This window comes from Miscanthus floridulus, chromosome 12 (genome assembly GCF_019320115.1).
Source record: "Miscanthus floridulus cultivar M001 chromosome 12, ASM1932011v1, whole genome shotgun sequence".
Taxonomy (NCBI): Eukaryota; Viridiplantae; Streptophyta; class Magnoliopsida; order Poales; family Poaceae; genus Miscanthus; species Miscanthus floridulus.
The window spans coordinates 81,882,972-81,954,483 of record NC_089591.1 but is presented as its reverse complement, the minus strand read 5'-3'; the positions used below and the strand labels follow the sequence as shown (position 1 = coordinate 81,954,483).

The 71,512-nt window shown below is 53.0% G+C and overlaps 1 protein-coding gene and 1 pseudogene across 1 annotated transcript; one reads left to right on the top strand and one right to left on the bottom strand.

Annotated features, from left to right (window-relative positions):
* The first annotated feature begins 39,786 nt into the window (after positions 1–39,786).
* Positions 39,787–50,550, top strand: LOC136498007 (choline transporter protein 1-like). Its single transcript, XM_066493928.1, has 10 exons — positions 39,787–40,224; positions 41,326–41,684; positions 41,801–41,946; positions 48,069–48,252; positions 48,377–48,450; positions 48,532–48,645; positions 48,742–49,098; positions 49,225–49,485; positions 49,795–50,022; positions 50,137–50,550. The coding sequence occupies exons 1-10, from the start codon at positions 40,022–40,024 to the stop codon at positions 50,326–50,328; spliced, it is 2,118 nt and encodes a 705-aa protein (XP_066350025.1). The 5' UTR covers positions 39,787–40,021; the 3' UTR covers positions 50,329–50,550.
* A 1,389-nt stretch (positions 50,551–51,939) lies between these two features.
* Positions 51,940–62,539, bottom strand: LOC136498114 (MLO-like protein 14; annotated as a pseudogene).
* Between the last annotated feature and the right edge of the window lie 8,973 nt (positions 62,540–71,512).

The following is a 71,512-nucleotide window of genomic DNA, read 5'->3' as shown; positions in this document are numbered from 1 at the left end:
AGTGAAAGTATGGGTGTGTCAACGTGTTAGCGGGGACAACCATACTTGATCTTGTATAAATTGGGTGGTTCTGTCACAAGAGTCGTCAACCATGGCATCATTGCGTAGCCGAGGCGGTTTTGTTTTGGGATCGGGTGAGGTAGATCTCATGGATCCTAGCATCGGTGCGTGCCGTGGGATCGTGTAAGGTAGTTAGTTTAGGAATCGAATGAGACAGAGCTCATGGGTCCTGGCATTGGTGCGCACCGTGGGATTGGGTGAGTCGGAGTTATGGATTTTGGCCTCGGTGCAGCCCGCGTAGCTGAGGCAGTTAGTTGGTTAGTTTAGGGATCAGGTGAGCCAAAGTTTGTGGATCCTGATAGGGCGAGTTTGGGATCGCAGACCCCAGCGTTTGGTGTGCAGTCGAAGCGTAGCTGAGGGATAGGGCGAGTTCGAGGTCGTAGACCGAGACATTTGGTGTGCAGTCAAAGCATAGCCGAGGGATGGGGTGAGTTCGGGGTCGCAGACCCATGCGTTTAATGTGCAGTCGAAGCGTAGCCGAGGGATGTGGCGAGTTTAGGGTCGTAGACCTAGGTTTTTTGGGTGTCTTGAGCCCCCGAGCCTCGTTGGGTTTTTGGGTGGTTTGAGTTGTGTGCATTACCTAATCCTCGGTTTCTCACAATCGGAGGGGCTGAGTTTTGTCGCTTGCCTCGATCGCTCAGGCTTGAGTGACGCGCTCGGTGAGTTCGCTAACGGGTATGATCAAGTGGAATCTGGGTCCGTTGTTCATGACAGGGTCGGCATAGCCCTCTTGTGACATTCCACTGCTCCTTTACCTCCAACCCGATAGATGCCTATGCCATTCTAGAGACCAACCCGGGTGGCCTACTGGCCTTCCCTCGAAGGAGATTCTGTGGACTTAGCGAGAGGTTTAGGATCGAATGAGAAGGTTGAGATGACCCTATCTACTTTAGGATAGACTGGGCGAGGGCCGCATGGGGCTCATCTGTGTTTTCTCCCCTGGCTCTATTTGACATGGGGCAGCCTTGAGCCCTTCATGGGCCGGCCTTCGAACCTTGGTTGGTCATTGCTCATGTTGAAAGAGGCAACTGTCACTTCGTGATGCAACACGGAGCGTTGTGATGCATTTCGCTGCACGTGCGATGGCTTAGTTCCCGAGCCCCAGGTGGTTCAGGGCCCAAATCATCTAGGGGACATGGGCGTATGGAATGAATGCGTATATGGATGTATGAAATGGTTATATAAAGAAATAGTGGGGGTCGGTAGTGTTACTTTGATAACTTGAGTGACGGGGTTTGAAGAGCTCCAATCGGAAATGTCTGACCGGGACTCGTGCTCGTTGTTTGTGATGGAGTCGGCATGACCTACATGGGGCGCCCCTTTGCTCCTTACCTGTCTCTCAGTGTTATCCTGAGCCGTTCGATCGACTTTAGGAAGCCCGATGGTCTCTCCTGGATGAGATCCCATTTCATATTTTTCCAAGTCCCGCCTGGGGATGCGGAGAGCTGCCTGTGTGCGGTGGCGCTTTGGTTCTTGTTCCTAGCGTGCGGTAGTAGTGGGCCATACCCAGGCCACGTCCTATCTGATTAGGCATCGTTCCATCTGGTAGGGCGCATCTCATCGGTCAGGGCGCATCCCATCGTATCCCATCTACATTAAATGGAAAAGAGAGAGGTTTTTTCGCTCAGTTGTTTCGACTTTCTCGATCGGCGCGCCTTCCCAACTGTTGTGCCCTTTTCCTTAAGTAGAAGGGAGATGGTTTTTGCTCTATTCCTTTGCCTTATTCCCCATCTGCCTCCTCCTCTTATTTTCCTTCTTACCGAGAGCGTCTTTGAGAGCCGCGGTGGTTCCTAGAAAAAAAGGGAGAGAGTGGGGGAGAGGAAAAACTCACAAATCCTTCCACGAACCTAGAGCGAGATGTCAGACTAGAGGTCATTCACTATGAGGGAGTCAGTGCTAAAGGCCTTTGCCGTGAAGGGCTTTTTGTCGCCAAAGGAGGTGGCGCGCTCTAGGGCTCCCAAGAGGGAGGAGTTCCCGCAACATCAGCCTGGCAAGGTGGTTTCTTTTCTTGCCTTCCATGAGCGCGGGTTAGGATACCCTACGCATTGGTTCTTGCGTAGGCTCCTCAATGAGTGGGGTTTGGAGCTACAACACCTCAATCCGATGGGGGTGCTGCATATCGTCGGCTTCGTCACCATCTATGAGGCCTTCCTCGAGATGGAGCCGCACACAGACTTCTTGCGACGACTGTTCTCTAGGTGAGCTTTGTCGATGGGGAATCCACTTGAAGTCGCACCAGTGGGGGGCTTCACCCTATAGAGAAAACTGAGCATGGGGGGCTCGTATACCGCGTACATTCCCTATGACTCCAACAGGGGGTGGCATGGAGAGTGGTTTTATATCAGGAACCCGGTGGAGGTGTCATTCCCAACGTTCATCGGCGGGAGGCCGGAGAAGCAGGATAGTTGGTCATGGGGCCCTTCCCGTTGGGAGAAGAAGAAGATGGAGATCATCGAGGAGGAGCTCTAGAAGCTCATGTGGAGCGGCCTTGATGGGGCGCAGGTGTTCCACACCCTCTACCACCGTCAAGTCACTCTGTTGGCGGAGAAGGCACGACCGATGTGGAGGTATGGCGGTCCATCAGACCCTGATCGTGCGTCGCTAGAGGAGCTGCCGAATGACGAGGTCTAGAGTCGCCTCGACTAGGTGCTGCAGCTAAAGCCCAAAGAGAGGGGTGATGGAAAGCCCGGACCTCTCAACGCCTCGGTGGTGTCCAAACTGGTATGCTCCTCTCTCTTTACTTTGTGCTCTTTCCCCCTTTGCTTTCCTACTTTTTTATTTTGAATCACCTGTTTCACAGGGACTTGATGCTTACAAGTCTCGTCTGCACCTTCCTAAGGGGCCAGAGGGCATGGCTCGGCAGGCTTCCTAGAAGTAGGCAGCGGATGCCAGAAAGAAGAAGAAAGCTGAGGTGGCTTGGTGGAAGTATAAAGAGGAGGAGATCGCCCAGCGCGTGAAGGTCGAGGAAAATAGGAGCGACATCAAGTCCGAGCTTGAGTCGGAGGATCCCACAGAGGTGGACGACATGGTATTCTCTGAGGAAGAGGAAAGCTAGGAGGTCATTGTGACCTCGACAGAGCATTATGACCCTACGGCGATGTCTACTAGCGATGAGCAGGAGGTGGAGGGGCGCGTTTAGGTTCCCATGTCGAGGAAGTGTGCCACGAGCGCAGACACCGTCAGCGAATGGGAGGCGAAGTGGACGCGGTCACTGCGCCACTCGGTGGTGTTGTCAGTCTCGTCCTCGCCTGCTGCGAGCGCGGTCGAGCATGCCAGGCAGTCAGAGGAGTAGGCTTACACCCGTGCGTTGCTAGGACCAGTGCCAGCGCGTGACTCACAGCGGGAGGATGCCCTGCCTGCTGCTCTAGGTGGGGCATCCCAAGTCGAAGGCCACGGTGATCCGTAGGCCAAGCAGGAGCTAGTTGGGACGACTTCGCCCTGGCTAAAGTGAGGGAGCGTGGGTCGCAGCCTGGGAGTGGCCCTCGCCCTATGGGCCCATCGACATAGGGTCTTAGTTTCAGAGTCATGCCGCTTACCTTTCGGTATGTCTTTCTTTATTTCTTTTCAATCTTTTGCTGTTGAGTCTTTTTGGGAGTATGACTAACTTGTACTTTTTGTCAGCGGCTGGACAATGATGGGGTTGAGTATTGCCCCAACTCTCATGTAGGAGGTTTGGAGGCCCACCCTATAGTGCGCCATGGTGACCAGCGGGGAGAATAGGGTGGTGGCATTAAGTCCTTCCCTTCTGGGGGTGGTGCTCCCTAGGCCAGTTGCTAGTACGGAGGTAGCAGCGGCGACGGTGCTAGCGGCAATCCTAGTGGTGATGATGAGGGCTTCGCTAGAGGTGTCCCCTGTGGCCCCTCCTCCACCGGCTATGGTGGAAGAGGAGAGGGAGACCGAGCTCCCTACCTCACCGATTGGAGGGCTGCATGGCTCACCTTCATGGTTGGAGCTGAAGGCGCTAGAGGGAGACGCGGCCAAGATAGAGTCGGAACGTCCATCAGTGGCCCATTAAACCGAGGTGGTGGAGATCCCTTCCGATGATGAAGCGAAAGACATGGTGGAGCTACCGGTGCCATCGCGGGAACTGCGGTGGTTCTGTCAGAGGCCGAGCCCTCCGGCGGGCTACCGGAGGGTGATCTAGAGTGGCCCTACCCTAAGGACCTATCATAGGTGCGGTTCGTCCTTCGGAATTCCCAGGAGTGTCAGCACTGGGACATCCTTGGGGGAAAGGACTTGCCATGGAGTCCGATCTCGCTAAGCTATCGGTGAAGCTCGAGGACGCCTAGGAGCGGGTTAAGTCCACCCAACAATTGGTCAAGGTTGACCTGCAGCTCGCCATGGATGTGAGTTTTCCATGTTTGTCCTTGATCTCTTAGTCACTTGTTGGTTGCCTCAGCATACTTTTTTCATTTTTGTAGGGCCTAAAGGAGATGTCGTCCCACAAGTCTTGTTTCCTCCGGATGGAGCATGCCCACATGGCCAAGCTTGAGCATCAGCTGGAGTCCACCTATCGCGAGTCCTAGGACTGGGCGGCCAAGGTGACCACGGTGCATGCGAAGGAGCAGCTTGCGGCAAAGCGGGCAATTGCCACTAAGCGGGTGTCGGGTACCGCGAGAAGGGGTACCCTAAGCAAGACCCAAAAAACAACTGCTTAGACTTCGTAAAGATCGAAACCAGCTAAACGCTGCCGGCCTCGGCCGATTCTCCGACTCGCCCGAGGCTCCAAGGGCCTCGGCCAATTCTCCGACTCGCCCGAGGCCCATCGCCACGGGCCTCGGCCGATTCTCCGATTCGCCCGAGGCCCCCTCACTACTGACCCCGAGCGATCCCCCGCCAAAGGCCTCGGCCGGGCCACCGACCCTCCGTCTCGCGCAAGGCAGGCTCGGCAGCACTCTGCTGCCTCTTCCTTCTCCTGCCCCTCTGACAAAACGTCGTGTCGCATCAACTCAGCCAACTGCTGCCCCTGACGACAACGGCATGCTCGGCACAGTACAGCAGAATGGCCGATGGGACAGGAGGCAGGACTGGGCAGGGGTTACCCACCACTGTACTAACCACCATGCACATGGTTGACGCCCATGCCTCACTGTGCTGCCAACTCCTGCTCCAAGGACAACGCGGCGTGGGAAGCCACGTCTGGGCTACTGTGGCCTCGGAATCAGTACCCAGGACCAATAATTCCCTCCAGGGCCTCGGCGGTTTGCTTCAGGGGCTCGACAGCCTGGGGACCCATGTCTGCCAACGCCCCCCGCGATGGCTTGGCCTCGGCACCTACAGAACCACGGCCCCCTACGACGTCATCACGCGATGACCTGCACGTCCCTCGGACTGGGCGGGGGTTACCCGTCACTATGCTAACCACCATGCACATGGTTGACACCCATGCCTCACTGTGCTGCCAACTCCTGCCCCGAGGACAACGCGGCGTGGGAAGCCACGTCTGGGCTATTGTGGCCTCGGAATCAGTACCCAGGACCAATAATTCCCTCCAGGGCCTCGGCGGTTTGCTTCACGGGCTCGGCAGCCTGAGGGTCCATGACCGCCGAGCCCCCCTAGATGGCTCGGCCTCGGCATCTGCAGAGCCGCTGCCCACTACGACATCATTACACGGTGACCAGCACATCGCCCGCCATGTCCTGCATCAAGCTGTACTGGAGTCCCACGACGCACAAGATCGAGTATGACTGGCGCGTCACTCCTGCACGACAAGGACGGGGCCACTCCGTCGACCACGCCGCAACAGTGGCCGGCTACAGGGCTCAGACACGCCACCCCCGTTTTTAGAACGCTATGTAGCAACATATGTAGGTTCCTGGTTGTCCCTTGGAGTATAAAAGGGAAGGACCGGGGCCATTTCTAGGGAGGGAAAAAGGAGGACGAACACACCGATAGAACTAGACACTTCCGCTACGCTGGTGGAGAACAACGCCTCAAGCAGCCCGCACCACCCTCGCCGAGACCTGGGGCTAGCCCCCTCTCTCACCTAGCTTGTAACCCCCTACTACGAGCACTCCGGTGCAAGGAATACAAGATCGATCTCTCGGACTGGACGTAGGGCCTCGATTGCCTGAACCAGTATAAACCTTGTGTCTCTTTGCATCACCATCCGGGATTAGGAGCACGCAGCACAAATTCACTCGTTGGTTGAGGGACCCCTGGTTCCAAAGCAACGACAGTTGGCGCGCCAGGTAGGGGGCGCTGCGTGTCAGCTTCGTCATCCTAGCAAGTTCCGGATGGCAGACCCCGTACGACCATTGCGTCTCGGCACCGTGGTTTGGTTCGGGAGCCTAGAGTTCATGTCCCTAGGGCATGAGTACGACATGGTGCTCCTCACTCCTCGAGCCCCACCGTCCGACGGTGAAGTCGCGCCCCGGCAGCCCAGGCGCAGGCGGTGCCCGGGCGGCCGTTCTCGCCACGCTCGCCAGGCGCGACGCGAGCGGGGCCACCCCGACGTCACGCGAGCCCAGGGCATCACGCCCCTCCTCGCCGATGCCCTATGACCAGCTGTTGGTACGGGGTCCCTGGCTGGGGACCTGTCTGGCCTGAGCATGGACGAAGGAAAATCGCCGGTGGCTCGCGGCGACGCCCAGTCGTCTAGCTCCGCTCTACCACTCCCTCAAGAGCCGACCCCGGCGGGGCAGAATATGGAGACGGCACCGTCCCCATACCCCTTTGGGTTGAGAGATGCCGCCGCCTCTTACGCCTACGCATACGCTGCCACCCACGAGCACCCTGCGGAACGCCGCCAGCGCTTCGCTCTCGACCTGAGCACCCGCTCCGACCCCTCGGACGAGGACGAGGCATGGCCCAGGGTGGATTTCTCCGAACTCCACAACCCTGGGGCTTTGCGCCAATTCTTGGCCACAAGCGACTACTGCCTCGGCTACTCTGACTCTGACGGCAAGGGGACTTACGATCCATCTCGTGAGTGCTTCCACGTCGGGCTCGGGATGCCAAGGGCGGGTGAAGAGGACGAAAGGACAGGCAACCATTCCCCACCCCGGGCAGGGGCGGGCGACGCCACACCTCCGCGTCTCGAGGCCCCGGCAGCACGGGACGAGAATCCCGTTCATGGGGGGCATCGACGCCCAGATCTGGAGCAGCTCCGCGAGCTTCGAGACAAGGTCGAACAAGACCGGCTCCTTCTGCAACAGCTTCGGAACACTCTCAAGCAGGAACAGCAGGGGCGCGGTGAGGGCGGAGGAGCCCGAGGGAGGGCCCGCGACGTCCATCACCGCATCAACAATGACGAGGAGGAAGCGCCACCCCCAATCTTTAATCGCGCCAGCCAGAATGTCGCAGCCGCTGCGATGCTGGTCCGATCGATGCCCGAGCCCTCCACCACCGAGGGGCGACGGGTCTGTGGGGAACTCCGCGTTCTCCTCGAGACCGCAGCGGTGCAGCAGGCCGAAAGTTCCGCCTCCCGTCGGCGTGGAGGCACCTCGGAGCAACCCACAGCGCAACCTCACCGGGGCCAGGATGCCTCAGTCCGTCCCGAGGACGCTCGCGCGCCGACGGTCAACAGGGCCCCCTCGGTGCGCGACCGACTTAGGGACCGACGCGAGGCACAGGGCAACCACGAAGTAGTTGGCAGGCGACGGCGCCATGATGACAGAGTAGCACGGGGCTACCACCCACACCGAGGCGGTCGCTACGACAGCGGTGAGGACCGCAGTCCTTCCCCTGAGCCGCCGGGACCTCGGGTCTTCAGCAGGGCCATCCGTGTTGCTCCCTTCCCCGCCCGGTTTCGACAGCCGGCCAACCTCGCGAAATACAGCAGCGAGACCAACCCGGAACTCTGGCTCGCCGATTACCGCCTGGCCTGCCAGCTAGGTGGCGCGGACGATGACCTGCTCATCATCCGCAATCTCCCTCTGCTGTTGTCGGACTCGGCACAAGCCTGGCTCGAGCATCTCCCTCCCTCGCAAATCCACGACTGGCGCGACTTGGTTAGGATCTTCGTCGGGAACTTCCAGGGCACATACGTGCGCCCTGGGAATTCCTGGGATCTTAAAAGCTGCCGCCAGAAGCCAGACGAGTCTCTCCAAGATTTCATCCGGCGCTTCTCCAAGCAGTGCACCGAGCTACCCAGCGTCGGCGACTCAGAGATCGTCCAGGCTTTCCTCTCCGGCACCACTTGTCGGGACTTGGTCCGAGAGTTAGGACGCAACGTCCCACGCTCTGCTGCCGCGCTCCTCGACATCGCCACCAGCTTCGCCTCAGGGGAAGAGGCTATCGGAGCCATATTCCCCGACGACGATCCCAAAGGGAAGCGAAGGGAAGAGGCCCCCGAGGCCTCAGCCCCCCACCTCCCTAAGAAAAAGAAGAAGGGTCGCCCAGGGAAGCAGGAAGTCCTCGAGGCCGTCCATGTCGCCACGACGGATCGCAGGAATTCCCGCGGCCCCCGCGGCCCCGGGCTATTTGACGACATGCTGAAGAAGCCCTGCCCTTACCATCAAGGTCCGGTGAAGCACGCCCTCGAGGAGTGCACCATGCTCCGGCGCTACTACGCTAGGCTCGGGCTCCCCGACGATGACGCCAAACAGAAAGGCCCCGACGGTCGGAACGAGGACAAGGACGACGGGTTCCCCGAGGTACGCAATGCTTTCATGATCTTTGGCGGACCCTCGGCATGCCTCACGGCGCGCCAGCGAAAGAGGGAACGCCGGGAGGTTTTCTCGGTCAAGGTGGCCACCCCCCGGTACCTCGACTGGTCTCGGGAGGCAATCACCTTTGATTGGCATGACCACCCCGATTATATTCCAAACCCCGGACAGTACCCGCTTGTCGTCGACCCGATCGTCGGCAACACCCGACTTACCAAAGTGCTCATGGACGGAGGCAGCGGCCTCAACATCCTCTACGTCAACACTCTGGAGCTCCTGGAGCTCGACCGATCACTGCTCCGAGGCGGTTCCGCGCCCTTCCACGGCGTCGTGCCAGGAAAGCGCACGCGACCCCTCGGGCGCATCGACTTACCTGTCTGTTTCGGCACTCCCTCCAACTACCGCAAGGAGATCCTCACCTTCGAGGTGGTGGAATTCAAGGGGGCCTACCACGCCATCTTGGGGCGCCCGTGCTATGCCAAGTTCATGGCGATCCCCAACTACACCTACCTCAAGCTCAAGATGCCAGGCCCCAACGGCATCATCACCGTCGAGTCCACGTACGAACATGCATACGACTGCGACGTCGAGTGCATCGAGTACGCCGAGGCCATCGTGGAGGTCGAGACCCTCATCGCCGATCTCGACCAGCTTGGTAGCGAGGTTCCCGACGCCAAGCGGCGCGCCGGGACCTTCGAGCCCGCGGAGGCCGCCAAGCTCGTCCCCGTCGACCCCACCGTCCCCGACGGCCGAGGACTGAAGATCGGCGCCACCCTCGACAGCAAATAGGAGGCCGTGCTCGTCGGCTTTCTCCGTGCGAACGTCGATATGTTCGCATGGAGTCCCTCGGATATGCCGGGCATACCAAGGGAGGTCGCCGAGCACGCCTTAGATATCCGGGCGGGCTCCAGGCCGGCAAAGCAGCGCCTGCGCCGATTTGACGAGGAGAAGCGCAGGGCCATCGGCGAAGAAGTGCAGAAGCTCATGGCTGCCGGGTTCATCAAGGAGGTATTCCATCCAGAGTGGTTGGCTAACCCTGTATTAGTTAGGAAGAAAAGTGGCAAATGGAGGATGTGCGTGGATTACACTGGTCTAAATAAAGCGTGCCCGAAAGTCCCATTCCCACTACCACGAATTGACCAAATCGTCGACTCCACTGCAGGATGCGAAACCCTCTCCTTCCTCGATGCGTATTCTGGTTACCACCAAATCAAGATGAAAGAGTCCGACCAGCTCACGACTTCTTTCATCACTCCATTCGGCATGTACTGCTACATAACCATGCCGTTCGGCCTCAGAAACGCAGGGGCTACTTACCAACGGTGCATGATCCAAGTCTTTGGCGAACACATCGGACGAACCGTTGAGGCCTACGTGGATGACATCGTAGTTAAGTCCAGGAAGGCCGGTGATCTCGTCGGCGACTTGAAGGTTGCCTTCACATGTCTCAGAGAAAAGGGCATCAAGCTCAACCCCGAGAAGTGTGTCTTCGGGGTTCCCCGAGGCATGCTCTTGGGATTCATAGTCTCGGAGCGTGGGATCGAGGCCAACCCGGAGAAGGTCTTGGCCGTGACCAACATGGGCCCAATCCGGGACCTCAAAGGGGTGCAGAGGGTCATGGGATGCCTTGCAGCCCTAAGCCGCTTCATCTCGCGCCTCGGCGAAAAAGGCCTGCCCCTGTACCGCCTCTTGAGAAAGTCCGAGCGTGTTTCTTGGACCACCGAGGCCGAGGAAGCCCTCGCCAGGCTCAAAGCGCTGCTCACCACCCCCCCCCCCATCCTAGTTCCACCCACCGAGGGCGAGCGCCTCTTACTCTACGTCACTGCGACGACCCAAGTGGTCAGCGCAGCCGTAGTAGTCGAGAGGCAGGAGAAGGGACACGCTCTACCCGTCCAACGACCTGTTTACTTCATCAGCGAAGTGCTCTCCGAGACTAAGACGCGTTACCCCCACATCCAGAAGCTGGTTTACGCCGTAGTCTTGGCTCGACGCAAGCTGCGTCACTACTTCGAGTCCCACCCGGTGACCGTGGTGTCGTCTTTTCCTCTGGGAGAGATAATCCAAAACCGGGAGGCCTCGGGTAGAATAGCCAAGTGGGCTGTCGAACTCATGGGGGAAACCTTGTCTTTCGCGCCTCGGAAAGCGATCAAATCACAAGTCCTGTCCGACTTTGTAGCCGAATGGACCGACACACAGCTGCCACCCGTTCAGATCCGATCAGAATGCTGGACCATGTACTTCGACGGGTCTCTGATGAAAACTGGGGCTGGCGCAGGCCTGCTCCTGGTCTCGCCCCTCGGAGTACACATGCGCTACATGATCCGTCTTCACTTCGCCGCCTCCAACAATGTCGCCGAATACGAGGCCCTCGTCAACGGCCTGCAAATCGCCATCGAACTTGGAGTGCGACGCCTCGACGTACGGGGTGATTCGCAGCTCGTCGTCGATCAGGTGATGAAAGAGTCGAGCTGCCATGACCCCAAAATGAAGGCGTACTGCGCGATAGTACGACGCCTGGAGGGCAAGTTCGACGGTCTCGAGCTCAACCACGTTGCACGAAAGTTCAACGAGGCCGCGGACGAACTAGCAAAGATGGCATCGGCGCGGACCCCGGTTCCCCCGAACGTCTTCGCCAGAGACCTCCACAAACCATCCGTCGACTACGCCCCGGCGACGGAAGAGGGCCCGTCAGCCGATCCCACCACAGGGCCCGAGGCCCCCTCTGCCACCGAGACCTCGCCTGCCGGGCCCGAGGCCATGGCGATTGACGCGGAGCCTCCCGAGGCCGACCAAGGGACGGACTGGCGAGTCCCTTTCCTCGATCGCCTCGTTCGAGGAGAGCTTCCTGCTGACAGAGCCGAAGCCCGGCGGCTTGCGCGACGCGCCAAGACTTACGTCCTCTGCGACGGCGAGTTATATAGGCGTAGCCCATCTGGTATTCTCCAACGATGCATCACCACCGAGGCTGGCCGATCCTTGCTTCGCGACTTGCATGTGGGAGTCTGCGGGCACCACGCGGCGCCTCGCGCGCTCGTGGGTAACGCCTTCCGCCAAGGTTTCTATTGGCCGACGGCGGTGGCAGACGCCACGAGGCTAGTACGCTCCTGCGAGGGATGCCAATACTACGCTCGACAGACACACCTCCCGGCCCAAGCCCTCCAAACCATCCCCATCACATGGCCATTCGCCGTATGGGGGCTGGACATGGTTGGGCCTCTGCAGAAGGCACCCGGGGGCTATACCCATCTGCTGGTAGCTATCGACAAATTCTCCAAATGGGTCGAGGCTCGTCCGATCGCTCAGATCAAATCCGAGCAAGCGGTGCTGTTCTTTACGGATATCACCCACAGGTTCGGGGTTCCTAACACCATCATCACTGACAATGGGACACAATTCACCGGTCGCAAATTCCTAACTTTCTGCGATGACCACCACATCCGGGTGGCCTGGTCGGCCGTAGGGCACCCAAGGACGAATGGCCAAGTAGAGCGTGCCAACGGCATGATCCTACAAGGCCTTAAGCCAAGAATATTCAATCGGTTGCAGAAGTTTGGCAAGAAATGGCTTGCCGAACTCCCGTCAGTCATCTGGAGCCTAAGGAATACCCCGAGCCGAGCCACAGGATTCACACCGTTCTTCCTGGTCTACGGAGCCGAGGCCATCCTCCCCACTGACTTGGAATACGGTTCCCCGAGACTACAGGCGTACAACGAGCAAAGCAACCACACTGCCCGCGAAGACGCCCTCGACCAACTAGAGGAAGCCCGAGACGTCGCGCTACTACACTCAGCCAGGTACCAGCAAGCCCTACGACGCTACCAAGCCCGGCGCGTCCGAAGCCGAGACCTGAAGGTGGGCGACCTGGTGCTGAGACTGAGGCAGAGCAACAAGGGCCGCCACAAGCTGACCCCACCCTAGGAAGGGCCGTACATCGTCGCTCAAGTGCTGAAGCCCGGGACCTACAAGTTAGCCAACGAGAAGGGCGAAGTCTTCACCAACGCTTGGAACATAGAACAGCTATGTCGTTTCTACCCTTAAAATTCCAAACGTTGTTTACATTGTTCCTCGAAATGCAATAAAGAAGCGTTCTTAGTTGTTATAATTTTTCGAGAAACCCCCCTTATAGACAAGCCGATTGTATAAAACCCAAGGACCGTACGATCGTCCCAAAGGTGAAAAGGCCGGCTGAGCCATGAGAACGACCCACGCCTCCGGGCTACGGCAGCTCCCTCACCACCTCTTCACCCAAAGGACAGCGTAGGCTCCGAGGAAGTTTTATGCAGAGGGCCTGTCTATTATCAGGGACTCAACGTCACAATAGCGCTATAAGGGAGACTCGGCTCTGCCTCAGCAAAGCCGGGCCTCCCTCGAGGGCTAGAAAGGGGGAACCACCTAAGTCTCGAACACCGTTGTTAACGGTCTTTAAAAAAATTTTCTGCGCCAAACTCTCTCGCGCTCCGACGGGACCCTCACAAGAAACCCAAGGACCAAAAGTTTGTTTGGAGGCCAAAGGGCCGGTCGAGACGTGAGAACGGCCTATGCCTCTGGGCTACGGCAGCTCCCTCACCACCCTCCGCCGAAGGGCGGCTTAGGTCCCGAGGGTTTTCTTTGCGGGTTCACAAGATCGAGACAGAGGGCACAGGCTCGGAAATAGAACAGAAAACGATTAAAAGACGCACGTACACAAGTACTTTACAGGCCTCGACGGCCACAAAGACGTCACGGTATGACAACTAACCCAATCCGGTTACATGACCCCTTTTGGCCCAGATCAAAGCTCAAGGACCGACGGCCGGCGCGGGAGGGACCACCTCTCCTTCAAATAGACGGGCCAGCGCTGTGCCAGGTGCCTCGGCCGCCTCCAACAGCTTCGCGACCTCCGCATCCGCCTCCTCGTCATCTTCTGGCAACACGTAGCCGTCACTGACGGCCTCGAGGTTGATGGCGTAGTGCGAGGAGACGACGGCCAGGGCGCGCTTGACACCCGTGTGCAACGCCCCCCGGAGCCTCTCATGGACGCGGCCGCTCAACGCAATCAGACGGCTCCCAAGGGAGCTGGCTGATTGGACCTCCTCGACGTCCAAGGCCTCGCAGGCGGTACGGACAGCGCTGCACAGCGCCTCGTGCTCCCGGACCTCAACATCCAGCGCCGCTTGCGCTGCGATGGAAGCTTCAGCCGCCTGGGAAGCCTCTTTCCCCAGATTTACGTCGCAACGAGGGGTCAGGAGTCAAACGCGAACCAGAACAAATGGACAAGGAGCACGGTTCAGCGGAACTTACCCTCGGCCTTGTTCTTCCAGGCTAAGACCTCGACCCGAGAGGCCTCGGCCGCCTTGGTAGCCTCTGCCAGGGCGACTTTTGTCGCCTGATGCTCGCTCTGCTCCGCACCCAGCTGCCCGGCTGTGGCCTTCGCAGAGGCCGTTGCTTCTTAGGCCCGAGACCTGAAGGAGTCTCGCTCCTCCTCCAGTTCCTTGATCTTCGCCACCAAAGGAGCAGCCTGCCCCTTAGCCGTGACCAGCTCGGCCTGAAGGTCAGCACAACGAAGGCGGAGGTCCTCCACTTCCGCACTCCGCGCTGACAAAAGCCCCTGAGCATCGGCAAGCAGGCCCCTCTGCCGCCGGAGCTGGTCCCAGATATCCCTCTCCCTTCGTAGGAACACCGATTTCCCAAGGGACCGGGTCTCGAGCTCCTAAAAGAGGTAAAAAACGCACGTCAGACACTGCGAGGACAACTCGGCACGAGACACGAAAGCACTTACCTGAGTGACACCAGGCAAGTCCCTTTCCATAACAGTCATCGCCGTCTACAGCGACCGCACTGCCAGTTGGCGGTACTCCTCGAGGGTATCCCAACGCCCCCCCTCTGCGATATCTTCAAGGGCGAACACAGGCTCCCCCTCGGGATCAGCCTGGTCCCGCCAGAAAACACGCGGGAAGTTCCACCCATGGGGCTCGGGCCGTAGCGGGGCAAGGGCCGAACTCCCCTCGGCGGGATCTGGGACTGGCTGCTCCGCGGTACTGGCCGCCCCGACGTCCGCCGCCTCCTTCCCTCGGGAAGAATCATCAGACGAGATTGTCTGAACCAGGGGCGGCGCCAAAATTTGCTCCGTCTCTGCCTCCATCACCCCGGTCTCGACGAACCCGGGGGCTCTGGCCTCCGCCATCTCTACCTCGATGGCCCCGGCGTCCACCGCCCTGACTTCGGAGGTCTTGGGGGCTCCGGCCTCACCCTCAATGGCCTCGGCAGTGCCAGACGCCCCAGCCTCCTTTGCCCCAAGGCCCACAGCATCGCGAGGCGCGGGCTCCTCCTCTTCGACCCACTCCGCGGCCGCCTCGGCACCCTTTTCCTGGGCAGCCGCCTCCTCCGAAACGGCCTGCGCCTCGCCCGACGCCGCGCCACGCTGCACGCCAGCCTGCGCCTCCGCTGCCTGATGGGCGGAGGAGCTAACGTTCACCTTGAGCGCCTTACAGGGCGCCAAAGGAGGATCTTCCACCAGATGCGTCTGGCTGGAAGCAAAGACACTCCCGAGGTCAGCATGCGATCAAGGGGCAAACAAGAAGTACTACGGACTCCACCAGAGAAGACGCTTACCGCAAACGGGGATGCAGCCGCTTCGACACCGCCTGCCTCCTCTGCAACGGTGGCGGTGGTGGCAGCAGCGCGGCCTCGGTGTCCACCAGTGCCAGCCGGCCTCCGTCGGACCCCGGCACCTCCTCGACCCTTCGCGGAGACGATGGGGTCGCCCCCACCGTCACCCGCTCCACCTCCACCGTCGAACCCATCGGGCTGATGGCACGCTCTTCCGACACCCGTGCCTCGGGTGTACCGGCCTCGGCCCCGGGACGGGCCGCCACGGGCCCCGGGGCACCTCCTCCTCCTCCTAGGGGCGTCAGGCTCCTTGCCGGCGCCCCGGGAACCATCTCCCTGATGTCGGGGAGGTGTTCCAGGCAGGCCGTCCCCACCTCGCGCCCGCCGCCGTCGCTCGAAGAATCCGACACCGATGACGAGGGAGACGGTTCCAACGGGAGGCCGTCGAGCCTCTGACGCCGGCGACGGGCGTCCAGCTTTTCACGCGCGAGGATCTTCTTCGTACGTTTCGCCTCCTTGGCGTCTTTCTTCTTCTTCTCCTCCTCGGCACGCGCCCTGTTCACGGATCGCCGCCGGGCGTCCTCAGGAACGGGCGGCGGGGAGCCTCGCACGTCTCTTATCCCCTGTGAGAACGACGAAGTAAGGCAACAGACAAAAAAAGGCGAAAAACAAGAAGGCCGCAAAAGCCTCGACAACATCCAACTTACCAGCGAAACATACCCCCGCGACGGGCGCATCGGGAACGGCATCAAATCGTCGATCTTCGGCTTCCCGTCCACCGCTTCTCTCACCCGACGCAGGGTCTCGTCGTCTGAAAGGGCGAAGGCGGACATCTTGACACCGACGATCGAATCGCCCGGGGTCATCTCGAATAGCTGCCGCCGCCGGGCCATCAGCGGCAACACCCTCCGGCGATGAAAAGCCGCCACGACCACAGCCGCCGAAAGGCCATGGTCACGCAGCTTCCGCAAGGCCCTCAAAAGCGGTTCTAGCCTGGGCTGATCGGCCTGGATGACGCCGTACCCCCACTTCTCCGGTTGACTCTCCACGACCCGCCCGGTATAAGGGGGAAGTCCTCCGCCGTCGTTACAGAGGTAGAACCAGCCGTCATACCAACGACGGTTGGACGATGACAGCTGGGCCGGGATGTAGAGGGACTGCCGGTCTTGCCGCACGTGAAGGGTGCAGCCGCCGGCCCTCTGCACCTTCCGAGCCCCCCTCGTTCCCCCCGGCTTGGTGGTGAACGTCGCTCGGAACAGGTGCAGCCACAACTCCCAGTGGGGAGCGATCCCCAAGTACCCCTCACAGACGGCGACGAAGATGGCCACCTGCGCGATGGAGTTGGGGCTGAAATTGTGCAGCTCCACGCCATAATAGTGCGGGAGCGCCCGCATAAAGCTATTCGCCGGCGACCCAAAGCCTCGCTCGTGGAAAGCCACGAAGCTCACCACGTAGCCGTCGCGTGGCCTCGGCTCCGACTCGTCCCCCGGAGCAATCCACTCCGGCTCGTCGGGGTCGGTGATCGGGCGAAGAAGACCGGCCTCCATGAGCGACTGCAGCTTCTCCTCGGTGACGTCAGACCGCTCCCAGGGATCCGCCGCAAGGAGGATGGGACCACCAGCCATTTGCACGGCGAAGGACGCTGCTACGACGGTTCTCTCTCTCCCTTTCTCTTTCAGTCTCTCGCCCTCGCCCTTCTCCTCCCTGGCGCTCTATGCTCTCAGCAGCGGCACGAAGGCAGCAAAAGCGAATGCGAAAGAGGTAAGAAGGGGAAGGGCGAGGTTCTTTGCGTATTTATGCAGGGACAAGACGAAACCGCCGGGCGACGAAATCGGGGAAGTTTCCCCCAGAAAATCCAGCGCGGTTATCCAGATCCGGTTTCACCGCCCACGCGCCCACTCCCTCCTCATTAAATCGTGCGTGTGGACATGTCCCGTCGGCTGACCCCACGTCGCGTCCAACCGCAGCAACAGCAGGCGCCGTTCCGCCTCCCCAAAAAAGTCGCCTCAAAAGACGCGCCTGCCGTTGTTAGCCGTAGGGAGAGGAATACCCCCCCGATTCCTTTCAGGCAAAGGAACTGGGCACCGAGCCCGCTACGGTCCAGGGATTCGAAGGCTGGGCCCTTAGGGGTTTCAACAGCTGCCCCAGGGCAACAGAGTCAGGGGCGACTATGGGCGAGCCTATACGAGGCCGAGGCCCAAGCAAGCGAAACGCTTGGGACGCCCTGTGTCGTGTCCGAGACCGGTAGGGAGGTCTCCGAATGGGATCCCACCGTAGGGAGGCACCGAGCCACCGAGGCCCAGCGAACGGCCTCAGCACCCACTAGAGAAACCCTCCGGTACTCTTGGAGCGCGTCTCCGGACCGCTAGCCGACCCCCAGCGAACGGGGTACGGGCCTCCACTCGGACTTACCCGGTAACAGCTCACCGGAAATGTCGTCGCTCGCACCCACCGAGGGTAGCACGGCATCTTCCACCCCTCCTTTCGAGCGAAAAGGAAGCGCGAGGGTCGAATGAAAAGTCAGGAGAATCCCTGACGGCCCTCTTGCCCCGCGCAGAGGTTAGGGGACCCTTCCTGCAAAACATTGCCGAGGCCCAGCGGCTTAGACTCGCACATGAGGGGGCTCGGCAAAACAAACCCTCCTTCCGAGCGAAAAGGAAGCGCGAGGGTCGCTCGAAAAGCCAGAAGAACTCCTGACGGTCCTCTCGCCCTGTGCAGAGGCTAGGGAGCCCCTTCTGCAAAAGACGCCGAGACCCCGCGACCTAGCCTCGCACCCGAGGGGGGCTCGGCAGACAAACCCTCACGCGCGAGGGGCGAACCAAAAGCCAGGGGGACCTCTGACCACTCTCTCGCTCCGTGCGAGAGACTCGGGGGTTCCTCCTGCAACTTTGCCGAGACCCAGCGGCTCAAGCTCGCGCACGAGTGGGCTCGGCAAACAGCCCCCCCGTCCGAACGAAAAGGACATGCAGGGGACGAACAAAAAACTCGCTCCGTGCAGAGGCTCGAGGGCTCTTCCTGCACCCAAGATAAAGACAAAGCGACCCAAGCCCGTTACGGTCCAGGGGTTCGAAGGCTGGGCCCCCAGGGGTTTCGACAGCCGCCCCAATATAAAGGAGTCAGGGACGACCACGGGCGAACCTGTACAGGCGCGCCCCGGGTCGTGTCCGAGACCGGCAGGGAGGTCTCTGAATGGGATCCCACCGTAGGGAGGCACCGAGCCACCGAGGCCCAGCGAACGGCCTCGGCACCCACTAGAGAAGCCCGCCGGTATTCTTGGAGCGCGTCTCCGGACCGCTAGCCGACCCCCAGCGAACGGGGTACGGGCCTCCACTTGGACTTACCCGATAACAGCTCACCGGAAATGCCATCGCTCGCACCCACCGAGGGTAGCATGGCATCTTCCACCCCTCCTTCCGAGCGAAAAGGAAGCACGAGGGTCGTACAGAAAGTTGAGAGAACCCCTGACGGCCCTCTCGTTCCAGGCGGAGGCTAAGGGGCCCTTTCCGCGACATCGTCGAGGCCCCGCGATCCGAACTCGCGCCCGCGGGCCCGACAAACACGACGAAAACACCTCACTCGAAAGAGAAAAAAGCCCCTGAAGAAGTGAAATCACTCCTCCAGGGCCTCGGGGGCTACACCCGGCGGGTGCGCTCGCGCGCACCCACCGAAACCTCGAATACAAAACACCATCCCGACAGGAACTACCAAGAGCCAATTCTCGTCGGAACCTCAGGGGGAGTGCCTCCACTCCCCCCAAGGCTCGGGGGCTACTGTCGGGTACCGCGAGAAGGGGTACCCTAAGCAAGACCCAAAAAACAACTGCTTAGACTTCGTAAAGATCGAAACCAGCTAAACGCTGCCGGCCTCGGCCGATTCTCCGACTCGCCCGAGGCTCCAAGGGCCTCGGCCAATTCTCCGACTCGCCCGAGGCCCATCGCCACGGGCCTCGGCCGATTCTCCGATTCGCCCGAGGCCCCCTCACTACTGACCCCGAGCGATCCCCCGCCAAAGGCCTCGGCCGGGCCACCGACCCTCCGTCTCGCGCAAGGCAGGCTCGGCAGCACTCCGCTGCCTCTTCCTTCTCCCGCCCCTCTGACAAAACGTCGTGTCGCATCAACTCAGCCAACTGCTGCCCCTGACGACAACGGCATGCTCGGCACAGTACAACAGAATGGCCGATGGGACAGGAGGCAGGACTGTACAGGGGTTACCCGCCACTGTACTAACCACCATGCACATGGTTGACGCCCATGCCTCACTGTGCTGCCAACTCCTGCTCCAAGGACAACGCGGCGTGGGAAGCCACGTCTGGGCTACTGTGGCCTCGGAATCAGTACCCAGGACCAATAATTCCCTCCAGGGCCTCGGTGGTTTGCTTCAGGGGCTCGACAGCCTGGGGACCCATGTCCGCCAACGCCCCCCGCGATGGCTTGGCCTCGGCACCTACAGAACCACGGCCCCCTACGACGTCATCACGCGATGACCTGCACGTCCCTCGGACTGGGCGGGGGTTACCCGTCACTGTGCTAACCACCATGCACATGGTTGACACCCATGCCTCACTGTGCTGCCAACTCCTGCCCTGAGGACAACGCGGCGTGGGAAGCCACGTCTAGGCTACTGTGGCCTCGGAATCAGTACCCAGGACCAATAATTCCCTCCAGGGCCTCGGCGGTTTGCTTCACGGGCTCGGCAGCCTGAGGGTCCATGACCGCCGAGCCCCCCACGATGGCTCAGCCTCGGCCTCTGTAGAGCCGCTGCCCACTACGACGTCATTACACGGTGACCAGCACGTCGCCCGCCATGTCCTGCATCAAGCTATACTGGAGTCCCACGACGCACAAGATCGAGTATGACCGGCGCGTCACTCCTGCACGACAAGGACGGGGCCACTCCGTCGACCACGCCGCAACAGTGGCCGGCTACAGGGCTCGGACACGCCACCCCCGTTTTTAGAACGCTATGTAGCAACATATGTAGGTTCCTGGTTGTCCCTTGGAGTATAAAAGGGAAGGACCGGGGCCATTTCTAGGGAGGGAAAAAGGAGGACGAACACACCGATAGAACTAGACACTTCCGCTACGCTGGTGGAGAACAACGCCTCAAGCAGCCCGCACCACCCTCGCCGAGACCTGGGGCTAGCCCCCTCTCTCACCTAGCTTGTAACCCCCTACTACGAGCACTCCGGTGCAAGGAATACAAGATCGATCTCTCGGACTGGACGTAGGGCCTCGATTGCCTGAACCAGTATAAACCTTGTGTCTCTTTGCATCACCATCCGGGATTAGGAGCACGCAGCACAAATTCACTCGTTGGTTGAGGGACCCCTGGTTCCAAAGCAACGACAGCGGGGCTCGAGACGGCGAAGGCCCGCTAGGCGGAGATCGAGGCGAGGCTATGGAAATCCCTAGTAGACACCGAGGCGGTGCTCCAAAAATCCCTAGAGACCCTTGAGTCAGAGCAGAACGCCCTAGAGTTAGAGTGGAATGCCCTAGGGTTGACGCGAAAGGCCCTGGAGTCAGAGCGAAAGGCCCGGTCGGAGGCAGACCAGGAAGTGCTCGCGCTTTAGGGCTAGGTGATGGGGACGGATGAGGCGAACGCCCGGCTGCGTGAGCAGGTGGCCCGGTAGGTGGAGGAATTCTCCATCCTCGAGAACTTCTGCCTCGGTGCGTACCTTTTCTATTTTTTGTCATGTTGGTTTCTTCCTTCAGCTTGTTTCTAAGCTTGTCGCCCTTCTTTCAGAGCTAGGCGGAAATGTGAAGTCATTGGAGCGGGACCTAGAGATGGTCAAGGCGACTTTTGGCTGGAATGTAGAGGTGCTGACCAAGTCCCTTGAAGAGTGGCATTCTCTCGAGGGTGAACTTGACCAGATCCGCAATGTTGCCTAGCTCGTCGTCTCGGAAGTCTTTGGGTCGGCGCTAAGTACTAGCGCGCCCGCCATCCAGCTGGCGGAGGTGCCAGATGAGGTTTAGGCCCTCATCACACACGGGCTGTTCCATGGAGCATTAGGGGTATTGACTTCGGTGGCGACATACCACCCGAACCTGGACTTCGCCACTATCTGCAGCGGGTATGCCGACGGCTTGAGCACGGAGAAAATCCAATCGCTCGGGGAGAGCTTGCAGCCGCACGCAAGGATGGTGGCAGAGCAAGTCTCTACATAGTGGGTGATGGATGCCCACCGTGAGGACATAGCCAGAAGCGTGCTTCGAGGAACATCACCCAGCCTATGGATGGCACAAAGCCTAGGTCCTAGCTTCAACCGAGCCGAATGTCGTCTCGCCGAGGAGTGAGCAGCCCACGCCTTCGCCAGTCGCACCGACAGTAGATGCCGTCGAGCCGCCCCAATAGCTTGTAAAGTATAAGTAGTTTAGTAGATGTAAAAAGTTTAAGTTCGTAGGGGGACCCCATGCAAACGTTCTTGTGTACTCGGTGACTACAATTGGTTTCGTTTTTTGTGATGGAGTCACTCCGTTCAGGGAAGCTTGTCCTATTCATTCCTTAGTTTTACCATAGCATAATTTTGTTTTTCATTCTTTCTTTTCCATACTTGCCCATTCATCCCATAGGCTGCAACCATAGGAGCCCGAGGCGTGGCCCATGAGGTCTAGCTGCTCGTAACCGTAGGTAGAGGCAGGGTGCAATCGGTCGAAATATTTTAAAGCAAAGCTACATAAGATAATTTAAAGGAACGAACTACCCTTTTGTTTGGGTAGGAAGGAGTTTCACCATATAATAGTAAACAAAAAGAGAGGTAGTAGTGCACCCTCGTGGAGCCCTCGAGCGACCTAGGCCGAAAGTGTTTGGGTCGGGGCGCTTTTATAGGAGCAAACGCTAAGTAAACAATGGTAAGACTGAATTTTAGGGGGAAAACGACATAGCTGTTCCAAGCATTGGTGAGAATATCGTCGTTGTCGTCCTTCAGTCGGTAGGCATTCAGTCAGATCACCTTGACCTTCAGTCATCTAGATCCTTGCCCGCTACGCCCCCTTTCTTAGCCGCTGCTTCTTTGCCTTTTTCTTCCTTTGGCCCACTGGCCTGTCGCAGAAGGCGTTTGAGGAGCTCGTGGTCCTTGTAGAGGTGTTTGATGGGGTAGGCGTGGTTGGTGCATGGGCTCTCCATGAGCTCGTTGAAGTGACCCAAAAAGTCATGTTAGGGCTGCTTGCTCATGTGATTAGCCGTGGTGACCAACGCAGAGTTGGTCGGTAGGCGATGATCTTTTCTGTTCTTTTTTCCCCTCTACGTGGAGGGGCCCTCATCCTGATCCAAGCGCTTGGCCTTGCCTTTGCCTTGGCCTTCGTTGGAGCACTACAGGAGCTACGCTTGCTGGATATATTGGACAAAGGCCCATGGTCCTAGGCCATCCAGGCTGAGACTTCGGTCGTTGCTGCGAGCATCTCGATTTGGCCTGAGCCACTCGTGTACAGGCGATCGATGTGGAGCGGTCACCAAGTCAAGATGAGGCGCAGATGCGGCCTCTTGTGCCACACTCAGCGGCTATAGCGATGAGCGGGTGGAGCGATTCATCTGGTGCATCCCTACTCCCCTAGTGGGGAGAGAGGCCGCAAGTTGGTGTTGCGATGCGGAGCTCTCTGCCTATTGAACGATGGTGGTCTCCACTAGTGCTCGGAGGTTCCAGTGGATCACCTGTTCCTGGGGGTCGTTCGGCTCGGGAAGGCCGCACAGAAGTATTGCCGTTGCGGCGATGTTCTGATTGGCCCAAGTGAACTGTGGGGGATCGTTCCCCTATCCATGGTGTTGCGCTGGACACGACAGGCATGACCCCGAGCGCCGCTCGCCAGTATATGCGCACAGGGGCGCAATGTGGTGCGCCAAGCGCGCTGGCGCGGTCGGTGGCTAGTTCAACCGTTGTTATCGTAGCTCCTCGCTGTGCTTCCCATGAGAGCGTGGGGGTCTCCACACGAGGGTCTGGAGGGGCGTGAGTCTGCTAGGACTCCATTACCACCGGTGGCTATCCCAGAGCATCCGCCATAGCGTACTCCCAGGACGAATGGTGGCTAGGCACCACGTCGCCGATGCTGGAGCTGTCGCTCTCAACATCATCATCCATGAGGTTGAGGAAATAAGTGGGAGCATAGCTCACCATCCCAACAAATTTAGACGTAAGAGGGGGCGGCGCCAGCATCCTTTAGAGCCCTTGGGCGTACATGTCTATGGGAGATGTGAGGCCATAGGGGAACCGGTCGTATGGTGGCCACGACGAGGACAATGGGGTCCCTCTAGATAATTGGCGGAAGATAGAGAATAGCAAGTAAATAACAGCATGTACATTACCCACAGCGGAGTTTGAGCAAAGAGTTTGCTCGAAATGAAGCGTAGATGCCTTGTCGTTGAAGTCATCATGCATCACAGAGCTGATGGAGGGTGCCCCTCTGACGAGCGCCGAAATGAGTGCCTCCTCGTCGAGGTGTAGTACGTCGAGCCGGTCGACGATGAAGTCCAGGCTTCCAAAGAGGAAGGCCTAGGATGGCTCGAAGACAGATGGAACCCACATACCAATAGGTGGGAGTGCGGGAAACTCTATTGAGCCGAAGCGAGTCATATCGCCTGAGCCCACCGAAAGGTCCTAATGGCTAGAGGGGGTGAATAGCCTATTAAAATTTTCTACTACAACACTTAACAAACCGGTTAGACAATTATGAGGCAAAGCAAGTGTTGTGCTAGCCTACTAAAAATGCAAGCCACCTACCACAATTCTAGTTTATATAGTTTCTATCCACACAATAGCTATAACACTACTCTAAGTTAGCATGCTCTCAAAAGCTAACTAAAGAGCCACACTAACCAAACTATGTGTAAAAGGATATGGACAAGTTTCATGAACTCCATGTGGTAGCAATTGCTCCCCCTACATATGTACTAAGAGTTTGGATTGAAGCTTGCACATATGCTTAGATAGGAAATATAGGAGACAATGTCTACCAAATGATGCTAAGGTATAAAAGATAGATCTTTGAAGCATGATACCAATCGGAGTGCAATATTATACCATCCTTAGCACCATGGTTAGTTCGATACCACTTTAAAACACTTGGAAATAAAATCACTAGATAACCTATGCATGCTACATTTTCATTTCATCATTCACACCTACAACTAGCATACATCACACAAGTATGGATATTAAAATTTAAAACTTGTGCCATGTAAGCAAACATATGAAATACACATTCAAATACACCATACAAGTTCATGAACTTGCTCCCTCTACTTGATTGCATATTGAACCGGGTTGTTGGTTAACTTGATTGCACTCTCATTGTCACATAGCAATGGCACTTTCTTGAACTTGATTCTAAAGTCATTCAAGGTGGCCTTCATCCAAAATATTTGTGCACAACAACTACCGGTGGATATGTATTCGGCTTCAGCGGTTGATAATGCAACACTATTTTGCTTCTTTGATGACCATAAAACAAGTGATCTTTCCAATAATTGACATGTGCCTGAGGTGCTCTTCCTTTCAACCTTACATCTCGTATAATCTGAGTTGGAGTAACCAACTAGCTCAAACTTTGCTCCTTTGGGATACCACAAACCAACATTTTGTATATGCTTCAAGTACCTCAATATTCTCTTAGTAGTCTTCAAATGACTTTCTCTTGGTGAGGCTTGAAATCTTGCACACATGCATATACTAAACATGACATCCGGCCTTGATGCGGTCATGTTTCCAATCATAGACCGATACAATTTCTGATCCACCATATTTCCACTTGCATCACTATCTAAGTTGCCATTTGTTCCTATTGGTGTGCTAATGGATTTACTATCATTCATGCCAAACTTCCTGATCATGTCCTTGATATACTTGCCTTGACTCACAAATGTATCATTCTTCAATTGTTTGATTTGAAGACCAAGGAAGTAACTCAACTCTCCAATCATGGACATCTCAAACTCATTAACCATCATTTTTCCAAACTCATCACAAAAGTCTTGATTGGTTGATCCAAATATGATGTCATCAACATAGATTTGCAACACAAATAAATCTTTACCAATCCTCTTGATAAAAAGAGTGGTGTCAACCTTGCCCATCATGAACCCTTTAGAGAGTAGGAAGTCCCTCAATCTCTCATACCATGCTCTAGGTGCTTGCTTCAAACCATACAATACCTTCTTCAACTTGTACACATAGTTGGGCTTCTTGTCATCTTCAAAACTAGGAGGTTGCTTAACATATACTTCTTCATTAATGTAACCATTGAGAAATGCACTCTTAACATCCATTTAATAGAGCTTGATATTGTGGGCACAAGCATAGGCTAGCAAGATTCTAATTGCTTCTAATCTAGCAACCGGGGCATATGTTTCTCCAAAGTCAAGACCTTCAACTTGTGTATAGCCTTGTGCTACTAATCTTGCTTTGTTCCTTATCACTATCCCATCTTGATCTTGCTTGTTTCTAAAGACTCATTTGGTTCCAATCATATTATGTCCCTTTAGCCTTTCTACCAATTCTCATACTTGATTTCTTATGAAATTATTCAATTCTTCATGCATAACATTCACCCAATTAACATCATTTAATGCTTCATTTATCTTCTTTGGTTCAATGGATGACACAAATGAGAAATGCTCACAAAATGAAGCCAATCTTGATCTTGTTTGTACACCTCTAGAGATATCACAAAAATTAGTGTGTAATGGATGATCTCTTATAATATTTATTGGTTGGAGCATTGGAACTTGATTGCTTGCACTTGCTTGATCATTGGGTTGAGATGATGTACTAGCCACTTGATCTTGTTCATTATCATGAGAGCCACTTGCACTAGCTTGATTTGTATCATCCTGCACATTTGAGTTAGAGAGCACTTGTACTAGACCATCTTCATCATCATTCACTTGCCAAGGCCTCAATTCGCCAAGATCCATGTTCTTTATGGTATTTGAAAGTTGAATGCCTCTAACATCTTTCAAGTTCTCATTCTCTACTTGTGAACCCTTGGGTTCATTAAATTCAACATCATGAACTTTCTCAAGAGTACCACTATCCAAATTTCAAACTCTATATGCTTTGCTTATAGTAGAATAACCAAGTAGGAATCCTTCACCATATTTCTTGTCAAACGTGTCTAATCTAGTGTCTTTCTTCAAGATATAGCATTTGCAATCAAAGACCCAAAAATATGCAATGTTGGGCTTTCTACCATTCAAGAGCTCATATAGTGTCTTCTCTTTCAATGGGTGACAATAGAGGCGGTTGCTACAATAGCAAGCTGTGTTGATATCTTCGGCCCAAAAGGATTGACTAACATTATACTCACAAAGCATAGACCTTGCCATATCAATGGGTGTTCTATTCTTACTCTCAATAAGACCATTTGATTGTGGAGTGTACTTGGCCAAGAATTGATGTCTAATTCTAAATTCATCACACAACTCATCAATTCTAATGTTCTTGAACTCACTACCATTGTCACTTCTAACTCTCTTTATGGTTATTTCAAACTCATTGTGAATGCCATTGACAAATGATTTAAATATTGCAAACATATTACTTTTGTCCACTAGAAAGAATACCCATGTGTATCTAGTGTAATCCTCCACTATCACAAAGCCATATTTGTTACCACCAATGCTAGTGTATTGAGTTGGCCCAAACAAGTCCATGTGCAATAACTCAAATGCTTTATTAGTGCTCATCATGTTTTTCTTAGGATGAGTGTTTTCAACTTGTTTTTTGGCTTGACAAGAGCTACAAAGCTTATTCTTTTTAAACACAATATCTTTCAAGCCTCTAACAAAGTCGTGCTTAACCAATCTATTCAATTGTTTCATTCCAACATGACCAAGCCTTGTATGCCATAACCAACCCATGCTAGACTTAGTGAACAAGCATGTAGATAATTTAGCTTCACTAGCATTGAAATCAACCAAGTATAGATTCTCATATCTAAAGCCTTTGAAGATCAAGTTAGAGTCATCAACATTTATGATCTCTATATCATCTACCCCAAATATGCATTTAAATCCAAGATCACACAATTGAGCTACAGATAGCAAATTTAAATTCAAGCTCTCTACTAATAACACATTGGATATGCTCATATCATTGAATATTGCAATCTTACCAAGCCCTTTGACATTGCCTTTGTCATTATCACCAAATGTGATACTATCATAACCATCATTGCCATTGATGTTGATTGAGTTGAATATTCTTGCATCACCAGTCATGTATTGAGTACACCCACTATCAAGAACCTAATACCTTCCTCCGGCTTTGTAATTGACCTATAAAAGAAGATCAATTCTTTTTAGGTACCCGAACTTGCTTGGTCCTTGAAGGTTAGTCACTAAGCTCTTTGGTACTGAAATAACTTTCTTCTTTGAGCCCATCCATGGTTTGCCAATGAGCTTAGCCTTTACACTATTTGCACCCTTGGTAAGCATATAGAAAGAATCAAGCTTAATGGAGGATACATTAGCATTTTTGCTCCTATTTTTGCATTCATGCTCCTTATGACCAACTTGCTTGCAACTAGTATAAAACCGATCATTGTTCTTCACAAAACTAGTCTTGTGAGGAGCAAAAGCCGCCTTGCCCTTGGATGATGTGGCTTTGAATGCCATGCTCTTCTTCTTCTTCTTCTCATCTTTCTTCTCCTTCTTTTCTTCCTTCTCATCATCATCTCTATATATATTATTGGTCATTATATCTCCCAACATTTAGTTTGGTGTCATGGTGTCTAAACCACTCCTCACTAAAATAGTGACCAATGTGCCAAATCTTGAAGGCAAACATCTCAAGAACTTATGGGAGAAGTCCTTATCCTTCATCTCTTCTCCAAGTGCTTTGAGATCGTTGACAAGCACTTGAAGCCTATGGAACATCTCCGGCACACTCTCATCCTCCTTTATCTTGAAGCTTGCAAACTTCTCTTTGAGAATATATGCCTTTGCACCCTTCATGGCTTGAGTGCCTTCAAATGATTCTTCCAACTTCTTTCAAGCCTCATGAGCCATCTCAATATTCTTAATTTGCTCAAATGTTCTCTCATCAATTGCATCATGAATAGCACTTAGAGCAATGTCGTTGTTTTGGAGAAGCACTTCTTTGGCCGTGGTGGGATTCTCCGGATCACCAATCTCAATTTTGGTTTCTACCACCTTCCACGTTTTTTTATTGATTGACTTGATGTGTGTGGTCATCTTTGATTTCCAATACAGATAATTTATGCCATCAAATTGGGGTGGCTTCTTGGTGTTGTTGATTTGAGCCATTTTTACATCAAAGGTTGTTAAGCCTCAAATCATAGTGACCTCGGCTCCGATATCACTTGAAAGGTCCTAATGGCTATAGAGGGGTGAATAGCCTATTCAAATTTTCTACAACAACACTTAACAAACCAGTTAGACAATTATGAGGTGAAGTGTTGCGCTAGCCTACTAAAAATACAAGCCACCTACCACAATTCTAGTTTATATAGTTTCTACCCACACAATAGCTATAACACTACACTAAGTTAGTGTGCTCTCAAAAGCTAACTAAAGAGCCACACTAACCAAACTAACAAGCTCTCATAACTAGCTACATTAAAGAGCTTGACAACTAGTTTACGGTAACGTAAAGAGAGTGAGCAATTTGTTTATACCGCCGTGTCAAAGAAGGAGCCAATCAATCACAAGAATGAATACCAATAAAAACTAATCACCTCAGAATCAAATGATGACACAATGATTTTTTACCGAGGTTCACTTGCTTACCGACAAGCTAGTCCTCATTGTGGTGATTCACTTATTTAGGGGTTCACACGCTAATTGGCATCACACACCAAACCCTCAATAGGGTGCCACACAACCAATACAAGATGAGGATCACACAAGCCACGAGCAATTCACTAGAGTATCTTTTGGCTCTCCGTCGGGGAAAGGTCAAGAACCCCTCACAATCACCACGATCGGAGCCAAAGACAATCACCGCCCTCCGCTCGATGATCCTTGCTGCTCCAAGCCATCTAGGTGACGGTAACCACTAAGAGTAACAAGCGAACCCCGTAGTGAAACACAAACACCAAGTGCCTCTAGATGCAAACACTCAAGCAATGCACTTGGATTCTCTCCAAATCTCACAAAGATGATGAATCAATGATGGAGATGAGTGGGAGGGCTTTGGCTAAGCTCACAAGGTTGCTATGTCAATGCAAATGGCCAAGAGAGTGAGCTTGAGTCGGCCATGGGGTTTAAATAGAAGTCCCTATGAAATAGAGCCATTGTACCCCTTTACTAGGCACAACATGGGGTGACTGGACGTTCCGGTCATATTGATCGGACGTTGAACCTCAGCTCTGGTCATGCAATGTGTGCCATGTGTCCCCTCTCTTCAAATGTTGATCGCCCAATCTCAACGGTCAAGTGACGACCGGACGTAGCAGCTCAAAGTGACCGGACGCTGAACCCCAGCGTCCGGTCATTTCCAGTAAGCATCTAGAGATGACTTTTAATGACTGGACGTGTCCGGTCATGCTTGACCAGACACACCCAGCATCCGATCACATGGCGTTTCCCCTGTGCCTGACCAAGTTAGTGTGACCGGACGTAGCCAGCCAGCGTTCGGTCGTTTCAGCGCCAGCGTCCAGTCGACGACCGACGCTGCGCTTCTTCTGCTGCTACTGACCGGACACGCTAGTCCTTCAGAGACCAGCATCTAGTCACTTACAGTGACCATGTTCACCTGAGTTTAGGGTGCCGGTGGCACTATCGGACTATCCGCACTCTATGGGCGGACACTCCGCTGGTGAAGTTTCTAACCCTTATTCAAATGTGCCAACCACCAAGTGTATCACTTTATGCACATGTGTTAGCATATTTTCACAAACATTTTCAAGGGTGTCAGCACTCCACTAGATCCTAAATGCATATGCAATGAGTTAGAGCATCTAGTGGCACTTTGATAACCGCATTTCGATATGAGTTTTACTCCTCTTAATAGTACGGCTATCAAACCTAAATATGATCACACTCTCTAAGTGTCTTGATCACCAAAACAAAATAGCTCCTACTATTTATACCTTTACCTTGAGCCTTTTGTTTTTCTCTTTCTTCTTTTCAAGTCCAAGCGCTTGATCATTACCATGGCATCACCATCATCATGTCATGGTCTTCATTTGCTTCATCGCTTAGAATGTGCTACCTATCTTATGATCACTTGATAAACTAGGTTAGCACTTAGGGTTTCATCAATTCACCAAAACCAAACTAGAGCTTTCACCCGCCATGGCGAAGGTGGTAGAAAAGTGGGCCATCCGATGACCAAAAAGTGTTGAACGTACAGCGTCTTCCCCACGGACGGCGCCAACTATCGGTGCAGAAAGTGACCAATAAGTAAATATTTGTAGTTTTATCGTACGTTGTGATCGGAGGTGGCCTAGCACTCAATGACACAGGGTTTATACTAGTTTAGGCAACGTGCCCTACGTCCAGTTTGAGTCGATGGGTGACTTTATTCCTGAGCCCAGGTGCTCAAAGTTTGCAGTGGGGTTACAAACAAGAAGGAGAAAGATGGGGGTACAAGAGGTCCGGTCGGAAGGGCCGAGAGTGACGGGAGCCCCGCTATGAGCTAAGTGTTCAAGTGTGTGCTTATGGTTCAAACCTGATGGTTCTATGATTGTGTACTAGTGAACCTGATCGATCTATTGAATCTGAATAAGCTTAATGAACTTGAATGTTGGGAGAGAGCGCATTCCCTTTTATAGATAAAGGAGATGGCCTTACAAGTGAGAGGGAGAGAGTACATATGCTTCTAAGCCTTGTTGCCCACGCCGGTGGGTACAGGATGATGGTAGGCGCCCACAACACTGTTCAATATTAGATGCACGTGGGAGGTTGTGTTGTCTTCTTCGGGTATGGCAGACGTCGGCGCCTGCCACACTATCAATGCCTGGAGGCATGTAAGGGGTTTCACCATGTTCACTTGGTACGGTGAATGCCGGTGTCCACAACACTGTCGATGCCCAGAGACATGTGGGGGGAGCCATACCGTATGGGAGTTAATGGCGCCCACAATACTGTAGGGGAAAATATCGGCGCCTACAACACTTTTTGGGCTTTATTGTGCCAGGAAGGTTGCAGAGTACTATTTCTGCAGGTGTACAGGGTACGGTCCCTAGTATTGTGATTTGACTTGTGCGCTCTGCCTTGCTTTATCCGTCCGTTCCCTGGTCCTTACCGAGCGGGCGTCCCCAATCGGTTGGGTCTAGTCGGCTCTGATCGCGCTAATTGGAGAAGAGCAGTGAGTAGGGGTTTGGCGTATCCTTGGTCGGAGACGTGGGTCAGAATCAGAAGTAGTGCTTTAGACAGGCCTTCCGGATGAAGAGATCGTCTGGAGGCGGGCTGGAGACCGAAGCGAGCGCTCCAGTCGAAGAGGTGGGCCAGAGTCGGAAACGGGTGTCGTTCCTTCGTGGCCAGGCCTTCCGGTTGGTGATTGGATCGCCCTTCTAGCCTATTGTTTAGGTACTTGGGTCAGCCCATGAGTTGTGCATTGTTTATAACGTTGCCTGCTAGGCCGAGCCTTTGTTGGGGAAGCCGGTTCGCGAGGGACCCCGGGTTTATGAACCCAACAACGGTCATAGATAGAATCAAGTGATACTTATGTGCCGTAATAAGTATACCTTATAAGCTGCTTACTGCCAAAATAAGCTAAAAACTACAAACCAAAATGGCATGCTTTATTTTTAGTCTGTTTTAGCCACACTTCTCCTCGTAGCCCTAATTTATACTAAAACACAAAAAGACTACCGCTTTAGACTAGTTTATTTTGGTCGCGCTTTTCTCCAATTATGCCGCTTCTTAAGGAAGCGATTCTCGCCACACATGTGGTTGTACCAAAACATGGCCTAAATAGGATCAAGTATGATATAGTCATATCATTACATGAAACTTGGTCATCAAAGCCACCTGACTTTTTTCATAGTTTGGATCATGCAACCTGTAGGATCTCTGGTACGCCTAGAGGGGGTGCATAGGCCTGTAAAAATTCAACTCAAATCGAAGTCAAATTCACCCACGGCACTACCGCTCCTGTAGGACAGATTAGTTGACAGTTTGAAATCTACCCAATGAAATTTAGATCGGGTAAATTTCTTAGCTTCCTGCAGGTAGTAGATCACAGATCGACATCTGAAAATGGTGGGAACACCACGCACAAGTAGATCGCCCTCAAACCCTAGAAATCACCTCAACAACAACAAGAACACAAGTGTAGCAACACAAGCTCAAGATGACACAAGGATTTATCCCGTGGTTCAGCTCGCCACCAAGGCTTATCTAAGTCCACGTTGTTGAGGTATACCACTAAGGCTTAGGGCTTTGCAACCCTACCTCGTTCTCAAGTCAAAAGAGTGAACTCTTGAGATGAAGGGTGATCTTACTCGCTGTAAGAGATGGTTACAAACCTCCCGGGGCTGCCACAAACTTGGCAAGCTTACCGGGTGACGCTCTAGCTTGCTAGGAGCCAAGCTTCAAGAGTAACAAACACAACCGCCGACAAAAAAAAATGTGAACCAAATGCTCTTTAGGCTTTAGGATTTAGTGGAGCTGCTCTCTAATCACTTTTGGCACCTTTTTCGCCCACGCTCGTCTCTGCGGCCGGAGATGGAACTCGCGCGCACAAGACAGGGGCGCCGCTCGCCCACGGCCGCGGGTGGATGCGAGGTAGGAGGTGCTAGAACGCGCACGGGCTTGCTGGCCACGCGGGTGCACAGGAGGGACGCGCGCATGCTTCGGCGCGACAACGGTGGAGCACTGGATCCGGAGGAGAGGAGATAGAAACGACTCGAGTCTCCCAAAGCTACACGGCTGATTTCTTCCGTTCTTGATCTACGAGTCGACTCGATTTCGTGAGGGAGAAACTTTCTGTGTTTTCTAATCTCTCTCTACGTTAACTCTATTGTCACCTTAGCAAATTGCTTAGCCGTCAGGATAATTAAATGGCAACGGAGGGAACATGCGGCACTTTCCTCGTTTGAGGCTGTGTTTAGTTCGTGAAATTTAAGAATTTGGCTACTGTAGTACTTTTATTTTTATTTGACAATTAGTGTTCAATCATGGACTAATTAAGCTCAAAACGTTCATTTCGCGATTTTCAACCAAACTGTGCAATTAATTTTTTTTCGTCTATATTTAATGCTCCATGCACGTATCGTAAAATTCGATGTGATTACTACAGTAGCATTTTTTGAAAAAGTCTTTGAAAACTAAACACAGCCTGAGACACGCCAGCAGCAGGGGACGCAAACGAGGACGAGAAGACCAGAGATGTAAACGGAAACGGAAAAAGATACGGAGAAAAAACAAACGCAAAAAAAATCACGTTCGTTCCTTACTTTATATTTTCAGTCCGTTTACAAAGGAGCCAAACTCCATCTTCTATCTATTTTTTTCTTCAAGCTTATAGAGTTCGAATATATTTACAGGAACCTGGTGGCCATCTTTCTAAATATTTTTGTGCAAATATTATGCAGTAGAAACACGTTACTCGTACTCTGAGTGCGGAACGACAGAGATATATGGTATATAGACTGAGACAACATACATGTATAATAATAATATAAATATATCACGCCATATCATCATTGTTATTTTCCAGTTTGATTTGATTGATTGAAGCTCATTAGGCGCATTAATTTAGATTCAGATGCAATGAGCGACGAGGTGGTGTACTGGTATGACCTCGTGACGTTGAAGAGAAAAGGCGGCAGGCATGAGCACGAGTGCACGACCATGACCAGCGCGACGTCATGGTGCGAATGCCAGACAACAAGTGTGGCGTGCGCCGCACAAACGACACTGTGCTCGCAGCCGCCGCCGGCCTCCGCATCGTCGACAGAAGCACCTTTCGCCCAGGCGACATCATTGCGTAGGAGTCGGACGTCGGTGGCTAGATCGAGGTCGTCACGGGGCGCTTGACTTGGTTCGCTTTGACGACGAACAACGCCGGCAGCAGGGTGTCATGTCGAGATCATCGGAGTAGCTCCACCGCAACACGGGGCTCGTCTTGGGCGACTACGTCGTGTCTACCCCGTGGCTCGGCAGGATCGCCGAGGTGTCCCTCCACGTGGATGTGGCGTTCGACGACGGCACACTTTGCACACTCACCAGGGAACAACAGAGACCGGTAGGATCCTAAGCAAAGGAGGAGGGCAATTAAAAGCACGACATGGGGAGCAGCTGGCACACGAACAACCCGCCTGTTCGGCTGGGTGGACTGGCCAGCTCAATCACGTGGGCACTGTATTTTTTTAAGTATCACATGAACAGTGTCTTTTAGTCAAAATAGTATTTTTCTCTCACACCAAACTAGTCGGAACAGTATTTTGTTTGTTTTTCAAGCCAGCCGAACAACCTAATATACTTGGCCATCGGGTCGGCCCGACTCGACACGGCCCGGGCATGGGCCAGGCATGGCTCGGAGGATGTCGGGCCAGCACGGCACGCCGTGCCTCCCATGCAGTGCCGCTGCGGGCCTCTTGCCTTGCCATCAGCCCAAACTCGTGCCTGTGGGCCTAAATCCGCGCCGTGCCGGCCTGCTAGGCACGGCCAAATCACCAGGCCGTGCCAGCCCGAGGCCCGTAAGGTTCAAAACACATCAAAAAAATTCATCTCAACAAGAAGTATTCAAATTTAAAGTATTTTTTCCCAGAAGAGCTTCAAACCAAAACCAAAATCATACACACAGAGAACAAGAGGAAATTAAAAGGATAACTGAGCTGTGTGCAATGCTGCCTCATTAAGGGCCCGTTTGTTTCCGCTTATAAGCGGCTTGTCGGTGGAAATAAGCGAGAATCCCGCCAAACGCTTTGCTTATTTCCACCGATTCTCGCTTATGTGGTAAGCCGCTTCAGAGATTTGAACTACGAGAAGCGAGAAGCGAGAAAATCTTCGCTTAGATTATAATCCAAGCGTGGCTAGGAGAAGTGGAAACAAACGGGCCCTAAAAACCTTTATGGGTAAAACTCACTCTTGTGAGAAACCCTAGAAAGGGAAAAAGAGTGCAGCACAGCTCTAGTTATAAGTCTTAAACATGTTCAAATGTTTACATGATACATCACAGATACAGATCATAATCAAGTCTCAGGCTCTCAGCTCCCCTCTCAAGTCTCACACTCTCACTGTCTCAATCTCAACTCTCAACTTAAGAACCACCAGATACAAAAGCCACAGATGCAGATGTGCTAGCAGAAGGAGCCCCAGAAGTAGACGCATCTTCATCAAGATAGAGATGCTCGAAGGAGTCTACCAGTTCTTGGTTGTCAACATCATGCTGCAGTCTTCTTTCACCTAGCTCCCAATCTTTTATGCAAGCAAGCATCTCCACATGTTCAGGCAATAGTCGACGACGTCGCTTCTCAAGTATTCTTCCTCAAGCTGAAACAAGATTATGAAGACACTGTTGAAACAGGAACTGACTTAATGTCTCTAGCCATGATAGAAAGCACAGGATATGTTAGCTTATAGTCACGCTACGAGAGAAGTAGATCAAAGTCATCCTCATATGCAGTGATATTGTCACTGTCTAGATAAGCAGATAGCTCACAAGCAGCAGTAGAAGTAGATAAAGAAGGACTGGGAGCAGAGGCAGGGGAAGGTCCAACAACACCAGATGCTTTAGAGCCTCAAAAAATTCTTTCCCATGTCTGCATCCTCTTGCCTGTGATGCTTGCAGGATGTGCAACCCTCCTTTGAGACCTAGCTGCACCAAACTTTTCTTTATACTTGTTAAACAACTTGAAATTTTTAGTTTTCATAATACCATAATAAGAACTGTAGTCAAAACCAGTTTTTATTGCATTATGGTAAGAACATTAAATAAACCTCTCATTTTACCTCTAGGATCAAGAATGAATACAAATGAATACAATAGATGTATGTCCTTCTAGTATTTTAGGTATTTAAGCTTCATAGGATAGACAATAGAAAATAGATTCTGATCCTTTGAACTTTCATGCAAATGAGTTATAATATCTAGCAGATAATGCAGAATAAGTGGATTAGTTGGATAGTAAACACCAGAAGGAGTGACTATGGAGTCATAAAAAACTTCCAGAAATTCAAGTATTTTATCAGCAATATACCAGTGACTTGCAGTTAACAACGTTGAGCCATAGTTGGAATTAATGAACACAGAAACAACATCCTTATATGGAAGCAGGTGTTTAAGCATAAGATATGTAGCATTCCATCTAACATCCATATCCAAACCAAACTTTCTAGGTCTAACACCCTTAGCAATGCAAAAGTTCTTGAATAAAGCAATCCTTTGATTAGATGAATTCAAAAAGTCAATAGCAGTTCTGAAATCCTTAGTGTAAGGTTTGAACCTTTTTAAGCCAGATTTTACTATCAGATTAATAATATGGCAAGCACAATGTTGATGCACAAGATGATACTTAACCTTATTAGGATATGAAGGTGTAGGTGCAGGTTCAGAACCCAGATAACCAGCAAACATAGGTGTCAATGTTTCCATAGCCTTAGCATTGGAAGAAGTATTGTCAAGAGTAACAGAGAACACCTTATCAAGCAAACCAAATTCTTCAATCACACAAGCAACTTTTTCTGCAATATTCTCACCAGTATGTTTTACCTCAATCAAGCAGAGATCAATTACCTTTTTTTGCAACTCCCAGTCAGCAGTCACATAATGAGCAACAACACTGATATAGTCTTCCTTTGCATTACCAGACCAAATGTCTGATGTCAGACCAATAGAAAAAGCACCAGACAACACATAATTCTTAATTATATTATGTCGTTCATTAAAAAGTTTGCCAAAATCTCTAGTGGTGATCTGTCTAGAGACCTTAACAAACCTGGGATTATGAGCTCTAACAATGTATTCTTCCCAAGCATTAGTCTCACCAATCCCTAAAGGCAGATCAAGCTTAGCAATTAAATGACATAATTCAGATCTAGCAACTTCAGGTTTATAATCCTAGTTATAAACAGAACCATTAGGATTGTATGAAAGCCTAGATTGAACCCTAGCATGTTGATCAGTTTTAATCCTACATGATTTTTGGTGCATTTTTAAGTGACCAGTGCCAGCAGTAGATCTAGCAGACAAGGTAGATTTGCACATCTTACAAACAGCCTTGGTGCAAATTCTAGAACCATTAATAACCTCACAGATTTCCTCAAAATCAGAACACACAGGCGATTTTGCGCTTACTAGTGTTACCTGTACTAGCAACCGAAGGAGCAGAGCCGTTGGAGTTCGCAGTCGCCGTCGCCCCTTCGCCACCGTCCGCGTCCACGTCGATCAGAGCAGCAGAGTCGTCCCCAAGATCGATACCGAACAACGCAGCAGCGTCGGCTCGAGTGTCATCGTCGTTCTCGCCCTCTGGGGCTAGGCCAACCGACAGGAGGCCATCCTCATCGGCCATGGCCGCCTCTCTAGCCCCGTTCCTCGACGGTGCGGGTGGCCATCTTGCTCGCTCTAAGCCGCAGCTAGAAGACGATGCATCGGCTACCGACCCGCGAAACAATGGAAGAAGAAGAAATCAGAAGCATACATTGAAAGAAAAAAGAAGAAATTAGAACATGGCTAGGGGTTAGGGTTATGGTTTCACCTGCGTAGCCGGAGCCCGGTGCCGGAGAAGACGACGAGCACCCAGAGTCCAGAGAAGATGACACTCAGTCAGCAACGACGATGGACGGCGGAGGAGGGACAAACAGAGACAACCAACTCATATAATCAACGAGATCTAGAGGGGAGATAGGAAGAGGGAGAAGGGAGAGGCAGGGACAGAGGGGAGGACACCGGCGGGAGGCGGATCGTGGTCACCGGAGTCGACGTCGGAGACGGCGAGGCGTCACTGGCCACTGCGTTTGAGAGTGGCGCGACGGCTGGTGGTGGTGGGATGCGAATGGATGAATGGGGAATTGGGGATTAGGGTTAGGTTACGAGCGGGAGTGAGGGACTGAGGGGAGGCCGAGAGGGGGGCGCCGCATCGACCGTCTTTTATAGGTGGGGTCTGGGGTGGCGGCGTGGGGGGAGCCGTTGGCGAGCTAGGCTGCCTCCCTCTCGGGCCGCTGCCGGGCCTCCTCCAAAACCCCGTGTCGGGCCGTGCCAGCCTGCGGGCTCAACTGCCAGCCTAGGCACGGCCTGGCGCTGCATGCCGGGCCAGCCTGAGCCCGGTGGCCTATGGGCCGGGCCGTGCTCGTGTCGGGCCAAAAGGCCGGGCTTTGGGCCAGGCTGCCGAACCTCGGACCTGCATGGCCAGGTATACAGCCTAAACATCTTGTGACCGAGGCACCGCGTCGTCGGCCACTCCCCATCACTCTCCCTGGCGTTCCGATGGATTAAAGGCTACTGAAAGCCAAGTCGCATCAAAGGCACCGTCTCCATAGCATACGTCAGCGTGCTCGTGCACTAGGTCGCCTCTAATACCCTGTTTATTTCCTATAGTCTGATTTATTACGAGAAAAAAATACTATCTAAAAAATACCACTTATAAGGGCCTGTTTGGTTCCTTCCACTCCTCCTAAAATTCCTGTCACATCGAATGTTTGGACACATGCATGGAGTATTAAATATAGACTAATTACGAAACTAATTGCACAACTTGCGACTAATTTGCGAGACGAATCTTTTAAGCCTAATTAGTCCATGATTTGATAAAGTAGTGCTACAGTAAACATGTGCTAATGATAGATTAATTAGTCTTAAAAAATTCGTCTCGAAAATTAGCCTCCCTCTATGTAATTAGTTTTGTGATTAATTTATATTTAATGCTCTTTATTAGCCTCTAAACATTTGATGTGACATAAATTTTAGAAGCGCCTAAAGAACCAAACACCCCTAAGTCAAACAAACATGCCGTTACGATCATAAATTTTCAACCGCGAATAATATTTTTCTCTCACACTAAATCCGCAAGCTATAAATAATCAACAATGGTTTACGGCCTCCCGAACCAGCCGACTACTCGTACGTGCGTGTCGCCATGGCCGCATCCGGTCTCCCGCATGAGCGTTGTGCCGCGGTGCAGTGTCCATCACGCTATGGGGCTAGGCTGTCACCGTGCGCACGTGGTGTCGTGGCTGCAGGTTCGAGCCACTTCGCTGTGGCCGTAGTGTCTCGCGTGCGGATCTGCCGTACAATTATGTTTGTGCCGCCCGCAACCTATGATCTCGTTCCAACGTACTGCTAGTCACGTAAAAAATACTATATTTTTGTGTACGGAGGGTACTCTACTCCGTTCACCTTCACGGCTTCACCCAATCACCCCCACCGGGAGGAGCACGGGCCGTCGTCCAATCCATTAATGCGTGGGTACATCGTCTGTACTGTACCTGCTGTAGGTGCTGCCCATGTGACTGACGCTGTGCGTTTTTTCCTCTCCGACTCTGCAGCAGCAGCAGTCCTTGCTGAGAGAGAGAGAGAGAGAGGAGGACAGAGAGGTAGCAGCTGACCAGAAAGTGGCGGACCACCTTTTCAGACGGGGACCTCACAGGACAGGGCAGGCGCAGCAGGAAAAGCCAAAAACCTCTCTCCTCACATTGATCACTCTCCCTGCCGCTGCCTGGTGCCTCCCCTCCACTCTCCACTGTCCACTCTCCCAGTCCCCACCAGCACCACGCACAGATCACTCGCTTCCCCGCTCACGCCGAAACCGCCGCGCCGAAGGCCGAATCCAAATCGAATCGAGTCGAGCAAGCAAGCAAGGAGCGCACGCATCTAGGCTAGGCGAGAGCACCAAGGAGGAGGAGGAGGCGCCGCGGGCGGCGGCGGAATGGGAGGGCCCCTCGGCGCGATCATCGGCCGCTACCCGTCGGCGGCCGGCGGCGACGAGCAGCTGGGAGGCGGCGCCAGCGGCGGCATTATACGCCACGACCGCAGGTGCCGCGACATCGCCTTCCTCGTGCTCTTCGCCGCCTTCTGGGTCGCCATGATTGTCAACTCCAGCTTCGGCTTCAACCAGGGCAACCCGCTCAGGTCAGCCAGATTCGCCCCACTCCCCCCTCCTCCTCCCTCTCAGCCTCTCAGGATCTGCGCTCGCTCTTCCTAGCTGGGTCGAGGTGCCCCGTGCCGTCCCCATGGTTGTGAGATGCCTCGGCGTCGGCGACGACTCGCTCCGTCTTTTGGCCACCTCAATTTCTCTGCAATTTCAGCTTCTCTCGCCTCTCTGAGAATCGATTGAGACACACATTTTTCAAGAACGCTGCTTTTGGAGTGTGGGAGGCTCAAGATGACTTCTCCTCCCTCATCCATTACACAGAAAATAGTTGGTCCCGAAAAGAAAAATCGATGACTAAATTGGGTGAAACAGCAAGCAATGTTAAAGATTTTTAGTAGCGGATCTTGCTTGCTATGGGATAAAACGTGTGCCGCTCAGCTACTAGTATGTCAACTGTAGTGTGCAGCGAATCTTTGTCTTGCTTCATTAGTTTATCCGGCTCGGTAGAGAACGAGGCATGATGTTTCGGTAAAGAACGAGGCATCTTTAGCTTTGCAGAGGCAAAAAAAAAAGGAGCTTTTACTGCTTATACTAGTATAAAAGAGGTGTGGCCCAAGGAATTGTATCCCCTACCTAAAACGCGGCATTCCAGGATACAGCTAAAAAGTTTGTGCTCTCAAAGGCAGAAAGTTGGTGAAAGTTAGTGGCCATATATTCTCTCATAGGCAGAAAGCAGGTGAATGAAACCCCGGCCTGATAAATAATCTCTTTTCAGGGATAAAATCTGGTGCTGTTGATTTTCTTGAGTATTCACGCAACCTGTATGCTGTCACCATTTTACCACCATTACATTTTTTATGCAGCAGTTACGTTTTTTAGGTCCATATGCTGATGCTATTTTATAGTTGTTTGACCTGTCTTTGTCCACGCAACCAACTGTCAATGATATCTGATTGGTTTCTGGAGCTCCCACTCCATCGGTTAAGATTTAATCATATATAGCTGAAAGCAGCTCCAAGCCCTATCAATTAGATTGACTGACACTGACCCTAACGAAAGATTGATCAATATTGTTAATTTCTGCATCTGCGTCTGCATCAGTTTAACGAAAGATGACATCCTGTGCGATGATCACACAGGCTGACTTATGAACTGGACTACAAAGGGAACATTTGTGGCGACAAGCATGGCAACCCAAATTTGCAGGAGCTGGATGTTAGATACTGGATGAATCCGAACCAAGTCTACCAAAGTGGACTCAAGGACAGCAGGGTTAACCTGGCTGATGCCAAAGCCATCTGCCTGATGGAGTGCCCAAATCCAGCTGTAGATGGATTGAACTTTATTTGTGATTATCCAGAAGGGGACATCCACCTCTCTGTTGATGACTGGATCAATAGGGACTATGACTATTTTGAGTTTCTCACACCAGACATGAGGAATAGCTCACTTCAACTCCAGGGTCCGTGCTACCCTATCATATTCCCAACTGTTAATGGTAATATTAATTCTGCTGTCATTTTGTGTGTCCTTTTAAAAGTAATAAGGGGTGTGACTTATTTATTCAGTAAATTCATACTGTGAGATAAGCAATTCATTTTTCTTCCCCCTCAGTCTATTGGAGCTGCCAATTTATTGCACGGGCATCCAATATCTCTTTGAAGCACTGGCATGAGATGGGTGGTGTCAGCATTGATGAAAATATCCTCATTGATAAAACAGTGCACAAGGCCATCGATTCTAGATCTGCTGTATTAAAGGTCTGTAAACTTCTTGGCATAATTTTGTTGCACGCATAATCATTTTTATCTTCACAAAAAGTTCCTGTTTTGTATGACATCAAGTTGTTAGTCGCTGAATTCTCACTCTTGGTAGTAGGAGAATTCTTACTCTCATCGAGAGAGGATGACACTAGGAGTTGGGGCAATTTTCTTGTCTATTTCTCACACAAGCTCACACAAATGCCATACCAACCTGAGGGGTTGGGGTTACATATTTATAGGCTGCTAGCTAACCAAGCATATGCCAAGATGCTAGTCTAAGATGCTAATATGCTGCCCTAGCTAAGATGCTGTCCTCTAGTCTAAGATGCTGTCTTCTAAGATGCTGTCCTCTAGTCTAAGATGCTGTCCTAAAAACAGAAAAACAGCCACAAGGACCATGTGAGCATCACAGCCCCACAAAGACCAGCCACACATGAGACTTATCCATCATTCTCTCCCTAAGTCTTGTGCGTCGTCTTGTGGGAGAGTTGAACCATCCCGGTCCTGGAGCAGAGCTCAAGGAACTTGATCCTCCCAAGGGGCTTGGTGAGCAGGTCCGCAAGCTGGTCCTTGGTGTTGATGTAGCTCTCCTTGATGCTCCCTTCCTCCAAACAGCCTAGGATGAAGTGGTACCTCACCCGGATGTGCTTGGTGCGTTCGTGGAACACGGGGTTCTTTGCCAGGGCCAGAGCGGACTTGCTGTCCACCCTGAGCTCCACCGCTCTAGTGTCTCTGCCGAGGAGATCACTAAGCAGTCGAGCGAGCCAGAGCGCCTGAGTCGAAGCGGTGGAGGCCGCTATGTACTCGGCCTCGCAGCTGGACAGGGCCACCACCTGCTGCTTGACCGACTGCCAGCTAACGAGGCACTTGCCGAGGAAGAAGAGGATCCCGCTCGTGCTCTTGCTGGTGTCGATGTCGCCAGCGTGGTCGCTGTCGCTGTACCCGACGAAGTGTGCCGCCCCAGGGCACCTCGGGTAGTAGAGGCCGTGGTCGAGAGTCCCCGCAACGTAGCGGATGATCCTCTTCACAGCCTGCTGGTGCTCTGTCGTCGGTCGCTGCATGAACCGACTAACGTAGCCGACGGAGAATGCCAAGTTCGGCCGTGTGTGGGCGAGGTAGCGAAGGCTCCCCACAAGACACCGGTACTGCGTAGCGTCCACCTCCTCCGTCGTGCTGTGGCGGCTCAGCTTCAGCCTCTCCTCCATCGGAGTGAGAGCTGGGTTGCAGTCGGTGAGCCCAGCTAGCTCAACGACGCGCTTGGCGTAGGCGGTCTGTCGAAGCGTGATCCCAGAGTCATCCTGGTGCACCTCGATTCCCAGGTAGAAGGAGAGAGGCCCCAGGTCACTCATCTGGAAGGTGGCTTTCATCTCTTCCTTGAATGCCGCCACCTCCGCATCCTTGGTGCCGGTGATCACCAAGTCGTCGACGTAGACACCCACCAGCAGGGCATTTCCTCCATTGCCCCGTCGGTAGATGGCCGCCTCGTGCGGGCTTTGCTTGAAGCCCATCCCCTTTAGCGTGGAATCCAACTTGGCATTCCACGCCCTCGGTGCCTGCCGCAAGCCATAGAGAGCCTTGCGCAGGCGGAGCACCTTGCCCTCCTTGCCGGGGATCGCAAATCCCGGCGGCTGGTGCACGTAGACCTCCTCCTTCAAGTCGCCGTTAAGGAACATCGACTTGACGTCCATGTGATGAACACGCCAACCCTCCTGGGCAGCTAGCGCAAGGAGGAGTCGCACGGACTCCATCCGTGCCACGGGAGCAAAGGCGTCGTCGAAGTCGACCCCCTCCTGCTGCACGAAACCTCGTGCCACCAAGCGAGCCTTGTGCTTGACGATGGCGCCGGCTTCATCCCTCTTCAGCTTGTACACCCACTTAAGGGTGATCGCGCGGTGGCCACGAGGAAGGTCAGCAAGCTCCCAGGTGCGGTTCTTCTCAACCGCATCTATCTCCAACTGCATCGCGGCGCGCCATGCCGTGTGTCTCTCGGCCTCTGCGAACGACCGAGGCTCGCTGTCGTCACATGCAAGGTGCAACTGCGCCTCCAGGTCCTCCAGGTCGTGAGGCACCAGTCCCGGCACCAACTGGTCGCCGAGAAGGTTCTCCATCGTACGGTACCGCAACGGCTCGCCGTCGTGGTACGCGTCGATGCGCTCCTCGTCGTGAGAGAGCGGAGTAGCGAGCTCAACCGGGCTGTGCTCGACACGAGCTGGTGTTGGAGTAGACGTGCCCGGAGAGGTGCCTGTCGGTGCTGGAGTGCGTGGCGTTGCCGGCTGTGGTGAAGCCGGCGAAGAACTCATCGCAGCCGAGGTCCTGGCTGGAGAGCGTGGAGCTGTTGGAGTAGCAGGCGCCGGGGTCGGTGGAGGCTCGGGGACTGGGGTAGACGCGCTCGCCGAAGAAGAGCTGCCTACTCCCCCAGCTCCCTCGAAGTGGACGTACTCGACAGTGAAGTCGTCGTACGTCGGAGCCGAGCCATCGTCCACTGCCTTGTCCCACGCCCATCCTCGCCCTTCGTCGAACACAACGTCGCGCGTCGTGTGCACACGCTGTGTCTTCGGGTCGAGGATGCGGTAGGCCTTCGAGCCCTCCGCGTAGCCGATGAACACTCCCGGAGTGCTCCTGTCGTCGAGCTTGCTGATGTGGCCAAGCTCCTTGGCGAACGCGAGGCAGCCGAAGACCCGCAAGTGGGAGACCGCCGGCTTGCGCCCATGCCAAGCATTGTACGGCGTCCTGCCGTCGAGCGCCTTGGTAGGCGAGCGGTTGAGGATGTAGACGGCCGTCACCACCGCCTCTCCCCAGAAGACAGCCGGCATCCCCCTCTGCTTGAGGAGGGCCCGAGCCATCCCCACAACCGTCTGGTTGCGCCGCTCGACGACGCCGTTCTGCTGCGGGCTGTACGGCGCGGAGTAGTGGCGCTGAATGCCCTCGTCAGCGCAGTACGACGCGAATTCAGCCGCCGTGAATTCGCCGCCGTTGTCGGTGCGCAGCACGCGCAGCTTGCGGCCGCACTCCGCCTCCGCAGCAGCCTGTGCGCGTCTGATGGCGTCCGCAGCCTCTCCCTTGCTGCCGAGGACCATCACCCACATGTAGCGGGAGAGGTCGTCGACGAGCAGCAGGAAGTAGCGTCGTCCTCCCGGTGTGGCCGGTGTCACCGGGCCACACAAGTCCCCGTGCACGAGCTCGAGCCTCTCCTTGGCTCGAAAGCTCGCCCGCTGGGGAAAGGGGAGTCGCCTCTGCTTCGTCAACACGTAGACGTCGCAGAGCTGCTCCACATGGTCGAGGCACGGCAGGCCTCGCACCATCTCTGTGGCACTGAGCCGCTTCAGGGCCTCAAAGTGAAGGTGCCCGAAACGCTCGTGCCACTGCCACGCCTCGTCGTCCCGACGAGCAACGAGACAGAGGGGTTGTGCCACCTGCACGTTAAGGACGTAGAGTCGATTTGCGCTTCTGGATACCTTGGCAAGAAGGCGACGACGACGATCCCAAATCCTCATGACTCCGTCCTCGACCACCACGCGCGAACCGTTCTCATCCAGCTGTCCCAAGCTGATGATGGAGTTCCTCAACGTGGGGATGTAGTAGACTCCGGTGAGCAGCCTGTGCTCACCAGACACGGCGGTGAAGATGATAGAGCCGACGCCCTTGATCTCCACGCCGGAGGCATCCCCAAACTTGACGGAGCCTCGGACGCTAGAGTCAAGCTCGGTGAAGAACTCCCGTCGACCGGTCATGTGATGGGTGGCGCCGGTGTCGAGGCACCACCCGTCAGTCTTGTCGTTGCCGGCTGTCGCCGAGGAGGGCGTGTGCTTTTGGCTCGTCAAGGTGGAGGAGAGCCGCTGCGGCCGGTGCCGCTGGAGGTAGCTCGATGCTGGCATGTGCCATGAACAGAGCCGGCTCCTCCTCCGCCTGTGCGACGTGGGCCTGGCCGCGTCGTGGCTGTCGACAGTCCTTGGCCCAATGGCCAAGCTGTCCGCAGTTGCGGCAGGCGTCGTCTCGTGCCGGCTTGTGCCTGCCGACGGCGCCGCCCTGGGCGCCTCCGCGGGCATCACCCTCGGCACGTCCTCGCGCCCCGGCCTGGGCGTCTCTGCGCGCCTTGCGTGGCTTGCCACGCTTGCGGCCGCCTGTCGTGGAAGAAGGCTCCCCCTTCCTCCGGTCACCTTGGCTGGCAAGCCACTGCTCCCGAGTGAGAAGGAGCTTCCCACCAGTGGTGATGGGCCCCGAGAGGGACTGTGGCTCATCGCTGTCGACGACCTTGAGACGATCTATCGCCTCCTCGATTGACATCGTGGAGAGATCCAACAGAGACTCGATCGAGCGAGCCATCTGCTTGTACTTCTCGGGGACGCAGCGGAAGAGCTTTTCGACCGCTCTCTCCTCGCCGTAGGTGTCGTCGCCGAACTGCACCATCTTCTGCAACAGAGTGTTGAGACGGAGAGCAAAGTCATCAACGTCCTCACCTGGCTTGAAGGCCAGGTTCTCCCACTCCTTGCGAAGTGCCTGCAGTGTGGACTTGCGGGCGTGGTCGCTGCCGATGCGTGCCGCAGCGATGGCGTCCCAAGCCTCCTTGGCAGTCCGCTTGCTGGTAAGTGAGAACTGCATCTCGGGCGGGACTGCAGCGATGAGAGCATCCAGCGCCCGTCGATCTAGGTCGTAGTCGACGTCACCGTACCGGACTGCCCATGTGCCGCACCTGGAGCTTTACCCTCATCACCGCAGCCCACTCGACGTAGTTGGTCTTGGTGAGGGTAGGCCACCCACCGCCGGGACAGACGTCCCTGACAACAGCCTGGAGCCCGTGGTAACCACGGTACCGATCCGGGGAGAGAGAGCCACGCTGCCTGTGAAGGCCGCGCTCTCCATCGACCCGTCGGTACCGATCCGGGGAGAGAGAGCCACGCTGCCTGTGAAGGCCGCGCTCTCCATCGACCCGTCCGCCACCGTTGCCGTGCGCGCCTCCTCCAGGAGCGCCGCCGCCGTGCGCGCCTCCTCTAGGAGCGCCCCCGGCGTGTCCGCGCCTGTCTGGGCTGTCGCCGCGCTCGTGGGCGTGCGCGGCTGCCCCAGGAGCGCCGCCAGCGCGTCCGCGCCTGTCTGGGCTGCCGCCACGCTCGTGGACGTGCGCGGCTGCCCACTGCGCCGCCCGCGCTCGCGCTGCCTCCCTCTCTAGCAGCTCGAGGTCCGCGTCGGCGGTGTCGTCAGCGGAAATGGAGCTGCCGATGCTGCCGCGCAGAGCCTCGACCTCCGCCGCCGCCGCACGCGCTGCATTCGACGCCGCCGCTGCTTCCGCCTCCGCTCTGGCTGCTGCCAGCTCCGCCGCTGCCAGCCTCGACGCCCTTGCCGCCGCCGCAGCGGTCTCTGCCGCCGCTCGCTCGCGTTCCTCTGCCGCGGCAAGTTCGGCCTCCTGCCGACGCCGCGTGCTCGAGGCGACCGAGCGCTGAGACTGCCCTGCGGACATGACGCGCTACCGGGGGGCTGCTGCGTGGGGAGAGGGCTGCTTCAGACGAGCTGGGAGAGGAGTGAACAGGAGCGGCCGGAGGAGCTGCTGCTGCCAACAGCTGGGGCTGTTGTGGGGCTGGAAGAAAAGATGAGCAAGAGATGCTCAGGCTACAGGATAATAGGGCTCTGATACCAGTTGTTAGTCGCTGAATTCTCACTCTTGGTAGTAGGAGAATTCTTACTCTCATCGAGAGAGGATGACACTAGGAGTTGGGATAATTTTCTTGTCTATTTCTCACACAAGCTCACACAAATGCCATACCAACCTGAGGGGTTGGAGTTACATATTTATAGGCTGCTAGCCAGCCAAGCATATGCCAAGATGCTAGTCTAAGATGCTAATATGCTGTCCTAGCTAAGATGCTGTCCTCTAGTCTAAGATGATGTCCTAAAAACAGAAAAACAGCCCCAAGGACCATGTGAGCATCACAGCCCCACAAAGACCAGCCACACATGAGACTTATCCATCACAAGTGACAAATGTTTTATCTGAATTTGCTTTAAACTACACATGTAAAATTCCTGCTCAAGATTGATAACTATTCTGTTGCGTTTAAAGAAAATCCTGATGTGGCCTAATGTATATAGCATGTTACATACTTCAGTTGGTTTATCTTCTACTGCAGAGATATATTGCAGACATTGGGAAGTCCTGGCCTGTGTTCATCGTTTGTGGTGGAATCCTCCCTGTTTTCCTGTCAGTGATCTGGTTGCTTATGATTCGTTATTTCGTTGCTGCCATGACTTGGATCACAGTAGTCCTATTCAATGCCCTTGTTATATCTGTAACAATGTTCTTTTACATCAAAGGTATGATTCACTATTCCAGTTCCTAGTTACAAGGTATCTATTCACAAAGAATGCTTCAAGCTATGGATTGTACATATATCTAATCCGTGGTTCACTTCTTGTAACTGCTGCATCAAACATTCAGCTGGCTGGATAGGTAATGACCCCTTAACTGTTGTCATTGGTGAAAGTGATCCATATGTTCACATAAGTGGGCGGGTAAGTACTTCCAACTTAATCAATCTGTTGCAAGACATAGCTGCTTCTGCTTGAAATCTGATGGTCCCATCTTCTTACCAGGAAATAAGCCACCTTCATACTGTTACAATCCTAATGACAGCAGTAATGATCATTGCTTTCCTGTCCTCAATAGCTATTGTCCGCCGCATACTGATAGCAACACCTGTCTTAAAGGTAAGCAAATAGTTGGATACATCATAGACAACTGTTTCGAATGTGATAGCTGACAGCTCCTGAACACTAACCAATAACCATTACACATGGTTTCAGGTTGCTGCAAAGGTCATTGGTGAAGTTCAGGCACTGATAGCTTTTCCACTTTTGCCATTCTTGATCCTTTCCATCTTTTATATGTTCTGGTTTTCTGCTACACTCCATCTCTTCAGCTCTGGTCAAGTTGTCCGAAACGATTGCAATACTGATTGTTGTTCGTATGATCTGAAGCTGGGCAAAGTAAATTGTGACAACTGTTGTGGGTACAACATCCATTACACCCCTCATATCAGCATTGCCATTCTATTCCACTTATTTGGCTGCTACTGGGCGACTCAATTCATTCTCGCATGCTCTTCAACTGTGGTTGCGGGATCAGTTGCTTCTTACTACTGGGCGCGTGGTGAAATATCAGTAAGCACTTCGAAGTCTGAAATCTAACTGAATTGTTTCACATAAAAATTATCTGTATTTATCTTTTCCCCATTTTTAGTCTATGCATATTCTCCTGTGCTGACCATTCAAGCAATTTCAATGCAGCATGATATACCATTTCTCACTGTAGTCTCTTCACTGAAGCGACTGATGCGCTATAGCCTTGGATCTGTTGCTCTGGGTTCACTTGTTGTATCTGTTGTTGAGTGGGTGCGGTTTATACTAGAATGCCTCCGTCGCAAGTTGAAGCTAGTTGATTCTGCTCGAGAAAGCTGCTTTGGAAAAGCGACGTCTTCCTCTTCTGAATGCTGCCTGGGTTGCATAGACTGGACCCTAAAGTCAGTAAATCGAAATGCCTACATTATGGTCAGTATGAAGATTTGCTACACACCAGTTCTTCTCAGCCTAATAGTTCTGAATGCAATTACTGACAACTATATACTCAATCAGATAGTTAAACCCATTTGTCTTGGCATTCTGCTAATATGGTGTTGCTTAGAAATTTTGATTAGCGACCTAGCGTTAGAGTCTTACACTCCTATTCTGTGTTGATTCTTGAGATTCCTGCACCTGAAAGCGATTTTTCACCTAGAACACGTGAAAGCGCATGTCATCCATGCTACATGGCTCTTTTGTCAAACACAAAGTTCTTATAACCTTGTTTTGCTGCTGCAGATTGCCATTACTGGGAAAAGTTTCTTCAAAGCTTCAGTGCTCGCAACTGGATTAATAATGAAGAACATTCTGCGCATTGGAAAAGTCAACGTCATTGGAGATGTTATCCTCTTCCTGGGAAAACTGTGTGTGAGCCTATTCTGTGCGCTTTTCGCCTTTCTGATGTTAGACACCCACAAGTACAAGTCCGCACACAACAAGATATCATCTCCAGTCATCCCTGTCCTGGTGAGCCAACTGAAACCTTATTTTGTCCACTGAACTTCTCAGATCGTCAGATTTCATTTCCATTTGCTGAAACCTGAAGCTAAACTGCCTTGTCACAATACGCTGACACTGCAGGTGACATGGGCCCTCGGCTACATAGTCGCGAAGCTTTTCTTTGCGGTGGTTGAGATGTCGATCGACACCATAATCCTCTCGTTCTGCCAGGACGCCGAAGAGCACCAGGGGAATGCGCAGTATGCGCCCTCTGCTCTGATGGAAACTCTGGATGAACAGGGCGAACTGCAGAGACTAACTCAAGGACCTTGACTGTTGTTTCCTCTTGGGCATCCCTTCTTGGTATGGTAGCATGGAAACTTAGCAGCAGGCCAATCTTTTGTTACCCCGTTCTCTTGGCTTGTGAAGAGGTTTGCCCTTTTGCTTGCTACCCTACCTACTTTCTTCTACAAGTCTGAATCTGACATGTTCGCCTGGCCCAATTGGCATGTGTAGGCAGCTTATCTAATATATATGTGTGTGCTATTGCTGATACAGCGTTAGTGAGGTAGGTTGGAATCTATGATGAGTAGTATGTGAGTTCATCAATTAATCCCCTTTGTTGCATTTCAATCCTCGATTTATACATTTACATTTTGGTGCTGTGACTGGAGTAACATCATGTCGAGTGAGCAAGCCAATTAATTAAGGAGTAAAACAGTGACACCTGTAATGGCGTAGGGATCAAAATTTCCAACAGATGACCTCTTGTGGACAGATTCGACCATGTTTTCTCATTCGAATAATCTATCACAGTACTTAGCTGATTCGGCTCAGATCGCTATAGCCATGAATCAAGTGCCACACCTGACACAGGCCCATCAGAGCCTACAACAAATCAAGGCCTCCTGTCAGGAATTTCACATGAAAAATGCAGAAACAGGGGGAAAAAATCCTTGTATTCCAAACAGGCCCTAATCCAAAATATGCGTCTTATATATTGTGATCATCCGCCATTAATTTATAATATGTTGTGCTCATCTACTATCAGTTACCAATGCGGGATTAACTCTAACAGGCTCGTCTTAGCAACCCCAACAACGAACAGTCGCAGACGTAGGAATGACGTCCACACGTACTAAGATCTGCAGAGATCGTCGTCGATGCCGATGCTAAGCCGCGTCGCAGTCGCAGCAGGCTCGCGGTCTCCTTCCTCCCGGGTCCAGGTCCACGAGGAGCGGCTGCGCAATGGGAGGTCGCCGCGGGAGGGTCGGGGTCGGAGTCGGAGTCGGAGTCAGCAGCGGAGGCGGCGGCGCAGGGTGTACCAGCACTTCTTGCATGGAGTACCGATGACCCTCATCCCGCGCCTGCATGGCGCCGCCACCGCCTTGGAAACCGCCCTCCGGACCTGGTGCTCCGGCTTGCGCTTCGCGGCAGCAGCAGCCGGCACCACAGCCAGCGCCACGGGCGACTGCTGCGGCTGCGCAACGCCCAGCAGCCTCCTCGGCGCCGCCCTGCATGGCGACGGTGGAGACGTCGCCGGCACCGTGCGCATGCGCTCGTCTCGCGTCGCGGCGGAGCTGTCGAGAATGGAAACGAGCCCTGGGGCCCTGGGGTGGGACGGGACGGGAATGGAGAGCGCGATAGTTCCGGACCTCCGTGTGTATATTTGTAGGTTCCGGATGGTTAGTTGGCGCTGGCGGCGCGTGCACGTTCGGTTGCGGCCAGCGCGTGGGAGTTGTTGGGCACCTGCGGCGTCCGTTCACCGCTGCCGTTGCTCCTCGTTTGGGTGGTTCGTTCGCCATGGATGGTGCTCGTGTGCGACACGGAACACGGATCGGAGAAGCCATTTCTCATCCAAACCTTTTTTTTCGTATATATTTTTGAGAAGTTCGGGGGGGGGGGGGGGGGGGGGGGGGGGGGGGGGGGGGGAGAGCATCCCCACCTTTTCATTTCATAAAAGAAGCATACATGAGCAGTTTGTTACATGTCGTTTATGGAGAAATTAGCATGGGGTGGAGAGGAGAACAACAAAGTCCAAGCATGGGCAACATGTCTATCTGATAGGGGCAACCTACATGCCCAAAGCTCGGCATCTTCACGACACCCCGCGAAGAGGCGAGTGTAGCAAGGGGGCAGGGAACGAAACACAACATCGTGCCTGTGCTTCCAGAGACGCCAACAACAAAGTAGAAGAAAGGCATTGAAGTGGGCAGCAGGGATGGTGGACGGTGGTTGAACGCGCCAAAGAGCAGCAACATCTTCTTCATCAATTTGCACACCAATCCAGTGCCAAAAGCCAACTGCAAAGGCGCAACCGGCAATAAGATGAGCTGTGCTTTCAACCTGAGCACCACACAACTCACATAGGTCTGAGTCAATGCAGTTCTTCTTGAATAAATTCTCCCGTGTTTGGATTCTGTCTTGGACGAGTAGCCGGCCAAAAAACTTAACTTTGGGAGGGGCACAGTTCTCCCAAATGAACTTATAATAGTCACAGCTGCCACCTACTATAATGATAGACTTGTATATCATGGACGAACTGAGACGATGTGCTTTGTCCTCCCATGGGCAGCGGCGAACATCCTGAGCATTGGTGAGATTAATTTCTGCAAGCACAGCGGTCAGTTGGGCGAGCTCCTCAGTGGCAACAGAAGAAAGCCGGGGCACAAAAGCCAATCTTAGATCAGAGACAAGCACATGATGAACCGAGGCTTCAGGGCGACGGGCGTGGGTGTAGAGAGCAGGCATGGCATCTACGAGCGGTCCAGCCGCCAGCCAGCAATCGTGCCAGAATGATGTAGAACGCCCATCACCCACCTCTACCGTGGTGAGCAGCCGATAGTCAGGTAGAAGCTGACGTAGTGAAGCCCAATGTGTTCCGACACTAGTGGACTCCGGTGCTTCAAGAGGACCTCCAAATTCAGTTTCAAGCCAGCAAGACCATGCTGAGTCTGTCGCAGTGTGTGCTCTGTGGAGCAGTTTCATGAGCAAGCAGGTATTGTGGAGAGAAAGATCTCGAACACCCAAGCCACCGTTCTCCTTTGGCAAGCAAGCTTTAGTCCAGCTGACCAAGCACTGAGAAACAGATTCTTGACCTGCCCAAAGAAAGGCTCGTCGACGAGCATCAAGAGCATCTACAACACCTTGAGGAAGTTGCAATGCTCCCATTGTTTTTTCGTATATATAAGTGCATATATATGTCTATACGATGATCTACCTCCAAATCCAGTGCTACACTAGCAGCTCAGTCTTCAGTCTGCACTAGCAAGCGCATCACGTGGGCTCCTCATGGCTCATGCGCGTCGGCGTACCGGAGCCCGTCCTCAGCGCGGCGAACCCGGGCATGGACGCCGACCTGGTCACGTTGCCTCCGCGGTACGACGGCGACGACGGCGCGGAGACAGAGGCCTGCTGCAGGAGCATGGCGTGCCCGCTGCCGCCGCCGCCGCCGCTGCCCGGCGTCGGCATGGGCGCGGGGTGGAAGCACGGGGCGCCGGGTCTGGGGCTGTCGTGCCCGTGCCCGCTGCCCGACTGACGATGCATCTCGATCTTCAGGTACGGCGGGCGGCCCCCGGCTCTCGGGGTCTCGTCCGACGGCCCGTGGTGGTGGTGATCGTCGAAGCTGTCCTCGTCATCGTCGGTGAGCGAGCACACCGTGCTCGTCTCCGTGCAGGCCGTCGAGCCGTCGCCGCGCCGGCGACGCCGCTTCTTCCTCGTCGCCTTTCCCCACCCGTGTATGGTCTCTCTGATCCTCCGTGGGATCAGTGCCGCCTTGTACTTGGACCCCATCTGTTGCCGTGCAAGCATATCATTTAGCAAAGATGCAGAATCAAGTCTTCTCCTCCGTACTGATGCATTTCTAACATTTGAAAACTAATCAAACCAATCGATATGTATTTATCAGAAATGTCATTTAATCTGAAGCTTAATTTTGGCATATATACATGTAAATGTGTTGTTACCTGAGTGACCAGCGCATAAACTGTTGGTCACCAGACGGCGGTCTACGCCGGCGGCGAGCTGCTGTGTGGCGAGGTGGATGAACAAGAAGAAAATGAACTGGACACAGGGAATTTTTGTTGCAAAACGCAACGTTTTCTGATGCATATATTTGATATATAAAGGAATACAAATTGATCATGCCGCCCATGGCGCGCACGACGCGAGAGAGGTGCGTGTCCATCCCCACGCACGCACGACGTCCGGCCATGGCTGCATGTCTAACTACTCGAAAACATGCTGCCTATCTATAGCACATAGGAGTATCCAACAATTCTCCTCCTACTCCTAGTGTGCCTGCTTTACATGAAGAACACCAAGTTTGGAGCGCAGTTCATAGAAGCGTTCACGCCCCAGTGCCTTGGTGCAGATGTCCGCCAGCTGCTCCACCGTCCCAATGGACTGAATTTGAACCCTGTTCTCCTCGACACACTCACGAATGTAATGATATTTTACATCAATATGCTTACTTCGGTCGTGGAACACGGGATTCTTGCTGAGCGCGACGGCGGACTGGTTGTCAATCTTCAGTGAGAAGGTGCCCGCCTCTTCTCCCTTGAGCTCGGCCAGAAGACGGGCGAGCCAGACACCTTGGCACGCGGCTGTGGCCCCGGCAATGTACTCTGCCTCGCAGGATGACAAGGCCACGACGCGCTGCTTCTGTGACAGCCAGGTGATCACGTTCCCGCCGAGGAAGAAGACGACTCCGGTGGTGCTCTTGCGGGTGTCGATGTCACCGGCCAAGTCGCTGTCGCTGTAGCCGACGAGCTGAGCCTCTTGCTTCCTCCTGTAGCAGCAACCAAACTGCAATGTGCCGGCCACATACCTGAGCACCCTTTTGACGGCGACCAGATGCTCGGCGGTGGGCGCCTCCATGAATCGACTGACGTACCCCACCGAGTACGCAAGGTCAGGCCTGGAGTTCACCAGGTAGCGGAGTGAGCCCACGATGCTGCGGTACATGGTTGGATCGACCCGTGGAGCCGCACTCTGTTTGCTGAGCTTCAGGCGAGGCTCCATGGGCGTGTGGCTGGGGTTGCACCCAGCCAGGCCTGTAGACTCCAGGATCTTCGCCGCGTATGCACTTTGGCACACTGTGATCCCGGTCTCGCTCTGAGTGACCTCCAGCCCCAGATAGTAATGGAGGAGACCGAGATCACTCATCTGAAACTTGGACTTCATCTCCTCCTTGAACGCGTTGATGTCGTTGTTGTTGCCGCCCGTGATCACCAGGTCATCGACATAGACCCCGACGACCAGGCGACGATTCCCGGAGCCGCGCAGGTACACGGCGTGCTCGGAGGTGCTCCTCTGGAAGCCCAACTCGATCAGAGAGGAATCAAGCTTGGCATACCAGGCACGGGGGGCTTGACGCAGTCCGTAGAGTGCCTTCACCAGATGCAGCACCTTGTTCTCATGGCTGCGCAGCACGAACCCAGGAGGTTGCTCGACGTAGACCTGTTCCTGGAGCACGCCGTTCAGGAACGCGGACTTGACGTCCATGTGGTGCACTGCCCAGCCTTGTGATGCGGCATGGGCCAGCAGCAACCGCACGGACTCAAGCCGCGCCACCGGCGCGAACACTTCGTCGAAGTCGATGCCCTGCTGCTGCACGTAGCCTTTGGCGACGAGTCGAGCCTTGTGCTTCGTGATCACGCCCGTGGCATCCTTCTTGGTCTTGTAGACCCACTTCAGGCCGATCGGCTTGACGCGCGGGGGAGGGTCGACGAGCTCCCACGTGCCACTCGCCTCGATGGATGTCATCTCGTCCAGCATAGCGTGGCGCCAGTGGTCGTGCTTGAGTGCTTCTCCAAGCGTCGTCGGCTCGGCGTCGCTTGCCAGCAAGAGATGCTCCTCCAGGTTCCGGTCGACGAAGCCGGGTGGAGTGGACTGGCCGAGGATGTTGTCGACGCGCCGGAACCGGATTGGCGGAGCGCGACGTAGCGGGAGCAGAGGTGGCGCCGAGCTCTCTCGTGCTGCTGGTGGTGATCACGGCTGGCTCCTCCGCCATGGACTCTTCGATGATGAAGTCGCCGGGGTCGACGTCGTGGTCGGGAGTCCATGTCCACTGCGCCGCCTCGTCGAAGATGATGTCGCGGCTGACGTGGACGCGCCGTGTCAGAGGATCGTACGCACGGTACGCCTTGGAGCCGGGCTCGTATCCGACGAAGATCATGCGCCGGCTCCGGTCGGCCAGCTTCTTCTGGTTGGGCGCAGTCACCTTGACGTGGGCGATGCACCCGAACGTGCGGAGATGGTGTACCGCCGGCGTACTCCCCGTCCAGAGCTCGTACGGCGTCTTTCCATCAATCCCCTTGCATGAGGACTGGTTCTGGAGGTAGACGGCTGTCACCACGGCCTCCCCCCAGAACACGCCCGGGAGCGCCTTGGCCTTCATGATGCTGCGCGCCGTGCCCACGACGGACTGGTTGCGCCGCTCCACAACGCCGTTCTGTTGGGGAGTGAACGGCGTCGTGAGCTCGCGGCGGACCCCCAGTTGAGCGCAGTAGTTGGTGAAGTCCGTTGCCGCGAATTCGCCCCCGCGATCGGTACGCAGGGCGAGCAGCTTCTTGCCGGACTTGCGTTCCGCCGCGGCCTGAATGTTCTTGATGGCGGCGGCAGCAGCGTCCTTGCTCGGCAACAGGGCGATCCACATATAACGTGAGTAATCATCAACTAGCAGTAGAAAGTACCGGTTGCCACTCGGCGTTGGAGGTGTGATGGGGCCGCAGAGATCGCCGTGAAGAATCTGCAAGGCCTCGGTGGAACGCCGGAGCGCCTTCTGTGGAAAGGGCGCCCGGCGCTGCTTGCCGGCGAGGCAGGCCTCGCAGACCTGCTCCACCTGCTTGAGCAGGGGAAGGCCGCGCACCAGCCCATCGCGCCCCATCTTCCGGAGCGCGGTGAAGTTGATGTGGCCGAATCGGGTGTGCCAGGTCCACGCTTCCTCGTCGGCGCGCGCCGCCAGGCACACCGGACGCGCGATGGTGACCTCCAGCACGTACAGGCGCCCGGGGCTCCAAGGAATCCTCGCTAGTAGGCGGCGTTCCTCGTCACGCACACGCATCACGCCGTCTTCGATGAGCACCTGGTATCCTCCTTCGTCAAGTTGGCCGACGGAGACGATGTTGGCGGTGAGGCGCGGCAGGTAGTAGACGTTGGGGAGCGAGTGATGCTCCCCGTTCTTGCAGGTGAAGAGGACGGTGCCGCTTCCCTCGATCTGTGCGATGGAGCCGTCGCCGAACCTGACGGAGCCGTGGACGGTGGTGTCGAGGTAGGCGAAGGCGAATCTGGACCCGGACATGTGGTTTGAGGCGCCGGTGTCCATGATCCATCGCTTCGGGTCCGGATCGGGCTCCCCGTCGAGCGCGGCGAAGACCTTGCGCTCGGTGAAGTGGATCTGGACGGTCGATGACAATGAAGGTGACGGCGGCGGCGTCTGGTCGGAGAAGACCGGAGGCGGAGGTGACTGCTTCTGCTCCTCCTGGGCTGAGCCGATGGCCATCATGAGCGTGCCCTGCTCTTCTTCTTGGGCCACATGGGCCTGGTGGGCCGGCTCCTCCTTTTTCTTGTTGCGGCAGTCGCTAGCCCAGTGGCCTTTCTTGCCACAGCGTGGGCAGGGAGAGTCCGATGGCGGACGTGACTCGCCGGAGCCGCGCCCCCGTCCTCTACCCCGGCCTCTGCCGCGACCGCCAGAGCTGGAGCCGCCGCGGGAGGACTCCTTCTTGTTCTTGTACTTCTCGATCCACTGCTCCTCCGTTAGGAGCAGCTGATCGCTTGCGTTCCGCGGCGGCGTCGGTTCGACGTCGTCGGCCGCCTTGAGCCGGCCGGTGATCTCTTCAATCGACAACTGGGAAAAATCAAGAAGAGTCTCGATTGATATTACCAGTTGCTTGTACCGCGAGCGTGCGACGCGCAGGTACTTGGCCACCACACGAGGCTCTGGCTCCGGATCGCCGAGGGCCGCCATCCTCTGCGTGATGTTGGTGAGGCGGAGGGCGAACTCTTCGATGGCCTCGCCGGCGCGGAGTGTGATGCCCTCGTACTCCGCCCGAAGGGTTTGGGCGGTGGACCTCCGCACACGGTCGTCGCCGATGCGGAGTGTCTTGATGGCCTCCCAGGCGTCGTGGGCGGTGTCCTTGGTGGCGAGCACGGGCACCATGTCCTCCGGCACCGCGCTGCAGATGGCGTCGAGGGCACTCCGGTCTTCGTCGTACTCCACGATGTCGGAGTACTCGACGGCTTCCCAGAGGTGACGGGCCTGCAGCTTCAGCTTCATGCGCAGCGACCATTGGTGGTAGTTGCTGCGCGTCAGCTGCGGCCAGGTCCCGGAACCGCCACCTTCACGGACAATGCGCTCGACGACGATCTCGCGAGGCTGTCGGCCGCGTGACCGGCGTGGTGCCCGGGAGCGACGTGGGGAGCGGCGCGGTGAGCGACGCGGTGGTGAGCGTGACGGAGAGCGGCGCGGCGTCTTGCTGCCGGAGCCCTCCGGCTTCTCCTTCTTCTCCGGGGTGCGGCCACGGCGCGGCGGCGAACCCATGTCGGCGCTGCGGGTCCTCACAACCTTCAGGCTCTGATGCCACTTGTTGGTCACCAGACGGCGGTTTACGCCGGCGGCGAGCTGCTGTGTGGCGAGGTGGATGAACAAGAAGAAAATGAACTGGACACAGGGAATTTTTGTTGCAAAACGCAACGTTTTCTGATGCATATATTTGATATATAAAGGAATACAAACTGATCATGCCGCCCATGGCGCGCACGACGCGAGAGAGGTGCGTGTCCATCCCCACGCACGCACGACGTCCGGCCATGGCTGCATGTCTAACTACTCGAAAACATGCTGCCTATCTATAGCACATAGGAGTATCCAACATAAACAGGCAATGTACTGTACCTGCACAGGAACTGTCCAGCAAACCTGACATTTTGTATCGGTGGAGTTTATCAATTATCATACATATAATATATATATAGACAGATATTATTTTAGTTTCATGATTTAAATGAGTACTAGTAGAAACTATGGGTTCTTTTTTTTTTTGAAAGAGAAGAAACTAAGGGTTCTGAAATCCATACCCCAGTATAAGGCGGCAATATACCAAAAGGTGGTTTTTGATGAAGCATGAATCATAACCAAATTGCCACTGCAGCAAAGTCAACAGATATATATGTTATCATATAGCTTTTGCAATGAACAGAAAGGCTCTCACCGTGATCACACAATTTATTTGAAACACATGGACTGGACAGAAATCATACCCAGAACCAGAAGAACGAAGCCAACTCAAAGGCATTCTGCACAATTATCAAATTGAAGCACGAGTAAGTTTATGTTAATCTCTTATCTGCTTTCAAATTACTTAGCAGTATACATGTACCTGAAAGAGAACGAAGTGTATTAACCAAAGGAGAAACTCTGGTTTCTTGAACCAAAAGAGATCATCCCTTGGCTGTATCCTTGGCCCGTAGGTGCTCATCTTCGCACCCTCTGCTGTTAGAGTTGCAATGACATGCTGCAGCTTTGCACCCACTAGAAGAACAAGATACACAGCATTCGCATTCCAGTTAAGGCCAAAACTTTTCAGAGAAATCTAGGTTGCAGAATGTTGAAGCAGGCTACAACTTACTGTTACAGGAAGGATTGCTATCCAAAAGTACAGGTTGGATCCTAAAACAAAATCACCCTTTACGAACGTTGGACAGTGAGGAAACAAAAATATCTCAAAGGAAGGAAAGTGGTTCGAAGTTTACCGTCTACATTAAATAACATAAAACAAACAACGAAGCCCCACAACAGTCCACTGCATAAAAGGAGTAAGTTATTAGCTGATCATATTTCTCCAATATGAAAAAAAAAACTAGAGATGCATATGCAGCCAACCAGACACTAAACAGGGCTTACTATTACACTAACCTCACTCCAACAATCTTCTCAAACTCCTCTTCCATTGAGCGTATCATGTAATTGTGGAAATCATATGTTGGCGGAAGATTGTGGATCTGCAATCATCAGTAAGTCAAACATGAGTACATGACTACAAGGGTTTACATTTAGTTCACAGCAGTATGGATGGAACTATAGCGTGTCTCTAATCGGTTACAAATAGCAACACTCAATAAACCAATATAAAGGGTATCAGGTAAGGCCCAACACACTGAAGGCCAAGTATAGGAGAGTTCTACTCAGAATTGAAGAGCAAAGAACTGGCATACCATTATAAAACCCTTGCGCAGGATAAGGTAGTCTGCTCGAACAACAGACTGACCAAATTGCGCAATAAAGCAAACCTGCATGGTAGCATAATCAAAATCGTAAGTGCAACTGCAACAGTGAAATAATAATAGTAATATTTCTTGACCCTAAGCATGGAAGCAGAACATTCTGCCTCCGATGAGCTATAAAGTTTATTTGCCTCAATGCACAAGCCACATGACCACATTATTTTGGCTCCAAGAGCGGAATGAATAGGATTTGGTAAGTGTTGGCTGCCTTCTAGTTGCTGACTCATATGCAATCTCTGTCAAACGCAAATTAGAAGACGAATAATCAGACTGAGTTTGATGACAATATGGTTAGTATCACCAATGACATAGGAAAATGCTCCAACTACAGAAGTAAGGGAAGAGAAGCTTTGTTGAATCAGATGCACCCCTAGGTTATGAAAATACTTCGCTTAGGAAAACAAGATTAAAATTATTGCAGATCTATTTTCAAGAAAAGATATCACAGTTTCCCTGCAAGAGCCATTAAGATGACCTTCTAAAGCAACAATTAAAAAAATATACTACAGTCTCCCTGAACAATGTTTTTAATGAACACATTGCCCCAGAATGTGTTATTTGGAGTTTCAGACCAGAAGAGTACAAATTGATTACTGATTTCCTTATTAAGAAATGCCTTATTCTCAAAAGCCTTTCACTTCTGTTTCGCATCATTACATCAAATAAATTTCCAATTTAAGCTTTTCTTCAATTGGTGCTACCCCTAATCTATCACGTACATTATCGTTCCGAACTCGATCCCTTCTTGTATGACCGCAAATCCAACGCAACATACGTATTTCCGCGACACTTATCTATTGATATACGCAAATCCAACTCGATCCCTTCATGTGCATAGTGTATTCAAAATTCTAATGCTTCATCATGGATCAATTTGTAATCAATAGACTGACACACTGTTTGATATATAGATGAAAACATACAAGCTTCAGCAATGTCAGTTTTCCATATAAGCTATGTACAGTAGAGTGTATTTTGATAAAAGGGGTTAATTTGGCGTTTGCTTTCTATAAAAATCAGGTATAATAAGGCCTTTGGTCGAAACTAAAGGGCTAATTTGTGCTTTAAATGGAACTACAAATAAAAAAGATAGAAATACTATCATATGATAAAGGGTTAAAACCTTGAGTATTGCTAGCAACATCGTCAAGCAGCTATGTCACATGAGTCACAGCCATTACAAATATAAACCAGTGCAGCTGCTCCAAACCTTCATGCGAAACAAACGACTTGTATTCCTGCACATCAAACGAACTTTATAAGAACACCAAAAGAAGCAAAACTGAAAAATTAATATAAGTTTTAGTAAGATGATTGGCTATGTATTAACTCTTCGAGACAGTTTTGCCAAACTCAAACATTTACACACCTCACGGCAGCCTTGATGGTTATGGTAACTAGTTTTTAGATTTCTCCTCATTGAATGGTGCGGGATAACCTCCAGTAGATGCTTGCGTGCGTGAGCAATGGCATGCTCTGCATTTATCGATTCTTCAACCTCTTCTTTGATGCATGGGGAGAATCTGCTGTTGTAGTACTTGGAATCGATGCAGAACCCAGAGATGATTCTTGACGTCGCAGCCAGAAGCAGAGATATGAATCCAAGCAGCATCATTTCTGCAACGAAAAGGTAGCTAAGCCTCTTTCATGAAAAACATAACAAAGAACGCATATGTGGAATTATGGATATTTTCTTTCATCTTCTCCATTGCTTTGTAAAGTGGATTCCGGTGAGTTTTCTTCAACCACTGAAAAATTGACTATCATGAGTTGGTTGCCGGGAAAAAAAGACTGATGATACTGATAATACGACACCTAACCTAACGAAGTCAATGAGAAAGGTAACAGCAGATGGAGTTTGAATAGAGCAGAGAGTGCATGTTTGTGCTAATAAAGCAAACAATTTCTCCAAACAGGATCCTAATAAAGCAACAACTGATCATATGATATCTGAAAGCAACTCTTAAATCACAACCAACTGTTGTTTTCAAATCCGAGAAAAAAAATGAACATGGACAAAAGAAAGGTAATCCTACAAAGCATGATAAGCAGGTAATCATGAGAGAGAAGGCAGAGAGTGCATGTTCGTGCTGATTGGGCAGGCACTCACATTGCTGAGGTGGTGGATGGAGCGCTCGATGAGGAGCGAGCCCGCGACGAGGAGGGTGAGCACGGTGGCGACGGACCACGTCGGCGTGAGCGCCAGCGACCGCATCTCCCCCTCCTCCGAGACCGCGGCCGAGCCCTCGCCGCTCGCCATCTCCTCTCCCGCCTCCACGCGCAAAACCAAAGCCGGTGCTGCCGCTGGCTCTCCGTCTCCTCTCCCACCCTCTCCGTACTACTCCTCAGGACCGACCAACCGCACCTCCGCGTATCACATTGGAACCAGCGCCATGGGAGGACGGAGGTGGCGGTGGCCCTGGCGGGAAGCTCAGCTCAGGGATGCAAACGAAGACGAAGAGCAGACCGAGATGGTGTGGAAATGCGGAGGAGTTTGTTAGCGGCCCATCTACGGTGGAGACTTCAGAAGAAGCGGCCCAGGTGCCACGGGCTGGAAAACGAGTTCGCCGGCCCAACGTGCGTCTGGCTGACGCGGATTGGCTGTGACTGTGCCTGCGAGCACCTACGGGCGAAAGCCATGTAAAAAAGACGCGAGGGCGAGAGAGAGAGGATTATGATGAATGATGTAAACAGATTCTAAACTCCAAGCACTCCTCCTTCTGGCCTCTCCTTCTCGCCTGATCTCTGTGCTGTTCGTCTCATCTTTACCCAAATTGCTTCTACTTCTTGCCTATTGCTGACAATTGGTATCAGAGACACCGATTTTGGGGCTTCCACATCGATCCGCTTTTCCTCCATCGGTTGATTTGAGCAAGTGATCCGGTTGGCTCGATCTAGTTTCTAGCAGTGAGCTGTTGCTAGGAATTTGGTCGTCGTAATTCCCTTCTCCGCTTGAATCAACTTGTGGTTGCGGCAGATCTGGATCCGTCCCAACCTTTAGCCCACGACCACTTCACCCGACGACAGCACCGACTAGGAATCATGAATCCAGAGACCAAAATTATCCTCGAAGAGATCAACCGTCAATTCAACGAGCATGACCAGAAGTGGGATTCGCGTTTTGCGGATCAGGAAGCGCGCCTCTCTCGCCAGATCCGGGACTTCGAGCAGGCGCAGGAAGGGCGCATGGTGGCTCTGGAGAAGGTTACCGCATCGCTCGATGAGTGGCGACCGTCGATTGAAGGCCTCATTGACGACATGAAGCTCGACCTCTCGAAGTCCAAGTTGGAGGTGTCGAAGATCTCTCGCAACTGGGAGCGGGCGATTCTGGACCAACCGGCTACTACGTCGGGTATCTTCGCCGCTGCCCCGTCAGCTATCGAGCGTCCATTCCTCAACGCTCCAGCTAATCTACCCAATGGGCACTGCATCGACAATCACCACCGGGAGAGTGGATTTGGGGTAGTTTCTACCCTGATTCATTCCCCGGTCAAGGGTATGCCACCATTCCCTAATCCTCCCTCTTCGAGATCTGTTTTCCAGTCTACTGATGATCCGGGAGTGCGTAGTGGTACCACCGGGGTGGGGCATAATGGGTTCCAGCCACCAAAACTTCCTAAATTTAATTTTCCTAAGTTTGACGGATCCCAACCTAAATACTGGCTTAGTCAATGCAAGGATTACTTTGATCTATATGGTACTGAACCTCACATGTGGGTTAGGGTCGCTAAAATGCATTTCACGCATGCTGCTAAGCGTTGGTACCCTTCTGTTGAATCCCAGCTCCAGTCCGCTACTTGGCCTATTTTTACTCGCTTGATCCTTGATTGTTTTGGCCAGGATGAGCATGAGCTTTTGCTTAGACAACTCTTCCAAATCCGTCAAACTAGTTCTGTTCAGGAGTACATAGACCAATTTGTTGCTATCGTTGATGATTTATCAGCTTATGGTGGTACCACAGACCCTCTCTACTATGCTATGAGATTTGTTGATGGTTTGAAAGATTATATTCGAGCTGCAGTGGCTTTGCATCATCCCCAAAATTGGGATACTGCTTGCCTTCTTGCTAAATTGCAGGAGGAGGTGGCTGATCCAGCCAAGAAGAGGGACTTCCGTCGTGCGGAACATCCGGCGGGGCCCCGCTCGTACGCTCCGCGGGCGCTTCCACTACCTCCACCACCTCCCCGTCTTGCCCTGCCGGCTGCCAAGGTGAAGCCGATAGTGGACGCTGGACGTGGGCTGACTTTGGATGAGCGCTGGTCTGCTCTCCGCGCGACCCGGCGTGCTCAAGGCCTATGTATGAGGTGTGGTGGCAAATGGAGTCGTGATCATCAGTGCCCTGCTGCTGTCCAACTACATGTCGTCCAAGAGCTATTGGATGTTTTTCGTGAAGCCACTCCTATTGAAGCTGCGGATTCAGTTCAGGAAGCGGAACCAGATCAGTTGTTCCTCTCTTTATTAGTGGTAGCAGTAACTGGTATGATTCAACCGCGCACTATGTGTTTTTGGGGGCTCCTTGGTGATCAACATGTTAAGATTCTGCTTGATTCGGGAAGTTCACATACCTTTATCAGTTCATCTGTTGCTTCGGCATTTCCAACTCTGCAGCAGTTATCTCTTCCCTTGTCCGTCCAAGTCACAAATGGGCAGGTACTCACTTGTACTTCACACATTCCTGATGCCAGTTGGTCTATCCAAGGTTGTCAGTTTTCTTCAAATTTGAAGGTTCTTCCATTAACCTCTTATGATATGATCTTGGGTTTGGATTGGTTGGAAGCCCATAGTCCAATGGCCGTCCATTGGGGTCAAAATTGGATTTAGCTCCAACATCAGGGCAATACTATTCAGTTAGTCGGTATTCTGCTGGATTTGTCAGCTGGCGCAGTTTTGCAGTTATGTTCTCTTGATCATTAGCAGCTTTCTGAGCATCCAGCTTACCCTATCGAAGTTTAGCAACTAATACAAGATTACTCTGGGTTGTTTGATCCGCCCAATCAGTTGCCTCCTTCTCGCACCTGTGGTCATTCCATTCCCCTTGTGCCTGGTGCAGCTACATTCTCTTCTTGTCCTTATCGTTTCTCCCCAGCTATCAAGGATGAGGTGGAGAAACAAGTCAAGGAGATGTTGGCCGCCGGTATTATTCAAAAGAGTACCAGCCCATTCTCTTCGGCTATACTGTTGGTTAGAAAAAAGGACAACACATGGAGGTTTTGTGTCGATTATCGGTAGTTGAATGCTATCACAACCAAAGGCAAATACATAGTCCCCATAATTGATGAGTTGCTAGATGAGTTGGCTGGAGCTTGTTGGTTTTCTAAACTCGATTTGCGCTCGGGTTTCCATCATATTCGGTTGAAGCCCGGTGAAGAGTTCAAAATCGCATTTCAAACTCATTTTGGATAGTTTGAGTTCAGAGTCATGCCGTTTGGTCTTACGGGAGCACCTGGAACATTTCAAGATGCTATGAATTCCACTTTGGCTCCTTTTCTTCAGAAATTTGTTTTGGTTTTCTTCGATGATATCTTGATCTTCAATCCATCTTATGAGGACCACCTTCACCACCTACAGTTGGTTTTTCAGCAGCTCCAAGTTCATGACTGGAAGATCAAACTGACTAAATGTGAGTTTGCCAAGTAAAGTATTGCCTATCTCGGCCATGTCATTACTCTAGCTGGGGTTACCACTGATCCTCAGAAAGTAGCAGCTATAGTCAATTGGAGTACTCCCCAGTCCGTTAAGGAGTTGCGTAGTTTCTTGGGTTTAGCGGGGTATTACAGAAAATTTGTCCACAATTTTGGTGTTATTGCAAAACCGTTGACTGAGCTGCTCAAAAAGAACACCTTGTTTATCTAGACTACTTCGCATGATCAGTCATTCCAAGCTCTCAAATAAGCCCTGAGTTCTTCACCAGTTCTTGCTTTGCCTAATTTCTCCAAGCCATTTACCATTGAGACCGATGCTAGTGCTAGTGGTATTGGTGCTGTTCTTACTCAGTAGGGTCATCCCTTGGCATTTCTTAGCAAGGCCTTGGGACCCCGTTCTCATGGCCTCAGTACTTATGAGAAGGAATACATGGCTATCTTGATGGCAGTTCAGCACTGGCGATCTTATCTACAACATGCTAAATTCACCATTTTTACTGATCAGCAAAGCCTTGCCTAGCTTACTGACCAGTGTTTGCATACGTCATGGCAGCAGAAGCTCTTTTCTAAGCTCATTGGTCTCTAGTTTCGCATTGTATACAAGCCGGGTGCTGCCAACCATGTAGCTGATGCCTTGTCTCGCAAGAGCTTCCATGATTCATCGTGTGCTGCTATTTCTATGGTGGCCCCTACTTGGATCCATGAGGTGGTGTTAGGTTATGCAGATGATCCTATCTCATCCGAGATGATAGCCAAACTCACTATTGATTCTGCTGCTGTGCTGGGTTTTTCTCTACGAGACGATGTTCTACGTCAAGGAACACATATTTGGATTGGGGACAACAAGCCACTACAGCACAGAATTCTCCACGCCATCCATGCCAGTGCTTTGGGGGGTCATTCTAGATTGCCAGCAACCTATACTCGGTTAAAGCAGCTATTCCAGTGGCGTGGCATGAAATTAGCTACATGAGATTTCGTTCATGCTTGTATTACTTGCCAACAAGCTAAGCCAGATCGAAGTCGGTTGCCTAGTCTTCTTCAACCTCTGCCAGTACCTGTCGCTGCTTAGCACACCATATCTCTGGATTTCATTGAGGGACTGCCCCACTCTGGTAATGTTAATTGTATTCTCATGGTGGTAGATTCCTTCACCAAGTATGGCCATTTCCTACCCTTGCTCCATCCGTTTACAGCAGCTGTGGTAGCAAAGCTCTTTCTCAACAATGTTTATCGCCTGCATGGTCTGCCCACTGCTATTATCTCTGATAGGGATCGTATTTTTACAAGTCAATTTTGGTGTGAGCTCTTCTTTTTGGCTAATGTTTCCTTATAGATGAGCTCCAGTTACCACCCGCAGTCTGATGGTCAGACTGAGCACCTCAATTAGACCCTAGAGACCTTCTTACATTGCTTTGTCAATGCATGTCTGGCCAAATGGTCTTCTTGGATTGCTTTGGCAGAATTCTAGTACAATGCTTCCCTCACTCTGCTCTTGGTTGTTCTCCTTTTAAAGCTCTTTATGGTTATCCACCTCGGCATTTTGGCATCTCTGTCCTGGAGGATGTGGTTGTACCTGAACTGTCCTCTTGGCTTCAAGATTGTCAAGTCATGTCTGATCTGATCCGTCAGCACTTAGCCCAAGCCAAACAACGTAGGAAGCGTCAAGCTGACAAGAAGCGATCTGAACGACAATTCAGTGTTGGTGGTATGGTGTTTGTCAAGTTGCAACCTTATGTTTAGTCTTCGCTGGCCCCTCGAGCTAATCAGAAGTTGTCTTTCAAGTTTTATGGTCCATTCCTGATCCTGCAATGCATTGGTTAGGTGGCTTATAAGTTGCTTTTGCCCAGTTCTGCTGCAATCCACCCGGTGTTTCATGTGTCCCAATTGAAGGCTGCAGTTCTCCCTCAAGCCCAGGTATCTCCTTCTCTACCAGCTGACATTGAGTAGCCTTGGGTCCCTATGGAAGTTTTGTAGTGTCGGGTCATGCCTACTGCTAATGGTTCGGTGGAGCAAGGCCTCATTCTCTGGTCTGGCTGGCCGTCGGACATGGCAACCTAGGAGAATTTGCTACAGCCACATCAGGCATTTCCTAGAGCTCATGCTTGGGGACAAGCAGGCTTCCAAGGACTAGGGGATGTTAGCGGCCCATCTACGGTGGAGACTTCAAAAGAAGCGGCCTAGGTGCCATGGGCTAGAAAATGAGTTCATCGGCCCAACGTGTGTCTAGCTAGCGTAGATTGGCTGTGACTATGCCTACGAGCACCTACGGGCGAAAGCCATGTAAATGAGACATGAGGGCGAGAGAGAGAGGATTATGATGAATGATGTAAACAGATTCTAAACTCCAAGCACTCCTCCTTCCAGCCTCTCCTTCTCACTTGATCTTTATGTTGTTTGTCTGATCTTTACCCAAATTGCTTCTACTTCTTGCCTATTGCTGATAGAGTTTCTTTCTTGGGCTCGCTCGGTGTAGGGGTGGGGGTGGCGTCACATCATCGCCATTGACACTGGTCAGAAAGGAGAGGAAGAAGCACTGGAAACAAGAAGGAAAATGGGGGATCTTGGAGTATGATGGAGGAGCAAAAATGTTATGTATCTCCTCCCTCCGATTCTCCTGTTCGATTAGTCTATGATGATGATGGGCTATATTTAGTCCCTCCCTGGATTTTGGAGCTTGTGGGGAGAGGGCGATGTGGTGCAGGCAAACCTTGTTGTGAGCTCACTCTCCTATGTCCTGTCCTCTAATCACAATGGAACCAAGAAACAATGGCGGGTAGGAGAGGTAGCTAACGTGGGTTCAGAAGAGGAAGAGATGGAGCAATGGACAGACAAAATGGAGGAGCAGCAAGAAGCTGGGAGAACGAGGGGAGGAAAATGGAAGGCTTGCTTTTGGGAGCTTGTGGTGTGATGCTGTGGCTTCTAGGATCAACAACAACAAAGGTATAGTACTAGTAAGCAGCAGCTAGGAAAAGGACGCATCAGAAGCAATTGGCTGTAGCAGAGTGGAAGAATCGGCAGTGGGGAAGATGACGGGAGAGAGATTAGTACAAATTGATAGCCAAAAGGGGGATCTTGATTCTTGAGGAACGATAAACCACTTCGTTTTGCCTTCTCCTCCAGTTGCAGTCCCATGACTCGCTACATCCCCTACTGCTGCTTAAACAAATGGAGCGGCCACACCACAAGAAGATTTGCGGGTGGCTCCACCAGTTCGCCCTGCCTGCTCGCTCAGCTCGCTCTGCAAGTACAGCACTCCCACTGACTATATTTGGCCATGCAGCCCGAGCCCGTTGGCCTGGCCCAAGCATGGCCCGGCACGGAGGCTAGCGGGCCTAGGCTGGCCCGGCCTGGAGCAGCAGGCCATGCCTGGGCCTTACCCCAGGCACGTGGGGCGGCACGGCATGGCCTACTCTAGAGCCACCAGCCCGCTAGCGGCCCGGCCTACCGCCTCTCCGCCCCCTCCCCCCCGTGGCCGGCGTATATAAGCAGGGACTCCGCTGTCCGCTCAGCCGCCTCCTCCTGCAGTCCCGCCACGCGTCACCCCAAACCCTAAATCCTACCAGACCTACCCGCATGGATGCGGTGCCCTCTCTCCCTCATGCGCCGTCACTCTCCCTCACGTGCCATCGATCTCTCCCTCCTCTACTCTCTCTCCCTTCGGCCCTCCCTCCACTCTCTCCTGGTGCAACAACGGCGCCCCTCTCCCTCCCTCTCATGCGGCCCCTGCAACGGTGCTCCACGGTGGAGCTCGCGTGGCCTCCCGCGGTGGAGCTCGCGTGGCCCCTGCAGCAGTGCTCTCGTGAGGAGGCGGCGGGATCCGGTGCTCCCCTATAGCTTTGATGCTCCCCTACAAGCAGCGCGGATCTCCTCCTCCGTGGCGGATCTGCTCCTCGTGTCCTCCCTCCCTCCCTTCTCCGGTGGCTCTGCTCTAGCGTGGATCTAGCATGGGATGGCACGGATCTCCACCTCCATGGTAGATCTGCTCCCTACGTCCTCCCTCCCTCCCTTCTTCGGCGGCTCTCCTCCGGCGTGGATCCAGCGCGGGACACCGTGGATCTCCACCTCTATGGCGGATCTGCTCCCCACGTCCTCCCTCCCTCCCTCCCTCCCTTCTCCGGTGGCTCTCCTCCGACGTGGATCCAGCGTGGGATGGCACAGATCTCCTCCTCATGGTAGATCTGCTCCCCGCATCCTCCCTCCCTCCCTCCCTTCTCCAACGGCTCTCCTTCAGCGCGGATCCAGCGTGGGATGGCTGAAAGGTCCTAATATGGCTAGAGGGGGGGGGGTGAATAGCCTATTTAAAAAATCTATAAATCAATTAGAGCAATTTGATTAGTATGATAAATAGCGAAATGCAAACTTGCTCTAGCTCTACAAGGGTTGCAAGCCAGCTATCCAACAATTTTAGTTGCAATGGTTACTAGTCACACAACTTGCAATGTTACTACTCACTAAGAGCTCTCAAACTTGCTACTCTAAAGAGCTCCACTAGATAAAATTAAAATAACAGAGCAAGCTCTCAATTCTAATTACACTAAAGAGCTCGCCACAACTAGTTTACAAGAATATAAATGAGTGAGTAGGGTGATTATACCGCCATGTAGAGGAGTGAACCAATCATAAAATGAATACTAAATCAATCACCGGGATAATACCAAAGGGCAAGAGACAACTAATTTTTCTTTTGAGGTTCACGTGCTTGCCGGCACGCTAGTCCCTATTGTGTCAACTAATACTTGGTGGTTTGGCAGCTAAGAGGTGTTGCATGAACCTCGTCTACACAATTAGACATCGCAAGAACCTACCCACAAGTGAGGTAACTCAATGACACGAGCAATCCACTAGAGTTACCTTTTGGCTCTCCGCCGAGGAAGGCACAAGACCCCTCACAATCACCACGATCAAAGCTAGAGACAATCACCAACCTCCGCTCAACGATCCTCGCTGCTCCAAGCCATCTAGGTGGCAGCAACCACCAAGAGTAACAAGTGAATCCTGTAGCGAAACACAAATGCCAAGTGCCTCTAGACGCAATCACTCAAGCAATGCACTTGGATTCTCTTCCAATCTCACAAAGATGATGAATCAATAATGGAGATGAGTGGGAGGACTTTGGCTAAGCTCACAAGGTTGCTATGTCAATGCAAATGGCTAAGAGAGTGAGCTTGAGCTAGTCATGGGGCTTAAATAGAAGCCCCCACGAAATAGAGTCGTTGGGCTCCTCACTGCACTAAATATGGGCCGATCAAACGCTCCGGTCATATTGACCAGACGCTGGACCTCAGCGTCCGGTCGTGCGATGTGTGCCGCGTGCCATCGGCTTCAAACGTCGATCGCCTAATTTCAATGGTCAAGTGATGACCGGATGCGTCAGTTAGAAAGTGACCGGACACTAGACCTCAGCGTCTGGTCGTTTCTAGTAAGGTTCCAAACACGAATTTTCACGGCCGAACATGTCTGGTCATGCTCGACCAGACTCACCCAGCGTTCGGTCACTCAATGTCTCCACTGTGCACCATACGTCAGCGTACATCAGCATTGACTAGACGCACCTTGCCAGCGTCCGATCACTCTTTACGCCGTGTCCG

Bases quoted from the DNA above. Each gene is read 5' to 3' on its own strand.
- LOC136498007 (XM_066493928.1), top strand. From the start codon at position 40,022: ATGGGAGGGCCCCTCGGCGCGATCATCGGCCGCTACCCGTCGGCGGCC. The intron at 49,099-49,224 runs GTAAGCACTTCG...ATTTCAATGCAG, and splicing joins GGGCGCGTGGTGAAATATCA to CATGATATACCATTTCTCAC. The intron at 49,486-49,794 runs GTCAGTATGAAG...TTGCTGCTGCAG, and splicing joins ATCGAAATGCCTACATTATG to ATTGCCATTACTGGGAAAAG.